The sequence below is a fragment of the Stegostoma tigrinum genome, chromosome 15 (genome assembly GCF_030684315.1).
Source record: "Stegostoma tigrinum isolate sSteTig4 chromosome 15, sSteTig4.hap1, whole genome shotgun sequence".
NCBI lineage: Eukaryota > Metazoa > Chordata > Chondrichthyes > Orectolobiformes > Stegostomatidae > Stegostoma > Stegostoma tigrinum.
In genome coordinates this window covers 35,681,863-35,750,372 of record NC_081368.1, presented here as the reverse complement: position 1 = coordinate 35,750,372, position 68,510 = coordinate 35,681,863, and the positions used below count along the sequence as shown (strand labels likewise).

Here is a 68,510-nt window from a genome sequence, read left to right as displayed (position 1 = left end):
ATTTTGTGGCCACTGGGAATGGCATACAGTACTTTAAAATCATTCAGTTAAGCTAACACAAAAGCTTGTGCTTTGCAACAATTCAAGTACCAGACTACTAGCAATTAGCTGCTCTTCTGAACTATCTTTAAAGCATTGTATCACTTGTTGGAATCATGACTTTCTAATACTTTAGTCTCAATGTGTTGACAAGTGAAGATTTAAAAATGCATGTGTTCTTGATTAGTCTGTAATTGAGATTTATTGTTTGTTTTTAACCTTGAGACCAACTCCCGTCTCATGAATTTGGTAGCATCAATTGAATCTGTGCTGATATTATTATTCTATGGGAGTTGAATATTAACTTACACTGATTTACAACTCAAAGTGCTGTTTGCTTAAATGGTCAATTCTGTGCTGTTAAGGTCCTGGACAGCATATTTTGTTCATTTTTAAAGCTAACAGCTCCTTGTAACTGTCATTGTTGCCAGTACCAGGAATAATGTACTCATGGGGTATGTGGGTGTACAGATGGGGCTGTCATTGAAAGTCATCCCACTCTGTGCCAGTGTCCAGCCCTTCTTTAAATGTTCCTTGATCAAGCACAGCAGCTGACTGAAACGGCTCCTGCCCCCAGCCCCATCCTCTTTCAAAACTGGATTACTAGCATCCCTGACAGGGGCTGCCTGGTTTTCCAAGACAGCTATTTCCTGAGCCAATATATTATCCCAAAAACAAAGGCAATTATCAGTTGACTCACTAACAAGCCTGACTGATATCCCACAGCCAGGTGTTCCACATCCATGTCCCATCCTCAGACTTATTCAGAGGAAGTTTAGTTCTGAGGGAATTAACCTGGGAGCCCTTGCATTAATTTGGCCACCATGTTGGCTTGGATGAACTTGCCCAATAGGTGGATGTGATCACAGATCTTTTGATTTCCCAAACTTACTTATCACTTTGGTTCCACAAGAGGGGCCAACTTCTCAACTTTGTTTTTAATATTCCCATTGGATGTTGGGAATGACCTGTCTCCATGATGTTGTATCTGTTTCCAGGATAGTTGCACATGATGCAACAATGATTCAGTTCCTGTAAATGTAATTTCAATAACATGCAGAAAGAGTAACAAGTTTATTACAGCATGTGGGATATACCAATTGGTTATGGGCACTCTTGGCATGACTAAGCTATTCAGTTATGAACAGCAGGTCTTTGGGGCCAATTGAAGCATGTTACCAGCATGTTATGGAGCCCAAGATTTAGACTTGCTATGAGTATGAGTCAGTGTCACTTCTCTACACTACTAGAGACACGTGGCAGGAAATGCTGGTCTGAACAAATTGAAGTGTGACCAATTCATTATCTGCTTGTGTTGAGTCATTTAAAATATTTTAAGGCTCTGTTCTAATTGTTGGCATCTCCAGTGATTTTTTTTCATCAGTATCTGATTTGCTTTTTTACATTTTATAAAGCAAAAACATTACAAGCTAATGGCTAACAAGTGTTTTTACTGGGAGGAATTTTTCTGCTTTTTGGAGTGGTGTTTTATTTTGGATAAACAAGACAGCCAAACTTAAGGCCTCCCTTTTTAATGTCTCATTGAAAAGATGATACTTCAGGTAAAGCAACAATGTACAAGTGACCACTTCATTTAAGCTCGGTCATGCAGACATCCTTTGAGGGTAAATTGAGAAATTATGCCCGAGTGTCAGGATATTCTTTTTGTTTCAAAGTCTCCTCTTCTCCTGAACAATTTTGTGGCAACAGTTCAGGTGGTAGTTCACTTCCAAAATAGAATACTACTGTCACCTTGTGTTTGGATTTAGCTGAAGAATAATTCTGCTCAATACAGTTCCTTGTAATATTTCTTCTGAATGTTGTGGATAAGTGTAAGAATGATAAATGTTAGCACTCAGTTGAGATTAAAAATCTGGTATGGTAGGATGCAACACTGACAGCAGCTTCCCTTTTCCCTCTATTTTCAGTCACATCTGCCCTTGCCTGAAGTTGTATTATTCAAAACCACACTGCTGTTAGTTCCTGTCTTCAGTTTTTTCCTCTTTTAAAATGGGGAATGAATTGAAGGCTGGCATCTAATGGATCTGATTTATCTTTGACTGCAGATGTATGCTGGTTTTTTCCTTTTGGGATTTCCATTGTACCCTTCTGTCAGCAAAATTCATGTCACACCAAGTAATGACCATTTCCCAAAAGAATCTAACTATCACCCTTTAAGTGCAATAGCTATGCTATCAGTGTCCTATGGGTTATTGACAGGAAACTCCACTGGGCTGGTCACTATATATAAATACTGCAGTTTTTCTTGAAATCAAGTCAGGCTAGGAATCTTGCAGCTAGTTCTATTCGCTCACCTTTTCAGTCTTTTTGTTTCCTTCCCCTGCTTCCCACTGCCACCCCCCCCCCCCCACCCACCCACCACCTCCAAAGCTAGTTTTATTTTCTCCTATTTACGAAGACACTTTGTGTGCACTTCATTTTGCAATTTCAACAACTCAAGCCTCACTTAACTGGCATCCTATTCACCCCACCCTTCATGGCATAATATGTCAGCTTTCATATATGTTGCAGCAACTTTTTCATGCAGCATGGAGACAGATGCTGTGGCCCAATTAGTCAGTGTTGACCATGTTCCCAAACTAAGCTCATCTCCTTCCTGCATTTTGGCCCATATCCCTCAAACCTTTCCTATTTGGCCACCCTGCCAAATGTCTTTTAAACATTGTAACTGTACCGTACTTGCATCTGCCACTTCCACTGGCAGTCCATGGCACAAATGAGCCACCAGCTAGCTAAAATAAAACCTTTCAACCCTCAACTTTTTCTCCACCACCTTTTTAAGTATGCCCCCTGTTTGAACTGTCTCTCGAACTGAAGGAAAAGGTCCTTGCTATTCACTTTTGTTGTCCCTCATGATTTTATAAACTTAAGGTCACTGCTTTTCTGAACCCATTCCCCCTTTTAATAATCATTTTCCAAAGGCAGGGTGACCAGAATCAGTGTTCCACAGAAGGCCTTGGTGTCCTGTACAGCATCATGATGTCCCAACACCTATGCTCAAAGGTGTAAGTGAAGGCAAGCATGCTAATCACCTTAGTGATCCTGACATGTCAAGTTTTCCTCTTTTTTAGAAAAAAGCCTGCTGTTCTGGAGGTAGATGTGTGAATACATGCAAGTTCCCATCCGAGTCCCAGTAAGATGGTCCATTACTGTGGATGACGTTTTGGGAAGGAGAAGAGAACCTAGCCAGGAACACCTCTTGTATAAAAGGGTCCCAGTTTACAAGCAAATTAAGTCTTCTGCAAGAGGGTGTTTATTTTAAAATCTATAGCTTTTCTGTAGAAAGACCCTGCCCTATTGATAGTTGCTTGCAATTCCATTTTAAATTTCTCAGCTCTTGATATCTGCTTGTCAACCTATTATAAGTTGGATCCATGCTTTTATTGGTGTGGCTTCTTTGCTTTTGTGATTTCAGTTAGCTTTTCTCTGACATGAAGTTGTTTTCTTTCTGGCTGATTCAGAATTCAAACAGTTAAGCCTTGGGGTTTGATATTCTGGTCCTACTACTGTTAGGTCCTGGTTACCATAAACTTAGGTTTGTTTTATTTCTTGCTGTGCATAGCATGTATCCAGCACACAAATAAAATGCCAATCCATACCTTGATCATTGGGCATCTATCTACTTCAATGCTGTAGCTGCCTATGTCACAGTATCGTCTTGAATTGCCATTGATTTTATTTTGGATTGTGCTTTCTGGCTCCTCCTCTCCAACCTTACTAGCATGGGTGGCCCTGCTAGGAGTTGAGTCCCTGATGATAACATTGCTCTGAGTCAATGGAACACTCGAGCCTTGCAGTGAAGTGACAGACCACAAAGGTACTGATATTATTACAACAAACACAATGGACTCCATTACACAGTGACTGAAGTGAAGGAGGAAAGAGGACCTTTTGCTATTTAGCAAACCTGCACCCCTCCTGATTTTATTTTAAAACTCTAAGAGCATCTCTTCACCCCTAGGAGTGAGATATTAATGGGTTAATGTACCATGAATTTTTATGCTCCTTCTCCCCTCATACAGGGGTATGTGAGCACTCTTGACTTCCTGCCCATATAGGATTGGGTGTAGAACATCTATAAACACAGCATTTAGCTCTAATCTTTATGGCACTACCCACACACACTGCCACCTACCCCTGTTTCTACTGAAATGGCCAGGTCGGTGACCTTTGATCAAGCTGGGCAGTTGCCACCACTTGAAATCACATTCTGTTGTTATCATACACTTAGACAATCAAAGCTGTATCATGTTCCTGTTATAGTGGCATGATCACAATCATGATGTTTCAGATGTAGTAATTGTCTTATGTATTGGCCAATTCCAAGGGTATAAAAGCAGGGGTTGTCCCCTGTTCTGGGAGAATCACTCACGATGCTCAGCATACTGTGCAATCCTCTGCACTTGTACTTGTGTAATAAAGGATTGTGTTTTTGTAACCAGGTCAGTGTCTTGCTCTTGCATCATGTCCGTGGGGGTCTCTGAAAAACAAACCTAACAAGGGAATCTTGGCTGATTTTCTTCCGCATAACTCAAACTTTCCATTCCTGGCAACATCCTGGTAATCTTTACAAGAAAAGATAATGGATTGTTTCTAATCAAATGTTCCCTCCTGAAAATGGAAAGAAATGAAATGAACTGGTGTACCATGCTAATGCAGTGCTTAACTGGAGCTGAAGTAAAATATTGACATTTAAAAATTCCCTACTGAATTTTGGAATGTTTTAAAATTTTTGGCAGCTGGTAAGACTCTCCATGCAAGTTTAAGGTTGACAGGTCAAACTCCCATCTGTGACCAGAGAATGTCTTGCCTAAGAACAGAAATGTGGCATACTTTTTTAAAAGTTTAAGTTGATTAGATTTAAAAAGTCTGCCCATTTTCCCCCACCACTGTCCCCCTCAAAAACAAACATCCTGCACAATCCCTTAACAACACATTTCCCACAGCCAATCCACCTAACTCTTCCCCTCTGGGTTGAGAAAACTGGAGCACCCAGAGGAAGCCCATGCAGCAGTCTGTGAAGTTTGCACAGTTGCTTGAGGCTGGAATTGAACTTGGTCTCTGTCACTGTGAAGCAGCAGTTCTAACCACTGAACAACCATTCTGGCCATCAGAATTTTCACAAAAGCCTATAAATTACTCTAACGTAAATCCGAGTAAGCATTACCTGGGTTTTAACTGGATGATAAAGCCCTCATGTTGACATGATGCCTGCTTGATGGAGGAGCAAATACTGGACAGTGTTTCTTTGGCACAAGCCAGACTTTCAAACTGTATACTTGTAATATCCTGAGAGCAGCATAGGGTGAAGGAGATCTGAAATTTAATTCAGACCCCTCCTGACTAGAGATGGGTTGTGAAACATGTCACTTGCTCCCCTCCCTGAATGACTAACTTCACATGGTAGGGTATGGCTGAGAAGAGATTGACAGCAAGTTTCCTGAAGCTTTGGAGGGTCCCTGCAAGAAGAGGCCAGAATTGAAAATAATCTGACCTACCTAATATACTGCAGGGACAGCTGTCAAAAATAGGCAGGCACTTTCCATAAATGGAAACTAACTCTGCTCTGACTGACCCATGCAGAGCAGCTTACTTGTGACAAACCATTGAGGAAGTTAACAGATGCATTGGTGCTACAACACAAAGCAAAGATAAATGGGAAGGATAAGTACAAGAGCTGGGCCTGAAGTGTATTATGCTCTCAGCTTTATAGAAACCTATGTACCTAAATTGGGAATGAATAATACCAGTAATGCTGGCCATGAAACTAATGGACTGCCACAAAAGTCATTTGATTCACTACTGCCTTCCCAGAAGGGCAATCTGCAGCTGTTGCCTGATCTGACTGCTACCACCTAGAACAAGGGCAGCAGTGCACAAGAATGTTAGCATCTGCACATTCACCCCAAAGTCTGTCTCATTCAAAGCCAGTTTTAACTCCTACATCTAACATCAAAAATGCTTATGTAGTGACAGCAACCAGGATTGTTAATTGTTTACACTTGTAAATAAGAACATCTCTCCTTTAAGATCACCATAGCTTGTGAATTCATTCACTGCCTCAACAGCTTGAAATCCTGAAATTTCTGTAGGTTGAGTTGTTAGCTCAAATGTTCAGGATATAAACCCAGTAACTAAACTCATTCCTATCAAAAAATGATTGAAGTGTGCTTTTTTAAGATTGCAATGAGAATATTAGTCTGTTACGAACCGTCCTTCATGACTAACAAGAATGGAGACAATTCCATTGCTGAACACTGGGGAAAATGTTTCTAATTTGAATGATTTTTGCTAACACTAATTTGGATAACAATGCCCTGAAGGGAAAATTGCTTAAACAATATCTTGTTTAGACTGAGTTCCAGGGCCATTTGTATGTGATAACAATGTTTGCTGTGCTTTACCTGTACATGTGCCACAAAATGTAATGTTTGTCTAAGGACTTCTTAGATTTAGATGCCCTACAGTGTGGAAACAGGCCCTTCAGACTAACAAGTCCACACTGCCCCTTGGAGCGTCCCACCCAGACCCATTCCCCGCTAACCCACGCACCCCTGAACACGACAGGCAGTTTTAGCATGGCCAATCCACCTAGCCTCCCCATTTTTGGACTGTGGGAGGAAACCGGAGGAAACCCACACAGACACAGAATGTGCAAACTTCGCATGGACAGTTGCCTGAGGCTGGAGTTGAACCTGGGTCCTTGGCGTTGAGGCTGCAGTGCTAACCACTGAACCTCTGTGTGCTGCCTTGAAATATTGCCTCAAATGAGATGTAATTGAAGATGCTGATCAGTCCAAATTTCTAGCACTTGTTGCCAGGGAATTTTTCCTTCATGCAATTTTCATGTCTGTCTCCTCCCAAATTTTTCCTCAATGTGAAGTGATGAATGCATTTAGCTTAGCTTGGTTCAAATTTAAGAAGCTTAATATGGAAAGAATAAAAGCCACTTTGTCACAAATAGGACAGTGAATTTTAAATATTCTAATCAATTCTTGTACTGATGTAAATAATTTTGTCATTTAATATTTTGAGCCACACTTTAAAATTCTCTCAGGCTTAAGTTTGAGATCAGGCTGGTTGCTTTGGAATAATCTGTGCAGGCATGCCTGTAGTAAGGTGTGTGCCTTTGCTGTAAAATGAAATTTTGGCCCTTCATGCAAATAAAATTGCCTATTGCATGTTAGCCTTTGTCTAGAACATTTGCCACACATGTAGCATTTTCTGCTGTGGTCTATATTGAATGCTTCATCGTCTGTTGAGTAGAATTTGATTAATGCTGTTTAGACTTGTCCCATGATCTGAGATCCTATGATGAGGATACAGTTTATTTCACTGGGGAGTAGCCATGTTGCTTTAGATTTGTGCTACTTAAAAGGGCATCTCCCAGCTTGTAATAAATGCAGCTTTAAATGTCTAGTCTTGTAACTCCATTTACTACTTTGATATTTGGATAATTTTCTGACCTGTAATCCAACTTGATAGATTGAGTCTTCATTAGCCCTGTGCTATTTTCTGCAAACCAGAACCAATTTTTGTATCCATGGTGATAGTTCAATCTCACTTGTCATTGGTGTGATGTCAATATTATGTATGCAAATACCTTGTTTTAATACTAGTTTTGGTACCAATAGTGAAATGTCACCTTTTTTCTTTCAGAAAGAATGTCTGAATGTACATGTAGTTTTGATCAGATTGTGCAGTTGCCAATCAATTTCAATTTTTGAATGCTAGTTGGGAGTCAGTCTTTTTTAATGTGAAAGACCTTGGATTTAATATTCTAGCAGGTTGGGAAAATTTGAGGCTGAACTGCTATTAGATGTAGCATTCTCTCCAACACTTTGTCCTTTTTGTTATAAAAACCTCTTACCCTACGCTGTTTTCAAGTTTGGTGCTTTTTCTGGGTGATGGAGAAAATTCCTTCAAGCCTGCTAATTCTGTCATGCCTCCCTTCTCTCCTCTCCAACCCACACTTACACTCTCTTTTATTTACAGCAAAAGACATTGCTTGAGACTTTGTGCACATGCATCCCAGTTTGTTCAGTGTTTTGATCCAGATAATTGGAGTGAACCAACTTCTGTCCTCAGGAGCTCAAATGGACACAGGCTTATGGCTATCCTGGCCTGAACCTGTGACAATGTTGAAACTTGTCACACTTTTAATCTACAGAAACATGGGTTTGATTTGCATTGTAGCACCAGCAAACTCAGTTTGTATACTTTTTTCATAGTTATCCTGAACAATGATCCAGTCTGACTTTTTGGTTTGCCTCATGTATGTGACTCTACAAGTTCCCATGAGTGTATATTCTCTCTCCTTTCCTGCAACTCCAGTCTGGTGAATTCAAAAAGCTCTTCTCAAAGTTGAAAGGTTAACTTTGCAATTCTGTTTCTAGGTCAGGAGCGGTTTGGCAACATGACACGAGTGTACTACAGGGAGGCAGTGGGAGCGTTTATAGTCTTTGATGTATCCAGGGCATCAACATTTGAAGCAGTTTCAAAATGGAAGAATGATCTTGACAGTAAAGTGAGGCTGCAGAATGGCAACCCAGTGCCTGCCATCTTATTGGCGAACAAATGTGACCAGACAAAAGAGGGACTTAGCAATACGTTGCCCAAGCTGGATCAGTACTGTAAAGAAAACGGTTTCATTGGCTGGTTTGAGACCTCAGCAAAGGTAAGAAATTTTTGTGGGCTAAGTTAATTACCAGTGGCAAAAACTGGCAGATGGAGTTCTTTCCTCACTTGGGAGGGGGGTGTAGTAGTCTAGTCTAAGCACCAACTAATTCTAAAGCCATTCTAGGCAGCATGTGGCTGGCAGTATAAAGAAACTTAAGTACTGTGCTACAGTGCCTGAAGTTGCTGATTTTTCATCTGGGTGACATGATGGGTTTGACCAGGAGTGTTCATCAGATGCTGCAACTGACATCTTTCAAAGATCCCAAACAAATAGGCCTGAGAAAACAGCTTCCTGTAAGAAGCCCTGTCTTATCTAAAAGCTTGAATAGATTTTGGTTTGCTGCACTGGCTGATTCTAATCATGGAGCATTTTAAAGACTTGGAGAAGGACATTGAGAATTTCACTATGGAGGACCTGGGGCAAGGATATTTATGGAGACTAAGTATCTAACATGGTTGAAGCTTTTGTATTCTGTTTGGACCAGCATTAGTTGCCTGCCTTGAAAGTGCTGTCCTGCTGCAGCCCTTGGGCTTTAGGGACAATTCTTGCTGATAAGGGAGTGTGTTTGAAGGAATTGTTCCTTCAATGTTGCTGGGTCATAGATGCAAGTCCAAGTTGGGACATTGGTCAGTCTGCCTTGCACTAAAGCAGATGTGCTCCCAAGCATCTTTTGCCTTAGTTTAGTGGAAAGATTAATGTCCTGTCAAAGGCTTTTCTAAACTGCCAGATTGGAAATAAGGAATATTTAGCAATATTGACCATATGTTCCTGTGGTTAAAGGCATCGGTATCATGAAAGATCAATGGAGAAAACTGTTTTGATTGACAGAGCTGGCAAAAATAATGCCACCATGGGGAAACCTTTTTCGGACCAGAAAATGCCTGCTTTCTATACTGAAGAAAACTAAACACTGATTCCAGTGATAAGTGAATGATTTATGGATTGCTGGACCCAAAACATTAACTGAATTCTCTTCAGTTACTGCCAGACCTGATCAGCTTTTCCAGCAAAATAGTGTGAAGCTGGATGAACACAGCAGGCCAAGCAGCATCTCAGGAGCACAAAAGCTGATGTTTTGGGCCTAGACCCTTCATCAGAGAGGGGGATGGGGTGAGGGTTCTGGAATAAATAGGGAGAGGAGGAGGTGGATCAAAGATGGAGAGAAAAGGGGATAGGTCAGTCCAGGGAAGACAGACAAGTCAAGGAGGTGGGATGAGGTGGGAGGAAGGGATGGGTGAGAGGAAGAACAGGTTAGGGAGGCAGAGACCGGTTGGACTGGTTTTGGGATGCAGTAGGGGAAGGGGAGATTTTGAAGCTGGTGAAGTCCACATTGATACCATATGGCTGCAGGGTTCCCAGGCGGAATATGAGTTGCTGTTCCTGCAACCTTCGGGTGGCATCATTGTGGCACTGCAGGAGGCCCATGATGGACATGTCATCTAAAAAATGGGAGGGGGGGGGTGTTAAAATGGTTTGTGACTGGGAGGTGCAGTTGTGAACTGAGTGGAGGTGTTCTGCAAACCTTTCAGTGGTAAGGTTGGTGGGGGGGTGGAGAAACTCCCACCTCCGCTTGGTTTCCCCAATGTAGAGGAAGCCAGCTTTTCCAGCAACTTCTCTTTTTTTGAGTCACTGTATCCACGGTCCTTTTTTGGTTTTAAATATACTTTGAAAGCAAAAAAACTTTCGTTTTTGCTTTTAAGTGTACATGTTGGCAATGGAGTGGGGCAAATGGGGGTGGGTGGGGGGGACTAAAGTTGTCAAGAAACCAAAGCCTTAATGAGGTGAAGAGGAACATAAGTAATAGCTGAAGACTGTGATGGGAATAAGACTAAACAGCAACCTAGATGAAATTTACAAGTGATCATGCAGAAATATTTAACGTCACTTTGGAATGACCAGGGAGATGTTGGGTACACAGTCTACGTAAGTACAACCTTTTTCTAAAGATCTTGGTCCAGACTTGTATAACTTTTCACTTGTCAAAAAAAAATTAGATCTTGCAAAACATAGGGTGTGGTTGCACTGGGCTGATAGCTGTCTGTGTAATATTGTAGTTAGGGAGAAAGCAGACTTGGGACATTACCAAGGACTACTAAACCAGTTGCTAAATATTGGTGACAATGGACCTGCCTTCTAAGAAGCAGATAATGTTTAGAATGACATAATAGTTAGCATAGATTCCAAAAATCTTGATTACCAATCTTAGATTTTTACCTCCACTTATTAAGATAATGCAGTGGCAAAAAATCTCTAGTTTTTTTTTCAGAAACCTTTCAGGTGCCCCATAAATATTGTGATCTCCATTACAATGTGGAGTCAGGGGTAAGTGCTGGCATGAATTGAAAGCTGGTTTCAAGACTGGCTGTGTGGGAATAAAAGGGCACTTGCTAGCAGTGGCATAAGGGGAAAGGTGTTTCTGTGAGGGTTGCAATGTTTTCAGCTTCTCTTTTTTGTTAGAATTTGGAATTCAATGCCACTTCTGAATTTTGACTGTAACTTGAGATTTTTTGTTCAGTATGGTGAAGGATCACAAGAACATGATGTTTCGTTTTGCAAATTTATTAATTGGGCCAAATGAGGCAATGGATTTTCCTCCCAGGATGATTTGGGGAAGTTACTCTTCATCTAGAAAGCAAAATCAGTGGTGTGGAGTAAGGTCAAGTTATACAAATATGCTAACTGCTGCAGTTTGGTATCATAAATGGGCAAGGTCCCTTCTCTTTTCTAGTTGGGTAGCATTCAGGCATGAAGTCCATGGTAAACCTGGATTGGACTTGCTGAAAACAGCATTGTTTTTTCTTTGGAAAGAAAAAAGTGTTGGTTTCATTCTTCCCCCCCGGGGGGGTGGTGTATACAATGTGGTGGAAAAAAATGTTGCTGGGCCAGAGTGCCTTAACTATTTTCCTACAATTGTGACTCTGGTCTTGGAGAATAAATGTTGACCTTGGTGCAGATGACCTACATAATTATGTGTAGGCTAACCTTTGTTTATTTCTAATACTTAATGTTTTGTCAGACTTAACCTGTTAGTCTCTAGTTCTAGTCATTCTTACAAATGTGCCATTTCCTTTCTCCTTGCATCATGGATTCTGACTTCACGCACACCTTAAACAGTCTAGGTTGACTTGACAGTTCCTTTTTAATGTTATCACCTTTCATACAGGACAGAAACTAGCCCTTCAGTACAACTAATCCAAACTGAAACTAAATAGGTCCCACCTGCCTGCAGTATTCATGTACTTTATCCAAATGTCTTCAACATTTAACTGTACCTGCATCCACTGCTTTCTCTCTGGCAGTTCATTTCACTCAAACAGCTCCATATAAAGCAAAAGTGGCCCATCACATGCCTGCTTGGTTTGTTTTATTCTTTGACTTGCGGTTTCTAATATTCAACTGGAGCCTCCATGAATATGTATATTACATTGCTTGGAAATTTTATTCCAGAATAACTATTGACAAATTGGCCCAAAAATGCCCTGAACCAGAGGTCACATTTAATGGGTAACAATTTACTTGTGGATGCGTTTAGAGATGCTTTGATAGTTTGACGTGGGTTTTTATCACTATAGTAGAAGGCTGGCGTACCTTGATACTGCATACTCTGGACTTGTGATTTTGTGCATAAATTGACACTACTACAGTTTACACATCTAACTCCCTCCCTCTTCTTCTCCTCCCCCTCTCCCCCCCCCCCCCCCCCCCCCCAGTGGTGGGGGGGGGGGGGGTGGAGAAACTCCCACTCTTCCATATATTCACAAATTGGTAACTGAATCCATGGTTAAAATTTTAATGTCTATCTTTCAATTACTGAAATTGAATTTCTCTAGAGGAGTTATGGTCTGGACAAGCCTTCCATGTGTTGTCTCCATGTAAAATCCAAGAATTATGCTATTGATTCCTTCAGATACATCTCTCTTTGGTGTGCAATATTCTTTTATTTCAAATATACAAATTTAAATGCCTGAGGTTTGAGGTGATTTGTTTAGCTAGAAACTATTCCAAATGCAACTGTCCTCTCCAACAAACAAAAATAGAAGCTTGATTCTTCAGTTCATTTCAAGGGTCACTGGATCCAAAGCAATTGGTCCTGCTTTCTTTACACAGATGCCATCAGGCCTGCTGTTTCTTCTCCAGAAATCTTGTTTTTCTTTTTGACTTGCAATATCTGGAGCTGTTACACTCTTGTTTCCCCTCTTTACTAGCCAGTTAACTAGTCTCTAGTTAGTAGACTACCAAAATATTATCTATTCTGGCCCAGAATTCTGCATCAGCAGAAACTTGGGAATTTATCAAGGGATGATGAACTTTTGGTGAACTGGAAAACTAGGAATGAGTTTGCTGTTTGACCACTGCCCCCAACAACATTTGGCTTGTTGGCCATCAGGCCACTGACTACCCCAATTCCCTGGAGTCCTTTGTAGCTCAAATGCCTGCTGAATACATTCTGTAATGTGAGTGAATTCCAAAAGATGGATGAGGAAATTTCTTATCCCATCTTAAATGGGATAAGCTTATTCTGAAACAGGTACCTAGTTTAGTTCTTCACCCTCTTGGCACATCAAGTTTCTTCAGACTCTAATCTATAGTCTAAGAATGATCTTAAAACACCAATCAACCCTCAATCTCAACTTGATCTTTCCTCAACACACCACCTCCCCATCAAATCACTGCAAACCTTCTCACTTGCATCCAATGCAAATACATCTTGCCTTCAAATGAGGCCAAACTGCACATGGCACTGTGATCCAGTCTTGTCAGCAACCTGTACAGTTGTGATGACTTTATCCTCTCCTTGGGTAAAAGCTGATATTCTACTTGTTACTAGATATGCCAGCTGTCCCTTTATCCATCGTTGTTTCCTTTTCAACAGGATGAAAATGTTGGCAAAACAGATCTGAAGTAGTTTTCTCAAATCTAAGAATTTTTAGATTGTGCTCTTCTAACTAATTAAAATTGCCACACCTCTGATCAACTCACTTAAAGCTCTGCAAATTTGTCATCTCCAATTGGCTGTTAAGTGTAATGAGCAGAAATTGCTGCCAAACTATCAAAGAATCACCTTGGATGTTTTCTGTTGAAACTGTGGTCATTTTCTTTCTCTCACTGATAGACAATCTTAGAAATGAATTTAGAATAAAAGTAGGATTATAGTATTGCAGTCTGTTTATCCCTAACTGATGCAATTTCCTCCTTTTTTAGGATAATATCCACATTGAGGAATCGGCTCGCCTCCTGGTAGAGAACATCCTCAGTGCTGAAACTGATGATGTAGCTCCTGCAGACCCTGACATTATTACATCCCAACAGCTCTCCCTGCAAAATAATAATGCCAGCTGTTCTGCCTGCACAAAGTAAAAGACAGTAATGGATCTCTGACCTCTTTTTGGAAGGAAAGAGAATAGGGGTGCACTCAGTGGGTGAAGAATAAGGTCAAAAGATATTGTCTTTTCAAGATTGGGAGCTGGAGAGGTGACTGCTGCATGTGCTTAATGAATTGTGCCTGATCTGAGATGCTAGATTTTTATGGTGACCATTCTACCTCTTCAGAAGAAATTGTTATCAAGACTTGTTGAGTTATTTTCTTGTCATTGCCCTTCTCCACCACACCCACCTCCCCATATTGAAACTCCCTTTTAGTTTTTGTTTAAAAACTAATCCCTTTTTCTCTAGAGTTCTAGTTAAGCATTAAACCAGCCAGGTCTTAAACTGCAGATGATAGAAAACATTCACTTTTATAAATGAATAATTTTGATTTTTCCTGACTCTAGAAGGGTACAGTTCCACAGGGTCCAGCTGTCTGGTCAGAGTTTCAGGCTTCACTTGACACCCTCTTTAGGGGAAGCATGTAGGTAAAGACAAGTGACTTTCCACCATACATTGGCCATATCTAATTTTTTTTGCTCTACCTTCCCTAAGTTTTTAATCCAGACATCATCTTTTTTGTGTCTTGGTGATATTCCTCTGGATGCCCACTCTCTTTTTTTTTTCTCCGCCCCCCCCCCCCCCCCCCCCCCCCCCCCCCCGAATTGATGGACAGACGACTAGTGGTGAGTACCAAATCTGGATGGGTTCACTCATGAAAGTTGGGAATATATCTCCTATAACATTAGTAGCAACCATACCTCTATAGATCCACTTTCCCTATAAATAACTACAGGCTGTTGCAATTGAGTTATCACTTGCATGCAGTAAATTCAACAATGCTCTATTTAAGCTTCTAAAACTTGTAAGTTCCCCACAAACAAGCACTTTCCTACATGGTGACTTGGATTATAGTGAACTGTTCAGTAACAGAAATAACTTGTTGTGGGAGGGGACAGTGGTGTGAAGAAATGGACAGTTTGGGGCTAGCTGGGGTGAAGAAATGCACCTCAGCTACTGTTTTCAGTCCAGACTGCTGTGCTAAACTGAAATGCAGCTTTTCTTGCATATTGTGATCAATGGGTAGACTGAGTATGTTTGTATCACTTTATGTATAATCTTCCCAACTTGGACATTCCTTGCCGTACTTGTTCATTCCTCCCTTTAATTCAGAGTAATAATGGCATTAACTAGAATTTTGTGCCTGAAATGTCTTCTGTTAAAGTGAAATGCTCAAGGCACACTTTTTGTAACTGGGAGTGGCTGTAGTCTAAACTAATCGAGGTATGTCTCTTTGCTTGACTTGATCTGTATCACAATTTCTGGAACTTAAATTTGTAATCACTTTTTGATAGGAAGAGTGTATTTCTGAGTATTTGTATTTAAATATTTGACTAGTCCTTTCCTTGGATTTAATATTGATGTTTGAATGTGTTTTTTCCTCAAGATGAGAAATGATTTGAGGTTTATCACCATTATTCCAGCCTTACTGCCTGTGCAATTTTTAAAAAAATATGTTGACTATCAGGACTGCCCTTATCCTTAGTGACTAGTCTGCAGAACACCTTTTTTCTTTCTCTTCCACACCACCCTCCACCCCTGTGAAGGATTTTGAAATCTTCCAAGATTCTCTGGTAAACCATAGCTGTCTTTTGTAACATTTTGCTTGTTAATAATTAAACACAGACTGTCTAACTGAGAATGACTGACTAATTGTTTTTTTTCTATGGTTTTCTCTTGCAGTCAACTGCTTGTGTTCTCCTTTTTTACCCCTCAAAACCCACTCTGTTGTATTGGCTTTCATTACCTTCTCCCCTATGGTTTACCCTATACCTCTTGCACTGTTAGAGATGCCTGGTCTCTATTCACACCACTGCCATCTTCTGGCCACTGTTATTAACAGACTGAAATCTGCCTGTCTGCTATGCAACTACATCACTTGGTATTTCCCCTCAATTAAACATTACTATCAAAGCAGGAGCAAACAAATGCAAAGCATAGAGAAACATTGTGGAGGTGCATAACTTCTTCCCCTGAAGCTGTGCCCCAGACCCACATGTTCCTCTGCCTTTACAAATATTTGATCTGATTATTTATAGAATTGGTTAACTCTGCTGTCTTAGTCTAGCATCCTGCAGAAGTATGTCAATTCAGCTTTCATGGCAGGAAACATCCCTGAGGGCCCAGCCTGCCAAGTGTGCAATGGCAGTTTAACAACTCCTTTCCAAATCTGTCAGCCACACTGAACTTGGTAATAAACATAGTGTTAATTGGCACTGATAGCACAGGCTAGGTTAGCAGAATGGGCAAATGGAGATTTAATATGAAAATGCTGCAGCTTTTACTATTACTAGCTGTTTAGCTCTAGGCCTTGGCCTAAATACAAATTTTCCAAAGATAGACGAGGGCTCATGGATGTAGAACAACAAAGGTGGCAGAAAATAGGGAAGTTAATTTAAAGGTCGGCTGTGAGGGAATGATCACTGGCTGAAATGGTCAGGTTCACTTGCATCTCCCTAGGTTTCTTTCTCTTTCTTTTTTTTTAAAAAAAGCCCTGCATGCAACCAGGCCTAGACTAATCAAGGCCTTGGCTGATAAGCTATGTGCCACTTGTCCTTTTTAAGATGTAAAATTTTACATCTTATCACTTGTTGGCTTTTAGATATTTACTGCCAAATTCCAGCAGAGGATTGGGTGGAAACCTAAGTGCATAAAGAAAAGTAACCCTTGTGTGCAGGCTCTACATAGAGGGGCTAGGAATTCTTCAGCATAGGTTTTTTAAAAGTCTGTCTACTATCTACAAGGTGTACAGCAGTACTGAGATAAGAATACTTTCCCTCACCTGGACAAATGCAGTGGCATGGTGGCTCAGTGGTTAGCACTGCAGCCTCACAGCGCCAGGGACCCAGGTTCGATTCCTGCCTCAGGCGACTGTCTGTGTGGAGTTTGCATATTCTCCCTCTGTCTGTGTGAGTTTTCTCCAGGTGCTCAGGTTTCCTCCCACAGGCCAAGATGTGCAGGCTAGGTGGATTGGCCATGCTAAATTGCCCATAGTGTTTGGGGGTGTGTGGGTTATAGGGGGATGGGTCTGGGTGGGATGCTTAAAGAGGTGCTGTGGACTTGTTGGGCTGAAGGGCCTGTTTCCCCACTGTAGGGAATCTAATCTAAAACACCAAATAAACCTTATTCAAAGCACTAAAGCCACAACCATTCATTACTTGCTGCATTGAATTCCATATAGAAGATACACTGCAGAAATTTCCCAGGACTCCTTAGACAGCCCTGTCCAAACCCATGATCACTTCAATCTAGAAAGTGCAGCAGCTTTGGGCCATATTGCTGTGTCTTTCAAACCACTTGCTATCCTATCTTCAAAATATACTGTTTATCCTTCAGTATTCCTGGGATAAATCCTGGATTTTGTCCCTAATCCATTGTGGGTCTGCATGTGGACTGCAGCAGTCCAAAGGCAACTACTAGGTTGGGCTAAATTTATGGCCCCAATACACACCATGTTTTGAATGAAATCAAACATGTCTGTCTTCTGTCCCTCCCTCAATGTCTAATATAAAGCAATTAGAATAATAGGAAATGAGCATCAAAACAGATGTTTTGCAAACATTTTGAACTGTTTGGTATGCACTCACCTTTAAATCAAGCAAAAGCAATTACATTTGCAAACTTAGATCAATTGTCCTGGAATATGGTAAAACTGAGGTTTTACACTGATTTTGGTCCTATTAATATTTGACATTGCTTTTGTTTGTAGGTTTTTAATGTTGAAATTGCACTGGGTCTGTGACCAGAAATCTCATTCCTTAGTTGTTCACAAGTCACCCATTAGCTGCCTTTTTAACTGGAAAATGGTGCCAAGTTGTATATGTGGATCATATGACACGTGTAAAAGAGCATCTTTAAGATCTTCAAAGTGTTGCAATCATCTGTTTGTTTTCAGCACCTCCAATGTGTCATTTTCTTAAAAAAAACCATCTCACTTCAATCTGTGTAGCCTGGATTAGCTGAGGTGTGAATGCTACTTTTAGCACATTCACACTGTCTGAAATTGACAGTCTGTTTGCCCTAACTTATTTTAAACTGGCTATTTACTAGATGGTGTACCCCTGGGTGATTCTGACAGCTGACTGTTTTTTTTTTAGTTTGTCATAACCAAAAAGTTTTTTTTTGTGAAAGCTGTACCAAGATGACTTTTTGCTTTTATATTGTCTGCTGTCACCTCCCTCACTGATAGCTGGAGGAGCCAAGCTTGTCTTTTGAATAAAGTGTTAGAGTGTAACCTAGTGTTGGTTTTTAACCTTTTGTCTTCTCCAGTCCAATAACAGCACCTCTGCACCATCCTGCCTCTTGTGTTGAATTCATCTCCCTATTGTTCTATAAGTGCACAAATCTTTATTTAAAATAGTGCTTATTTTAGAGTGCTACTTTTACTATTTACCATTAATACATCCCAGATGTTGCACAGGAGCATGATCTAATAAGGTATTAGATCAAGGAGGTAGACTTTAAGTGTGTCAGAGATAATGGGAGCTGCAGGTGCTGGAGAATCCGAGAAGCTGGATGAACACAGCAAGCCAAGCAGCATCTCTCAGCCAAAAAGCAAGCAATAAGGCCACCGTGGAATTCAAAGGCAATGATGGAAATTTAAAACCAATGTTACTTACGATGCAGAAGTGTTAATTGGGAAAACAAAAATCAGCAGACATAAATATCATGGCCCACTTTTAACCAAAGGGAATTAGTGATGGGGAATTGGCTGATTAGAAAATGAATTTTAAATTGAATCAGTTCAAGGTGAAAAATATGCCTTTCTGGAGATGGAACAGGAATGGTGGGCAAGTACGATACCAGTCCAAAACAAAATCATCTTTGGTGGAAGAAGCTTCCAACTTATCAGACTGATTTCAGATACCTTTGTGTATTACATTCTTCAGCAAATCTTAAAACAGAAGAACAGTGTTCCTACTTCAAATCATTACGGTGGTTCATTACCCCTAATATTCTCTGGGATATCAAGCAGGTGGTGGTGGTGGCAAGAATCTCTCTATACTTGCAGAATGACAACTATAAATCAAATAATACGGGAATGAAACAATGGAAGTTATTCATTGCTTGAGTGGGTGATTTTTCAGGTAGGTGAGTGCAATCAATGGAATTTCTTGCTTTTTTTCCCACATCTTCTACATGTCCTATAAATATATATTTTGCATCTTTGCAAATTACATCTTTCAATAAAGATCTATAAACTTGTTAGGCATTCCAATGGTGAACTTTTCTCAAGGCACTTTGAAAATGAGCTTCAAAAAATATTTATTTCTACAGAATTGTAAGAAAATGACATTCATAACAAGAAGCTGAAGGAAAGCCAATTTATGGATCAGAGCTAGTCTGATCTTTAACTTAATTTTTGTCATGCAACTTGCAATACCTTTGCAGCATTATTGTCTTTGTCTTTTAAACTTCTTGACAGCAGTAACTAGGAGACACTTAGTCACAGAGGAATCTGAAGCCATACAATAATTACACAATAACAAAGTCAACTCAGAAGCCATCACTATGTACCACAATATATTTCAAGCACAAGTTAGGTGTCTATTTATTTTTAAAAATCTTCATATTTTGTTTGGGTGTTTAATGTAGCTCCACTTCTAAATTTCTTTGAACTTGTTAAACTGTTTTGTGTTTGCTATGTAAATCAAGTAGTGACAGACAAAGTAGCTCAAAACGAGATGTGTATGTTGATGGGTTGGGTTGGGGTGGGGCTGGATTTCTGATTAGTCTGGCTTCATCAGTGGAAAGTGTCCTGGGTAGCAAAAGCCCAAATGTTTTTGGATAAGATCTAGCTCCCCATCCCAGTCTTTGGGCAATGCAATAGTTATGTAATCTGTTCAAAATTCATTAGTACAACGCAAACAAAATAAGTTGAAATTCAACTGTTGAACTAATACTTTTTTTGTTGATGCTAAATCAATGATCGTAAAAACGACCATTTGGTAGTGTTGGTGCGGTGGGCTACAATGTAAGCAGCGTTTGAGTACTGGGTCAGACCTGCCACCTTATCACCAAATGGGCTGTCACAAAGATGTGAGAACTCTGAACAGGAATGACAAGAATTGGTTTGACTAATCAAGAAAAGCATTGGTTGGTATGACCTTTGTCTTTATTTTATCACTAGCTTTTGTTTTCAGCTCCAGCACCAACAAATGTACCCTTGCTCCCTCTTACTTTTCTACATTTGAGGTTGCTCAAAATAAGCAACTGATGAGGTGTGCCAATCATGATCATTGATGTGCAGGCCACCAACTCTTGAGGACTTCTCCCAGAAAATATGGTGGGTTTGGGTATCTCTAACAAGCAAACAATGTTGGAGAAACTCAAGGCCTAGCAGCATTTGTGAAGACAGCAACAGAGTTAATGTTGAGTCTATTATGACTTTTTTTAGAACTCCATTCAGACCTGCTGAGTTTCTTCATCATTGTGTTTGTTTCAGATTTCTAGCATCTGCAATATTTTGCTTTTATTTGGGTATCTCTAACCTTTCCTTAAATACTACCAAGAAAGGTTCCACAATGTTGAATGGTGGCAATTTCTAAATTGGTACATTGAAATCAACTTGCCCTAGTTCTAGTTATTCTGACACAGGGTAGTAGCTGGAAGATAAAAGCTTCATTTAAAATAGAATAGAAAGGGAGAATAGCATGACTTAATCACTGAAGGTTAATAAATTGTTCTTAAAAAGGACTTGATGGCATTATCACATGAGTGATAGGGATTTTAAATATGTTACTTTAAATACTTTTTCGTATATTGTGCCAAATTTTCCTTTTCTGATCTTACTGAAATTTACATTTTAAAACTACAAGAGAACTGTTTGTTTATTGCATTTCTCAGTCTGCTACTGAATAGGGTAATCACCAATCTTTTTTTGACTAGGCAATTTGTTTTTGGTTGACTCCAGAAATGGAATCCATTTAGTTCACGTTCATTTGTAGTGTCAACGTTGAATGAATAGTTTCTGTTAAGAGAATGTGAGTATTCAAGCTGTGAACTTCTTCCTTGCCCCAATTCTGCACCCTAGTTAACTTGAAACTGTACAAACGTGGCAAAATTATCATGGATGTACCAAGTCTTGATGTGCTCAAGTTCCTGTACTACTTGTCAGTGGCCTTGATCACAATGAAAATTTCTTTTAGAAAGGCTCCAACTGTATGCACTCTTGTTCAGGGCCTCAATATTTTTGAATCAGCGTGTTGGAGTTAAAAACAATTGGTATCGATGTCTAAAATGGGTAGGGTCAATCTTATGTACCTTGTCTCTAGACTTTAATGGGAATGACAATCGCTATAAATGCCTTTGATCCAGTAACAGATCTGTGCATATTTCAGTGGTGTAATCCGAACTGCCACATTGTAATCTTGCTGCATCCCATGGAGGTCCACCCACTGATGTCCAGAAAATATACCGATGATCTTCCTTTCCCAGTGCTGTTTCTCTGGCAGCCACAATTTAGCATAGACCCCAGAGCCACTGGAGCCTGGCTGGGCATCACAGTGCTGGTAGATGAGGTGAGGTGTCTCGTTGATTATTCGGCAAAATCGATACACCAGCTTTCCAGGTCTGTCACTGTCAAATCCTGAAAAATGGATTCTGTTGCCTGCCACTTGGTCTGTAGTTGGCAACACTGTGATCTCCATGTGTGGCCTGTCATGAGGCCTCTTCAGTTCCAGTAATGCATAGTCATAGTCCATACTGAGGTCATTCTGAGATCGTATCCAACCCTTTGGTACCTGTGTGCGTTTGACACGTGACCACCTGGTCAATAATTTTGGAACTTTGGAACTTTTTGCCAACTTTTGGGCTTTGGGATTCTCTTGCAAAAACCCAACCTTTAATTTTTTTGCCCCTTTGACATAATCTTTCCCATCATGGATGCAATGTGCTGCTGTTAACACATGTCTATCTGACACCAGGACCCCTGTGCACCCTGTGGAGATTTTTACCGTTGTAGAAAAGGGGAAATGAAGCAAGAATTGATTTCCAGAAATATCAAATCTTCCATCCACTCCAAAAATCTGCCGCTTACGCCGTAACCTCCTAGGGGCATACTGCTTCACAAGAAGGGTATTTGGGTCCAAGTCAGGAAAGTCAACTATAGTCAGCGTTCGTGTGCCATTGGTGTAAACCGTTTCATAAGAGAGATTTTCCTTTAAATCCTCCAAGGTAGGGTGAGCCTCCTTCCACAGGCATTCCTCATTGCAGTGAGTTGTCAAATCCGGCATGGCCTTTGCAGAGAATCGGGGTTTGTCCAACTTTAATGTTTCATGAGGAAAGAACATTGGGATCCCATGTCTATGCCAGGTCACATTGGGGTCAGTGGCAGAGAATGAGGATTGCTTGGCAAAATACAGAATAATGGCTAGGATCTGCAACTGGTTCATTGTGAAGATAGAGGTCCTGCTTAAACAAGAAAAGAAAAGGGTATTCAGTGACTTCTTATTAATAATTAACAAATTTATACCTGTGTTTAGAAGTCTTTTAACATTGTATTTTTAAGGTTAAAACCAATATTATAAACAGTGACATTTAAAATCAGTGTTTACTGATTTTAGTGAATGAAAAATTCATGTTTAATGTTGAATCAGAAAACATTGTCTTACCAAGAAGATGGGGTACAAAAACTGCATACATGTAATGATGCAGGCTGGAGATCTGCAATTACTATAGTTACGTTAACAAAAATGATATATTGCTTGGTAACTTACGAGCAGACCATTGAGCCCCTCCAGCCTGTTTCACCAATGAGATCACAGCTGACCTCAGAGGTCAGCTTGCCTTTGCCCTGTATTCCTTGCCCCTAAAACCTATCAATCACAATTTAAAGTGAATTGATCCACCATCAGCTGCCATTTAGAGTTTTAAACATGTTGCACCCTTTCTCATGGGGATAAAGTGCTTTCTAATTTAATTTCAGAACCATCTAGCTCTAATTTCTTTGACAATTTCACTGTTGTCCTATCGTTGGCATCAGCATCTGCCCCTTTATCCTAAGGTGACATTTACTCAAGATTGTAGGCTTGTGTCCTCTGTCTTCGTGTGACCTAACTTTCAGATCCTAGGACACATGAAAAATATCCCATGAGGTCATGGGATTAAGAGCACAGAATTGGCTTCATTTTCTTTCTTTGCTACTACCCTGCCTCCATTATTAAGGTGTTGTGACTTAGTGTGATGTTGCTGGCAGAATCAGTTGTAACCTTTGTGAATGATTGACAGCAAGCTTCTCCCAATTATTAATGACAGTGTGGCTGTATTTCAAAAAGAACTTCACTTGGTCGAAGTGCTCGCTTTGTCCTCCTTACAATGTTGGCCATTTAAGAGTTGAGAAAAGAAGAAATGCTAAGGACGTGTTTTTGATCATTCAAACAATGTTATTGATTTTACAGGAGTGATTTTTGAATGTTTTTGGATCAGCCTTCAAAAAGGCTACTTGTTTGTTTCAGCATTCTCTGACTGTCTGGACAATGCAAGAGAGGCTATACTAGTGGAATTTATCTCAGGCTGTTTGTGTCACTGATAGCGTTCAGGTCTCAATGCAGTACAGGAGTGTGGTGGTGACAGCTGCTCTGTGTACTAGGGTTTTTGCTTATTTACAGAGATCTTTGCTGTCAAACACTTGCTGCTATAAGTTGTAGAAGGATGAGTTGGCACAGCCGATCTCCTGTTTGATCTCCTCATCCATGTTAGCCTTTTGAGAGAGGTAGCTGCTAAGGTGTGGGAAGTGTTTAACTTATTTCAAAATATATGGAAAATGGAATATACAGATGATTAAGTGTGACTTGATTAATGGGTTATGTTTTGACAACACTGAAGCCAATTCTCCTTGTATGCAGAATTAAAGGAATTGAGGATGGCTCGTAAAGCAGATTCACAGCAGCAACATTGCAGTCATTTTGATATAGAGGGAATGAGGTTCAAGAGGTACAAATCTTTGAAGCACAAGCGAAACGCATCATGAATGACCTGACCAAGACATTTGACTGAGTAAACAAATACAATATGGTTACCAGATGCTTCCAAGAAAAAAAAACAAGAGCAGGTACATGTTCCTTCCTTGATGTACCCTAATCGACAGGAATTGGTTTTCCCTTTTGCCCCCTCCCCCTAGTATCAAAAAAACACGTTGATAAAATTACCATTTAATCTTCTAAACTCAAGGGAACATGATACTATTTTGTTTAATGAAAACAAATTGCTGGGGAAACTCAGCAGGTCTGGCAGCATCTGTGGAGAGAAAACAGTCAACGATTCAAGTCTAGTGACCCTTCTTCTGAACTAGGAAAAGGTGGTATTATATGGTGAAGACAGGGTAGTAAAGGAGTGAAAGGATAAAGCTAGAGGAAAAGAAGGACAGTTAGAAATCCATGGGTTGTGACAGCATTCCAGCAACTGTACTAACAGGGTACAATTAGTTTTGGAGCACAAATCAGTCTCCCCCAATACAGCCTTAATGCTGGTATCTACCTGGCAACGTAGAAAATTTCCCACTTAGGTCCTGTATGTGTTTTTAAAGAAAAAGAACCAAATCAAATTCAATTACAACTCTCAGCCTACTTTTGACTACTAGTAAAACAATGGGAGGGGCCATTGACAGAACAATCAAGCAGCACTTACCAACAAACTGCTCGCTTGTGAGATCCACCAAAGTCACTCATCTCTTGATCTAATTAGTGTCTTCATCAAACTAAAGTTGAACTCAGATGAAGTGGCATCAGGTAAACCTATGAGGGAGTGTGAGGAGGTTAGACCCCTAACGAAACTGAAGCCAATAGGAATCAGGGAAAATTCTGCACTGTCCTACTTAGCATGAAGCAAGATGGTTCTGTTCTTGGAGGTCAATTCTCGGCTGAACTTCTCAGATACTGAAGCAGTTCATTCCCATACCCAGCCAGACCTAGATAACATTAGGATTAAGCTCCCATGTAGCAAGTAATATTTGTGCCAAACAAGTGTCAGGCAAAGAACTAAATTCTCTCCAACAAGAGACAATCTAACCATCATTCCTTGGCACTTAGTGTGCCAGCTTTAAGATGCACTCCAACAATTCACCAAGCCTTCTTTTACTCTTCAAACCTGTGACCTCTAATATCCAGAAGGTTGAGGAATAACACCACCCCCCAGTTCTCCTCCAAGCTAAACACCACCCTGACACGGAACAACATTCTTTCACTGTCGCTGGGTCAAAATCCTGGCTATCCCTTCCTAACGGTACTGCAGGTATACCAGGCTAGATAGACCTCAGATTGAAGAAGGTGGCTTACCATCAGCTTTTTGAGGGCAATTAGGGATGGGAAATAAATGCTGCCAAGTCCGTGATACAAATATCCTGTAAATAAATAAACCAAAACCTGTTACCAAGACAAATATCTCCTTTAAAGCAAATCCCTCCAAGGCAAGTATATCCTTCCTGTTGTTCTGGTTCCCAGAACTACTCAAGGTACTTCATGCATTGGCACACTAAATCTTTGTAAAGCCAAAACATAAAACTTACATCCCTTTGTCTTCAATTCCTTCAGATAAAAGGCCAAAATTTCATTAGCTATAAACAGTTTGTAGTGCGTAATATGCTGTTAAACTTTAGCATGATATTTTTAAATGGAAAACAAATGTATGAATTACATAGAAAGAAGATGATATGCTACATTTAACTCACTCTCTTTTACAAGTATCAATGTATTTTACTGCTAAAATAATTTGACTGTTTTATTTAGGCCTCAACTTTTGTACCAGATTTTTGTAGCCTTTAATAGTACAAAATTTATCTCCTCTTTAAATACTTTCAGCGTCAGTTTAGCAAGAGTAAAAAAAGTGAAAATCATCTTAAAAACCACTTTCTGGGTTTATCCTGTTCTGAGCTTTCACTTTTTTCCCCATTATAAACATTGCAAATCTCTCTATTTGTAGCCTTTGTACAAACTGTAGTTCTGCAAAACTGAGAATTATTGTACAAACAAATAAAATGGAGAAAACTGATTTGAAGGAAAATGAGACAAAATATATTTGCCACAAGTCCTGAAATTATTGTTGCTAATATTAAATGAACATTTAATGCATCCAGGTAATCCTTAGCATTTAATGACAACACCTTCCAATTTATTCCAAGGAGGTGGGGGCTAATGCCTTTAGGAATACACAGTCAGCCTTCAATGCTGTTGCGGGAATTGCAAGTATATTCAAAGCTCTTAATATACTGTTTGTGTAATTTGTTTTGTTACCTCCAGATGGAAGCAAAGCTCTGGGAAAAGGCCTGATAATACACGGTGTGAATATAGCCCTTTTCCCATCAAACAATTGTGGAACATGTTAATTTCGTCAAATGAATCCTTTGTGCCAAGCCTCTTGGTTGCTCCTTGTAAAAGTCTACGCACAAAATTAATTATTTTGTTGCTATAGCTAGCCCAAACTAAAGGACATTCATACTTCATTCCAATGGGACCTTAGAATTTTTTTTCCACTTCCTAGTGTTTTAAGTGGATACTCATAATAAAATGAAAGCATTAACAAATGCACTGCCTGCATGGGGCAAGATATTTTAAAAACTGATAAGTAAAATAGGTCATGAGAAAGCTGTGAGGTCCATGCCAATATTGACATTATTCAGACATATACAATAGTGTAGCTGACACTGTATACTGACATTTTGGTTATGTTTGTTTTCTATGCAAGTATATTGCTAGCTGGTGTGATTAATCATTTTTGGTGTTTAGAAGTAGATTCTGGATTCAGTTTGTTAAACATTGTGATCTACTAACTTCATCTTATCCTGAAAAATCACTTGACATGAACCCTGCTCTGTACACGACTTGGGTTTTCCAATTGGGATACAAATCCACACAGCTGGGATACACTTGAGAGGCATTCCCTGATCCTCACCACAATTCTGGCCGTAGAGTTGTCTGGCATTAAAAGGTGGTTGTTGTCCTTCTTGGGTAATTGGGTTATATTTGGCATGGAAGCTTGGCTTTGCTTCTAGGGAGATAAATTGCCCAATTGGGCCTCTGATCAATAAGCAGGTGCTGCCTTCTGAATACTTGTTTGTCCATTTATGTACTCATCATGTTATGGCATGACATGCTCGAGACACACCATTCGCTTCTGGGTTTCATTTCTTGCCCCATCACCGTTTCAACCCTGTCAGACCAACTTGCCCATCTTTCAAACTCTCCCATATTTCGCTCGAATAGAACTTGCTTTTTTTTTCTTTACTCACCCCAGACAGTGTTCAAAAAACTTATACATTTCTAACTTTTCTCAGTTTGGATAAAGATACAGATGTGAAGTATTAATTCTGTTTCTTTGTTCACAGATGCTGCCATAAACTTGAGTATTTCAATCGTTACAGGTTTTATTTCAGATGTGCACCAGTTCCAGTATTCTTCTCCTTGAAAAGGAAATTTGGTGATGGATTCAAGATGCCATTATCAACCCTTGCATAGAACTGTTTAAGTTCACCTGTGCAGCCCTAGACACCTATTTGCCAGGAAAATTGCATAGATAGCTATACAATGTCATTCCATCGTAATTGAGCAAAAGCTGGTACATGTTTTGAGTGGCTTTAGAAAACCTGATCAGGAATTGGATTGATACCAAATGGGTGGAAACTTGGTGCAATGAATCTCCCTCCAGCTTCTATTTAGCTAATCTTTTATAAACAAAAAAAATCAGATATATTTTAATCCTGGCTTCAGAAGAGTTGCCCAAATTTAATTATAATAGCATATCTGTTTCCCACTTAAGCCATCTTGTGTAAGCTCTTGGAATGAAACAAATACGAATGCCAGTTGGTTCTGAATTACAGCCAGTGTTCTGTAATGGTTATAGCCCACAGGGAACTAGTTTCTCATTACTCAGACACGTTTCACTGGGGACATTGAGTCATCAAAAGCAAGTACAGGGGTATCTTTCATTTGGTCAATCTGGGCCAAAATTGGACCCATGTCCCAAAGATAGATTTTCACTTTTTAATTCCCACTCTAACTTTCACATCTCTCCACTTCTTGTGCCATTTAGAGAGGTGAAAGAATGTTTTCTTTGAGCTCAAGAATATGCAAGAAAGGTCTGGAGCAACTCGTCTTCCTGCACTGTTAATCTTGCTTTGCCCAAATAAGGACACCTGTCTTGCAGTTCTGAGGAAGGGTCATTGGACTCAAAACATTAACTCTGTTTTTTCCATCACAGATGCTGCTGAGCTTTACCAGCAACTTTGTTTTTGTTCCTGATTTACAGCAGCCGTAGTTCTTTCGGTTTTTATTTAAGGACACCTGTCTAGTCATTCACGAATGTAATAGTGTGAGGGGAATATTACTTTAGTTGTTTTTTCTTCCTCCTTACAAAAGGTCTGCTTTAAAAAAAATTATACAAGTGGCCTAAAACTCATTTTTATTCTAGGAAATAAAGCAGCACAAGGATGGTACTCTGAGTGAAATCCCATGCATTTTTTCAACATTGCATCTATGGGCGAGCAAGAAGTATCTGGAATGAATGTAAATTTGTGAAAGTACACACTAGGCCAAACCTTGGAACCTAATCTTCCAACTGATTTATGAAAAGATTTCCTTTTATAGCACAGAGGTCCACTTGCAATGATGGATCAGAATCCATTTAGAGACTTTTTATTTAATTTCAACCGAGCTGCTACAGAAAAGAAAACTGCAGATGTAAATTCAGTGACTGTCTGATAAAGTCCTACCTGAAGCTAATGAAATGTTACATCTGTAAAATGCCAGGGAAACTTCAAACAGGGAAGAGATTGAACAAGAAGAAATAATGAAGGATTGCATATCCACAACTCTCAGCAGAAAAGCTCCTTGTGCAGACATGTCTGTTTTACTTTGCAGTGATAAACATAAAATGAGTTTAAAAATTGACTACATTAGTTTGTGTTTGTTATTGGCCAAACACCCTACTACGTGGATTAGTGTCCTAAGAGAGCTACGACTTTGTGATTTGCCATTTAAACACCCTCCACTGTGAGCAAAACCCAGGAAAAGACTCTCTCCATTCTGAATGCTGGGATTCAATCACATCTGAAAGGAATCCAAACAACAGCATCTCCCACAAACTGCAAAACCAAAGACCAGAAATTGACTGCTTAACTTCTAAGATCAACTGGTGCAATCCAGTAACAACTAGAGTGTGGTTTTTGCTCTTCATAAACATTTCAGAGACTGATCTACATACCCTTTTTCAGTTTGTATCTTTTTGGACTCTCAGTGTGTATGCGTCTTGCATATTATTTCTTTTTCTGTTTATTAAGTCATGAACTCAGTCCTTCTGTTAGTTGTGGGCATTGGAGGCAGTATGTTGGCATGTAGAGAGGACAATTGAAGGGGGACAACTTGGCACACAAGGGGAGGAAGAAGATACAGTGTGGGAAGGATTGGTGGAATGAGGGAGGGGTTCATAGATAGTACCACTTTGTTTCAACTGGATGGGGGACAGTACACTGTTTTGTCTCATATGTTAACTCGATGTTCTGGGGGCATGGGGTAAAATGGGGAGATGATCAGTTAAATTACCAGATCAGGTGAAGATTATCAAAATGGTTAGGTCTACAGACAGGTAACCAGGAAGGCAATATGTTGGTCTAGGTGGGGTCCTTAGACTGGAGGCTAAGTCTACGTCTCAATCTGTGAAATGTAACTGCTGTTTCTTTCCATCATTAATCAAATAGCCATTGTGCAATGGAGATGACAAACAGCAGCCACCACACCCAGAGTTGGTGAAGTACATGTTTCGTTCCATGAGGGAGGGTGCTCCATTTTCTTACAACGTGTGGCTCTTCAAAAGGACAATCATATTAAACAAACACTTATACAATACGGGTGAAGGACACCTGTGATCACAGCACACTGTATGTGAATGTTATGCATTCAATTACTGTGTGGAGTACTAATCCTGGCCAAGAGCGCGCTTGACCACATTGTGGAACATCACAAATCAATCCTATTAATGAATGGGAGGCAGAAACAATGTTTAGTGACCTAGAAAGATTTGCCATACTTACCAAGGAGAAATCACCTGCCAAGACCCCTGTAGGAGTGTAGGAGTTGCTCACTTAAATAAAATATAGTGTCAAAATCCCCTGAAGTCCCACAGCAGACAATACTTCCACCATTGGTGAGAGGGAACATAGCATAAGCACAGTTACACAAAAGGCACATAGACAGTGTGGATCATTAGTGTGAGAAATGTCACTCGGGCTCATCAAGAAAAACCTTCCATTAAACATACTACAACTGGCGCTTCAGAGATTTCTGGCTAACTTTAGCCCATGGTAGAATGGTAATGTCCTTGGACTGGTATCCCAAAGGCCCAGGTTGGTGCCCCAGGGGCATGGATTCATATCCTAACATGGCGGGTGGGATTGAAATTCAATTAATAATTCCAAATTTGAAAACTTGTTCAGCAATGGTCACCATGAGCTGAATTTTATGCTCATTTGGCCGAGTCTGAGGATGATGAGTCTTTTGTCCTGAGAACTGGAGGGTTTTCTCACTCTACTTTACAAAACTCACTTCATTAACTTTTACTCCTCTACTATGATGCCCAACCTCATGCCCATACAGGATGTACCATAATTGATGTCTGCGTTGAAAGCTTGCAATTGAATGCTGACATGATTGCCCCACGTGCTAAATCATCGCTATTCTTACCCTGGCTTCTGTGTCCAAAAGTTATCCTGTAAATGAAGGGGCCAGCGATGTCCAGGACAGAGGTGTGCAGCACACAGGGAGTCTTGAGTTTGACAGGGATGAGGAATCCTACAAGTCAGTGTTGTGTACAGTGCATAGACCGGTGTTTAATGTTGTTCTCCTTTATATGGCCTGACATTGGTCAGTCTTGTGCCCATTTCCCTCAGGTGAAGACACTTACCCTGACCACTCATTGCAGCCTAGCCATTTTCTTCCCATTGCATGCTTTTGAAGTCCAGCATGGTGGAAGGTGACAGTGAGCATTCTTCGGCCAGTGGCTTCAAGACTCCAGCTCCTCAGATTGGTGAGACCCTAAATTCTACATTCTCTTTCTAGAAGTACTTCAAATACCCCTTAGGCTGAACACCTCCTCGTGATCCCACACAAACAGTCTACTTGAGCCTGAATCTGCCCATCTTCACCCCCAGCCCTTGGTGTAGGAGGTGACCATGCCAGGTATAGTCTTGCGCTGTTTCCACCCATGACCTTGAAGCTAGGGTGCTCATGACCATGGTCAAACCTTTCTCTTACATTACCCTGTTCCCAACCACGTTTTACCATATCCACCCCCTTACAAACACAGTTAGCTTCCCTCTACAACTGTTATCCCCTAGCTTGTAGGCCCAATCCCAATGAATAGGCTCCTCAGTGTTCTTCTTGCACCACCAACTCCACCCCCACCGCCACCCCACCCATTTCTCTTTAATTTCCCTGGACAGACTCAATGGACTGAATGTGGCCCACCTGTCTGAGTGATGACAGGATGGCCGCAGATGACTGGTGCCTGACTGATGCCTGTAGGTCGTCCTGACTGCAGTAGTCTGATCCCCAGCTGCTGTGGAGCCACAGGACTAACCATTACCCAGTCTCTGGATTGTAAAGGTGTGAACTCCCTGACCAAGGTCACTTTGACCATCTGCCTAACTGTGACCAATTCTCTGGGCTGGTATAGGAGGCTGCCGTTGACTTACTAAGCCAGGATCCTCTGACTGGTGGAGGTCTCCATGGTCTTCAGTGAAGATTGCTCCCTTAGCAGCAGGGAGGGGGTTGGATAGCTCAGTTGTCTGGACAGCTGGTTTGCAATTCAGTGATGTCAATGGCATGGGTTCAATTTGCACACTGGTATCGGTTACCCTGAAGGTCTCCCTCCTTGCTCGAGGTGTGGTGACTCTCACGTTAAACCTGAGGACTATGGCGGTTTTATCTTTACCTTTACTCCACTAAGACTTTGAGACATGGCTGCGTGCATGCTGCCGGAACAGTTGCCAGAATGGCAAGCTGCCTGGTCATGTGAATGCACTAATTGGCTTAGCAGTTACACTGCTGGTAGGCGCTAGGTGAGCAAACACTAAGGAAGTGCCAGCCTGGTCCGATCAGGGATTTGTGTGCCTGCCGACTGATCATGATATGTCCCTGCTGCAGGCTTTCAATGCAAGTTGGTGATGGGACCTGCCAGTCTGCAAGTCTTTGCAGGACACTTGAGAAACATGTAGTCAGCCAGGTAAAAGCATGTGTGTTCTCTGCCTTTTTGTTTAGATAGTCAGGGTACCCTCAGAGATGAAAATTACATCTTTTTATCTGGTCCCAGGACATCTTTGGAAGAAGAATTTCTGCTCTTAAGTGGAGTTTAAGATACCCTTTCGGACTATTAAAATGCAGCTGAACTTAGTTGTAAAATATGCAAAATTGTATCTTTTAAATGAAAACTTTCATGGGATGAGGTGAGGGAGGCAGTTAGTCATGGACTAGGCCAGTATACATTTCCACATTCCTAATTGCCCCAGAGAAACTGGTGGTCAGCTGCCTTCTTAAACTGCTTTAATCCTTGGGATGTTGGGGCACCCACAGTGTTGTTAGGGAGGGAGTTCAGGATTTTTATCAGATGACAGAGAAGGTATAGTGATGTAGCTCCAAGTCAGGATGAGGTGTGGATTGGACGGGAGCCTGCAGGAGGTGGTATGCCTATGTATCTGCAGCCCCTATCCTTCTGGGGGTAAGAGGTCATGGATTTGGAAGGTAGTGTTGTAGGAACCTTGGTGAGTACTTCAATGCATCTTGTAGATGGTACATACCACCACAACTGTGCAATGATGAACAGACTGAATGTTGAAAGTGATGGAAACCAAAAGAACTGTGGATGCTGTAAATCAGGAACAAAAACAAAGTTGCTGGAAAAGCTCAGCGGGTCTGGCAGCATCTGTGAAGGAGAAAACAGAGTCAACATTTCAGGTCTGGTGACCCTTGAAAGTGATAGGTGGGGGGGGGGGGTGCTAATCAAATGGGCTGCTTTGTCCTTGATTGTGTCAAGCTGCTCGAGTGTTGTTAGTCCTGCACCTATCCAGCAAAATGGAAAGAATTCCATCACACTCCCGAATTGTGCCTTGCAGATCATGGACAGACATTTGGGAGAGAAGAGGCAAGTTACTCAGCACAGAATTTCTAAATCCTGATCTGCTACAGGTAACTCGCAGCATGTTGATAGTGGGGGATTAAGCATCAGAAGTGAGAGGACTACAGATTCTCTCCTCTTCAGCATTGTCACTGCCTGGCATCTGTGAGCTGCCAAGATCCCAAACATTACCCAGGTCTTGCTGCGTATGGAAACAGACTGCTGCAGTAACTGAGAGGTCGCAAATTGTGCTGAATGTTGTGTATGTATCAGTGAACATCCCCAGTTCTGACCTGGTAATGGAAGGAAGGTCATTGATGCAGCAGCTGGAGATTGTTGAGATTAGGGCACTACAAGAGGAACTCCAGCAGTGATATCCTGAGTCTGAGATGATTGACCTCCAACAACCACAGCCACCTTCTTGGCACAAAGTAATCTCCAACTAAATGGCTAGGTTCGCCTCCATTTTTTTCCTATTGACTGCAGTTTTCTGACTGTTCCTTATTGCCATACTCAGTCCATTGCCGTGGTGATGTCAAAAACAAGCAAACAGTCACTTTCACTTCGCCCCTGGCTTTCAGCATTTTTGTCCATGATGACCGAGATTGTAATGCAGCCAGGAGCTGAGTGGCCATGGTGGAAGTCAAAATGCTCAGTAAGCAGGTTGTCGCTGAGCAAGCGTCATTTAACTGATGATGCCTTCAACCAGACTGTTAATGATGGGAGCTGCTAAAGCTGTCAATGAATTGTCCCAATAAACGTGGACTTTAAAGAAAGGCACCAAGTATTTCAGCTGCATGACTGATTTCCCAAACCATTTGGTTTTCATACTGGGCTGCCTATTCAGTGAACTGTTCGATAAACAGCTTCAACAGCTTAAAGAATTGATTTTTTAAAAAATGAATGGGGTCAAGCAAAACGTTTAAAGTACTGATTAGTTTTCAGCCGTTAGAAAATAGCCACATTGAACCAGAAGTATAGTAAGACAATTTGACAGCATTGGAGCCTTGATCTGAAAACTCACCGTAAAGGATAGTAGTTAGATAACAACATAGCACAATATTTATGGCATGTATTGTCTTGAGATACATATAGCTGTTCAAAAGTAAGCTGTGAATCATTCTGGAGAATATGCATATCAAGTGCTGTTTCCAAATGAAAAGTTGCCAAAGTTGCCAAAATCCTAAAAGTTCACTCTTAGCTTGAAATCAATAGCAATGCATGTCTGCAGCACATGGTTTATTAAGTTGCTGTTGTATCTGTTTTCAAAGTCCTAATTGTATCAGCTAATCCTGTAACATTAGTCCTCTGTGTGCTCTTTCCTTGGAGCAATTGGATTAGTATCCCAAAATAAGAACCCCTTCGCAAACTTAAATTTTCTTTTTATTCTAGTATTTCTCAATTTTTAAAAAAAAATAAATCACCTCAAGACAGGATTAATATATTGGCCAGATTTGATTTATTTTATGTATCCCATATTTCAAACTTGTGGACAAATCTTCCACTTGAATTATACTGATAATATTGTTGAATCTGCTGAAGCTCAACATCAGGCTATTTTAAATCTCTAACATTGTTTCCTGTCCAAACAACAGCTCTGACAATTTTAATTTGCTTTAATGACCTTCTCCTTCAATCATATCACTACATTTTGATGATAATTTCCCTTTTGCTCCTCCATTCTTATCCATTCTTCATCTTGTATTGAATTGATTTTCCTAAAGTAGTATCCATTTATATTGTTAAAGGAGCAAGCTAAATATTGCAAAATTCAGGGAACAAGAGAACATCAATGATAAATATGTTCATGCCTGTCTTGCAAGATGGAAGGGACTGATTACCTGAAATAACTTGGGACAAATAACTATGCATGTCTAGAGCACATTCTTTTTGAAGTTGCTGTTGTATCTATTTTCAAAGCCCTATTGCATCAGCTAGCCTTGTAATAGTAGTTCATTTTCAATAGGTCCCAGGAAAGCAAACTTTGGAAGCCACAGGGAACTTGGTAGAAACTTGTGCACTATTGATAATGCAGTGCAGCAGAGGGTGGGATGACAGATGTCCTCAAGCATTATTTGCTTGGTACAGCTGAGCAATGTTAGACTTTTCAGAGAAATGGAGGTGCAGTGCCAGCTTGGTGAAGCTTGTGGTTTTGTGGACAAGAGTGTAATTTGCAGTATCCATGGGATTGCAGTCCCAGTTTGGAAAGCTGGCAAGAGAGTGAACAGTCCTTCATGTAGACCACGATGCAGTAGGTTAGAGGAGAGAAGAATTAGAATTCCTTTTAATATTTAAATGTGATTTGATGACTCACAGGGTTACTAACATATGGAACATTGCTAAGAAGCTACATCTTTGATTTGATGTGCACTGTGGGTGCTTAATCACAGTTTATTAGTCATATTAATTCTGGACATTAGACTGCAAGTTCTACAGTAGATGGTATTACTGTTCCAAACTTTATACAGCAAAGCTAATTTTTGATTATTAAACAACTGTAGAATCCTATAATTTAGAAAAAAAAAGTAGAATCCTATAGCTGTTTTCTCTTCAAGTCCTTGAGATTTCACACTTTGATGTTCCATATTTAATACTCTCTCGGTGTTTACATCTGTCCTATCAATTCCTCTCTTTTTGTATTGTATCTTCCTTGGTCCACCTAAAATCTTTGAAATAGTATCAAATGACTGACACATTAAATTACCGATTATATCTTACCAATTCTGCTGAAGTCTAGGATATTCCAACCCACCCACAAGCACACATCATAAGGAAGTCTGATATCAATTTTTTTTTGGTATCTGTGTCAAAGTATTGTTTACTTAAAAACTTTTACTCTGCAATCTTGAACTTATAAATTTGGAAGAAAATCTAACATAGTAGGCTTCCAAAAACAAAAGATACTGAAAATAAATTCATGCAGTGAGGATATGACTTAATACTGAACTTTGTTAAATGTCCAAGACACAAGAACAATCATATGTCTTTGTTCACCAAAGAGATGATCTGATTTTATTCTTGCAAAACATGAAACTTTGATAAAAATTAATTTAAAAGTTTTCACTTTGTAATTACATTCTTATGGTAAGTCAGAATATAAATGCGTGATTTTCAACCATTAATTGAAGTTTGTGTCAACAATGCTAATAGTACTAATGAGGCAAAGTTATCTAGTTTTATCAATTCGCTAATGCATTTTCAATCTTTCTACTTTACTTACCCCTTGTGTAAAAGAAACTTTTAAACATTATATTGAATTCCTGCAATAAACCTTTGTGTAATATTCACACATGTAGCACCTGTCACTGCAATAGGTCATATATTTCATGGTAATATAATATCAATGGGTCTGAGAGGGATCTCTTGTTTATGTACTGTAGGCAGTCCATAGAAGTGGGAGGTGTTTGTTGCTCAGCTTCTATAGACCGCCTAAAGTACATACTCCAGACATTCCCCCTCAGACCCATTGTTTCCCTACTAGGCACACCGTCACATAAGTTGGCCAAGGACCTACAACAGTGATTGAAAAATCTAGTAGATGGATCACTCCATTCTATCCACTCAACCCAAGATTTCCTCGATAGCCTCAAAAACAAAAATCAGCAATGATGAGATTATGATATCCTTTGACATCACAGCTTTATTCATATCAATTGACATCTCACCAGCCAAACAAACAGCGGCCACATTACTAGAGGAACAGCAATGCAGACCAGCAGCTCCATCAGCAAGGGCAACACATGCTTAAAACTACTCGACTTCTGCCTCACCATACACTTCAACTTTAATGGTCAAATATACAAACAGATCAACAGTACAGCAAAGGGGTCATCCATCTCAGAAGAAGTCATGTAAAAGCTAGAACGCACCACCCTGCCCCACATTTAACCTAAACTGTGGATCCATTAGGATGTGAATGTAGAAGTTATAATTAATCAGTTTGCATATGACACAAAAATTAATGGTTTTGTTCATAGTGAGGAGGAGGCAGTTTGATATTGACTAGTTGCCAAATTAGACAGGAGCAATGGTAGATGGAATTTAATCCTGTCAAATAAGAGGTAATGCATTTTTGAAGGTAAATAAGGGAAGGATAAAGACAATACTCCCTAGGGACCTACCATTCACTGAGAAACAAAGGAACCATGATATACAAGCCCACAGATCTCTGAAGGTGTCAGCACAGATACGGGGTGCTGCAGGAGACACATGGTATGCTTGTCTTCAGCTGAGGAGAAAAATATAGGAGCAAGGAAGTCTTGCGACAAATTTATAAAACATTGGTTAGGTCATAGGTGGAACACCGTTTTGGTCGCCACACTATTCAGGAGGATATGATTGCACAGGAGAGGGTGCAGTGGAGATTCACCAGGATATTGCCTGGGATGAAAATTCTCAGTAATGAGGAGAAACTGGGTGGGCTGAGTTTGTTGTAGAGGAGCATGAGGGGAATCTAATTGAGGCATACAAAATTATAAAAAAAGGAGGCAAAGACAGGGAAGATCATAGAATCTTTTCCCCATGCAGACATGCCTCAGACCACAGGGCATAAGTTTAAAAAGAAAAAGGAGTGCATTGCTTAGAGAGGATGAGAAAAAAATGTTTTCACTCAGAGGATGGCAGAAGTATAGAATGCACTGCCTGAGATGGTGGAGGAGGCAGTTACTCTCAACATTTAAGAAGCATCTAGATGAACACTTAAAATGCCAGGGCATAGTCAGCTATTAACCAAGTGCAGGTAAATGGGATCAATATAGATTGGGATTTGTTGGTCGTCAAAGACATAGTGGGCCGAAAAGCCATGCAGCAGAGAAACAGGCCCTATGACATAATGGAAGAAATCTTTGCACACCCCAATCAAAACATGACTGTTAGAGAGAACTTGTTAGAAACTGAATGAGGAAAATGTTTCAATTCAAGACATTTTAAGTCATGTACTGACAGTGAAAGGACTTGAGCGTACATCCTGACAAACTGACAAGTGTCGTAGAGTTGCAGCAATGAACAAACAAAGTGCTGGTGAATCTCAGCAGTTCTGGCTCCAACTATGGACAGAAAAACAGAGTTAACCTTTCGAGTTTAATATGACTGTCCAACAGGCCTGCAGTTGACTCTTCTGAAGAGCCAACATGGATTTGAAACGTTAACTGTTGCTGCCAGTTCTGAATTTTTCCAGTATTTTCTGTTTGTTTTAGATTTCCAGCATGGATAGATGTGAAACTAGAAGTTACATTGAGTCTGGAAGACAAGCATCTTGTCCAAATCAAGAAAACCATGCAACAAGATGCTACTTTCCAAATGCTGCAGCAAGTAGTAATGAAAGGATGGTGTGAAAGGAGTTGCTGTGCTTGAGAGAATTGGGCACACAGAGGTGACATGATTGTACAAGATGCCATCTTGTACAAAGGGAAAAGTCAAAATCTCCAGGCAGATGACAAATGAGATGAAGTATATGCATTCAAGCTAATAAGGAATTGAGTCAAGTCTGAGGAAGGCAAGAGACGTGCATATTCTCAGACATGAACAATGAGATAAAATAGTACTTCAACCAGTGCAGAGCCAGTAGTGAATATCAAACAAACTAAAGAACAGCTTATAACAAAAAAAAAATCCAACACTGACAGACCATGATGCAGGTTGGAGTAGAGTTCTTCATTCTCATGGGAATGGGTTATCAATGTCTCTATCAACTTCTGTTCAAATTATTGAGAGTTTAGACCAGCTTGATGTCAACCAACGCTGATGAGGCTGTAGAATGCCTGTAGAGTGCAGCATTTCAGATCACATAGTAGGTGTCATGGTCACCTGTTAAACCCCTTGGAATGGTTCATAACCAGTGTTGCTGAGAACTAATTACCACTTAGACACGAGGCTCGATTTTTCAGGCCTTTGTATTCCACCATGCATTAAATTAAAAAGTCAATTGAAAACCCACCCACGATAAATCCAGCTGCCCCCATCTGATTATCTTCAGCGAGGCATTATTTGGTTCAGGTTGAGATTTCTACCCATTCCCTCATTTGGCAAAAAGATTGAGTGGTTAACTCTGCCTTAGTGAGCTACCAGCCAATCTTAATTGGCTGGCCGTACCGTAAAAATAGCAATAGCATTTTTCCTGAATCAGCAATTAGCAGACAGCACCTGGAGGTAACCAGGAAGATGGAATAGATGGCATTTGGACCTCGTGCAACATGATCATGATGGATTTTATGATTGCAGACAGCAATGTGGTCCTTCATCCAACTGCAGGGCTAAAAGCACATGATCTTCTCTGTTGCGAGAGAGTGACCAAACTCTTGGACAGCCACTTGGATTTGGCATACAGGATCTTCACACAACTATCCAGACGTTGCATGAGGCATTGCATAGGCGGGACTGGTTAGTGGTACTGTGACCCAGCTGGTATCCCCATCCAGATTTCTGGCAAGGGACTGAGAATATCACTGGGGATCAACAAAATGCCAGCCCTCATCATTTGCACCTTTCTTGGTCTCTGTCTGACTTAGCAAGGTTAGGTGACTGGGACTGACTCACCAAATGATCGATGTGCAGCAGCATCTGGATCCAAGATCACCCCACAGGCTCCTTCATCATGAAGATGACCACCATGTGCATCTCAACCATAGGCCAAGACAAGTGAGTAGGATCTTTCTGTCCGCTGAGGTTGTAAAAGGGGAGTACTGTCTAAAGCAGGCTAATGTAAAAGACACTGTCATGTAAACTATTAAATTTGTCACTGGGGTATCTCCTTACTGTCGCTGAATAATGTTTTTCACTATTTTTGTAAACATTGATACATTAAGGCATAAGTTTGGGGTGCCTTTTTTTTCCTGTTGTGACAGTAAAGGAGGTAGGAGGTAACAAAAGGAACAATGGGATCCTGTACAGGATGGACAAAGCAAATTCCCAGTCAGATGTATTTCCTTCATCACGATTAAGGGATTAGATGTCCCAGGCTGTATCTTTCATGCATGACTAGGCTGAGGTATATCTCAGGTTTTTTCCATATTGAGACCCTCTAAGCTTCTCAAGGTGGGTCAGTCAAAACATACTAGAATCAGGCGATCCCTGAGATTATAGGGTACACATCAGCATTTCTTACCCAAAGCTGTAATTATGAGTCACAGAAATGTACAGCACGGAAACAGATCCTTCGGTCCAACTCAGCCATGCCAACCAGACATCCTAAATAAATCTAGTTCCATTTACCAGCTCATAACAAGGTGCAGAGCTGGATGAACACAGCAGACCCTTCTAGACCCAAAACGTCAGCTTTCCTGCTCCAATGTTGCTACTTGGCCTGCTGTGTTCATCCAGCTCTACACTTTGTTTTCTTAGATTCTCCAGCATCTGCAGTTCCTACTATCTCTGACCTATTTACCAGCATTTGGCCCAAATCCCTCTAAATCTTTCCTATTTATATACCCATCCAGATGCCTCTTAAATGTTGTAATTGTACTAGCTTCCACCACTTCCTTTGACAGTTCATTCCATATATGTACCACCCACTGCGTGAAAAAGTTGCCCTTAGGTCCCTCTTAAATCTTTTCCCTCTCACCTAAGCCTATGCCCTCTACTTTTAAGCACCCCCCCCCACCTCAGGGAAAAAACCTTGGGTATTCCCTCTATCCATGCTCCCTCATGATTTGATAAATCTCTATAAGGTCACCCCTCAGCCTGCGATGCTCCAGAGAAAATAACGCCAGCCTGTTCAGCCTCTCCCTATATCTCAAAGCCTCCAACCCTGGTAACACCATTCTAAATCTTTTCTGAACCCTTTAAAAAGTTTCACAACATCCTTCCTAGAGCAGGGAGACCAGAATTGCACGTAGTATTCCAAAAGTGGCCTAATCAATGTCCTATATAGCTGCAACATGAGCTCCCAACTCCTATACTCAATGTACTGACGATAAAGACAGACATACCTACTGCCTTTGTCACTAGCCTATCCACCTTTGCTCAGCACCACCTTTGTCCATCTCAACTCCCTCACCTTCTGGTCCTTTTCACGGTAAGCTGTCTCCTTCAGAGACTCATCATTCTCAATATCCATGCCACAGTCCGACCATCTAAAGGAACTCACAGTAAACCACCACAATGGCAGAGACATTCAGATGAGGATATTGGAAGCTCTGGCACTGGACGAACAAGTGCAGACGTTTGGTGACCTGCTCAACGTTTGTTCTACTGAATAAGTGGTATTGGTTGCATTGCCAACTACACTTCTGTTTGCGTCATGGTAGCCATGCCTTCAACATGTTTTCATTGTCCCCTGGAATCCACCCACATACTTTGAGTGTTGGAGTGAAGAGAAAAAGCAGCCTGGATTGGAAAAGGCAGAAGGAATCATGGCACTGCCAGGTAAAGCAGTAATCACATGGAGAAAGCTCATTCTTTTGATGAAGCTGACTGTGCCTTGACACCCAAGTAGATGCAATTGATGTCCTATAGCTGGGGGAGCCAGTGATAGTGGCAAAACCCAATGCCTTCTGTTCCTTCGAGGTGATGTCTGTCATTAAATTAATGTATTATCCAGTTCTGGTAAAGCAATCCAGCTCTGGGACTACGTGATGCTGTGTTGTACTGCCATTTGTGAGATACCACTGAAGATTTGCTGCTGATCTTGGAAGAAACCAGCAACTAAGGCATTCACTGTCACAGTCACTTTGAAGGATTACTTGCCAGGGATGGTGACTATCTCCACACGTAACAAGCTCTTAATGAGCTTTCTTAATTATCTTAGGTAACCTGAATCAGGAGGTAGTTAGTTTTGCTGTTCAACTTGTTCCCCATCCCAGTAAGCATTGGCATAAACAGCACTCCAGTGCTTTTGATCCTTCCCAACCTCCTGGGTAGTGTTGGGCAGGGGAGCAGGGGGTTGGGCGTGGGGCAGGGCTGGGACAACATTTTGGACCATGGTTTGGTTCCGGATAGACACTACGCCTAGTGAGTAACACCAAGTGAAACTTGGTAGGAATTTCAAATAGGTTTTCAATCAAATTTTGGTAGTGGGAATGTTTTATATGAATTGTCATTGTGTAATGTGAGATCAATTTTTGGTGTGATGTAGAAAATTACCATTGCAATTTCTTCTAAAAAAAAATTCCACTCTCCCCAAGTCCAAAACTACATCTGATTAAATATCAGCAAACTGACTTTCACCCAAAAAAAGGACTGCTAATACTATTCTTAATACTTGACTTAATTGAAACATATAAAATAATCAGAGGGTTAGATAGGGTGGATAGGGAGAGCCTTTTTCCTAGGACGGTGACGGCGAGCACGAGGGGGCATAGCTTTAAATTGAGGGGTGAGAGATATAGGACAGATGTCAGAGGTAGTTTCTTTACTCAGAGTAGTAAGGGAGTGGAACGCTTTGCCTGCAACGGTAGTAGATTCGCCAACTTCAGGTACATTTAAGTCGTCATTGGATAAGCAAATGGACGTACATGGAATAGTGTAGGTTAGATGGGCTTCAGATCGGTATGACAGGTCGGCACAACATCGAGGGCCGAAGGGCCTGTACTGTGCTGTAATGTTCTATGTTCTATGTTCTATTCTGATACATGTTTTCCACCTCATTTTGATGCTGGAGGGATATACCTGGCACAATAGCCAAGATGAGCACCACAGTTGTGTTGGTTTAACAAGGGGATTTTAACAACCATTCCCTCTATGATACTCCATTGGCACCTATTGGAATTCATCTTAAAATGACCAACCTTTCATAAAAATCATATGAATTGAAGCTATTCTGGTGATTTTTGCTCTCATTCTAAATTCACATTCCTTCTCTCTACCTTTTGATAGAACTCCTCAACTCCTCCCAAAGTACATGAATTGATTGTCTTAATGCATTTAATATGCAGACACACATTTGTGAAAAACTCCTTTCAAGTTCCACGTTACTTTTTAAAACTAATCCTCATTTTACAGCCCCTCATTATCAGTTTACTGAACTTTTGCTATTTATTCCCTCAAATGATGTAACAACATGCAACTTGCATAATTTACATGTGCTGCATTTATTTAGCTGCTTAAATAACATACAATAATACCCATGATTTCTGACATTGTCCATAGAAGCTTACTGTTGCTATACATTTTGTACAATAGAAAGCATCTGAAACAAGGCTCCATTCCTATGCTGACGTGTCTGGAGTGCATTAGCAGGCTGGCATATTCTAAGGCATGTCTGTGGTCTGAATGTTGAAAGTGTTTGAAACCCATGGGTTTCGAAAATGATTAAGTATTTTCCAGAAAATGTTCCATTTGCATTGGACTTAATGACTAATGGACACACGTGTGTGTCTGTGTGGTAGACAGCCACTAGGAATATACAGTGTCACTTTATCCGATAGAACCATAGTGCGGTTGTCACATTTGTCTTATATCAATGCCATCTTCACCTTCCCCTTCTCCCACAATAGAGCCACTACACATTTTAGGGTCATCTCTTTTCTCCCTCTACTCTGGAGCTGAGGTAGTTTACTGGAGTAGATTCTAGTCACAACCTGACCATGCATAAAACTAAAGTATGACTATTTAGCCAAAGGAAGCATAAAAGTCAAGCTTGTCTGTTTCTTTACCTGGTAATATTCAATTGTACTTTCCAGTAAGGCTGACTAGACAATTGTATGTCTGATGTTCTTCACTCCCTCACATTTCTGTGGCATTAAGGCCATCTGCAATACTCTCATCATTCTTCTGGCTAAAATTATCGGTCATCACACACATAGAATCACACCACACATTACCCCAAAACATTACTTTTTTTTCATTTCAATCAAAATAAAAACACTTATACAAAGCAGAGTTTACACAGCATGTTCAAATGACAATTTTTAAAAATTATCTTGTTTATTTCTTTACATTTTATGTTCTGGTTCAATTTTCCAAAGCACAATGAAATCCTGAGGCAGCTGAAAACATCATAAAGAATGATGAAACCTATACTATCCATTATATGGGAGGTGCTGATCAATTGAAATGGATCAGAAATGGGAGATTTAGACAGGTATTTGATGTAAAGATCAATTATAGGAGATAGCTTGACTGAATATTCTGTATTTTTATTTGAACTCTTTGTTCAGAGGAACCAAAAGAATTTCTCTTTCCTCTACATTCCTATTCCATCATGTTGTTAGATGATTGGCAATTGCATCACGCTCAGTAATGGTGACAAGATGTCAATATTGTAAATTACTAGTCCAGTAAGATAATTATCATGTACTGTACCTACAAGTGCTCATTGTGCCCACTGCTGTCCTGAAATAATGCAACGTAAGTTTTAGATCCCTGTCTCCATTTTGAAAAGGATTACCACCCCAGTTGCTGACTGATCGACTGCTAAAAACATCAATGGCTGGAATAAAGCATCATTTTACTGGGGTAAATTTTCAACTAAATTCAGCTCTTTGATCAGCATTTACTGAGAAGGAACTGGGGCTCATGAAGTTTTCAAAGTCTTAAATATTAAATGAAGTAAAATTAGTGCTGGCAAGCCTGATTGATTGTTTTCACTTTCTCCTAATATTTTTATATTTTTTTTATTGGGACCTTTAAATTCCTGTGCATTTCTCTTTTAACCTGCAAGTTAAGGTGATGGTTATGGTGCATCTGGTGCAGGGTCTTATAGTCCGACTTACCAAAGCATTTCCAATGGCAAGATTCGAGATTTAATTATATAATTTCATCCGTGTTCATATCTGATGTTTGAAAAGTTGGTGTTTATGTTGAACATGAAAGTAACTGCTGAATATTTCCAACATTTTCTGCTTTTAATAACTGGTAACTGGTCACCAATGGGGGGGTTGTGATTTGGTTTCCAATTTCCCTCGGCAGGATGGAGTGCAGAGCAGATCAGAGAGAAGCACACAATGAGGAAAGAAAGAAAATGGAAAGAGTTGTCCTGTGGCTACACAGTTGTTCACCTCCAGCTGGTCAGAATAGCAAAATCTGAACCCTGGAAGGGTGCAGAGGAGATTTACCTCAGAGGATGTTGCCTGGTATGGAGGGAAGGTCTTATGAGGAAAGGCTGAGGGACTTGAGGCTGTTTTCATTAGAGAGAAGAAGGTTAAGTGGTGACTTAATAGAGACATACAAGATGATCAGAGGATTAGATAGGGTGGATGGTGAGAGCCTTTCTCCTCGGATGGTGATGGTTAGCACGAGGGGACATAGCTTTAAATTGAGGGGTGATAGATATAGGACAGATGTCAGAGGTAGGTTCTTTACTCAGAGAGTAGTAAGGGCGTGGAATACCCTGCCTGCAACAGTAGTAGTCTTGCTAACTTTAAGGGCATTTAAATGGTCATTGGATAAACATATGGATGATAATGGAATAGTGCAGATTAAATGGGCTTCAGATTGGTTTCAGAGGTCAGTGCAACATCAAGGGCCGAAGGGCCTGTACTGCGCTGTAATGTTCTATGTTCTATGGAGCAGATTATCCACCTACATTCTTAGGTGCAATTAGTTCATGGTGCAACAAAACTAGGGACGCAGAATAAAAGCAGAGGGAATGATACTCCCTGAAAACTATAAATTAAAAACTAACAGTTGACGTCTGGTTGAATAGATGTACCACCAAGCATGGTTCGAAATCTTATCCTAGCACAAAATCAAAGTGTGGTAGATGCTGAAAATCTGAAATGAAATTCTAGCAACATTCAACAGGTCAAAGAGCATCCAAGGAGAGAAAAACACAAAGTTAACATTTCAGATCATGATGACATTTCATCAGAACTCATGATGTGAAATTGTAAAACTCCATAAGAGTGACAAGAAAGGGTTGCTATGTTGTGATACATTCTGATGAAGGGTCAACATGACCTGAAACAAGCAAACAAGCAATCTCGTCGGCAGGTTTTTGAGCAGGGGAGTTGGCTTTTGTTGCGGAGAGGACACAAAAATCTAGCAGCAATTAATGAGTGTCAAAAGTCCTCATCTCACTGCTATTGGAATTAAGATCAATTGTAGGAGATGCCTGTGCCAAGCAGTCCGCCCAGCAGGTTTCCCTTCCAATGTTAGTGACAGGCTGGGGGAATCCTTCCTTACTAAACAAACACTTAAGCTTAACCATGGGATTACTGCCAAGGTATTAGTTTTCACATTTCCCTCTCCCCATGATCTCTCAAAATCCCTCAGCCCCTGGCCTCTAATTGGCCAATGGACTTCAGAGCTCAGATTTCCAGATGTAGCAAGATTGATGTCCCGACAAGCCTTTTCTTGTGGCAGGATCCCATCTCAATTTTTTTGTAGCTGGGAGGTTTGTGATACTGTGGGGCAGGGAAGAGAGAGAAGTAAAATCTAATATAATTCAGTCCATTAACTATGTTTCTATCCACAAATGCTGACAAACTCTGCTGAATATTTCCAACATTTTCTGCTTTTAGTTTCTTGTCCAAGGACTGGGATGAATACTGTCACCTTCAGCACTTGCAAGTTCAAGGCTGTGTTCAATACCTCTGGGCTAAACAGAAGATGATCAGTCAATGTTCTCATTCCAAAATCACTAGCAAGTGACTCCTGCTAGAAAATGCATGTGTGCAAGCAGAAATAAATTTGACCCTACTGTCTGTCATGGCCAAATAACTTACCATCAATCATTTTCCAGATGAAAATTGAAATCGGAACAATTAAATGTAATAAATGGCAAGTGGAATTTGCATAATCACACTAAAAGATAAATTTTCTGTAAGGGGTATGGTAAAAGTGAGGGGATAAAATTCAAAACATCACCCCTTTAAAGAAAATAGGCAGGCAATAAAAACTGAGCATGCAATCACAGACATAAACATGTAGTGTAGATCCAGTTGTTTCCAACCTGGCTGCACTCACTCCTTAAGGTTTCAGAACATTCTGTTATTAACTGTTCCAGAAGTTGGAAACATCCCAACATTGAAACTCTTTCCTGTTAAACTACAAAATGAAGTGACAGCACTCCTTTAAATTTAAAGAGGCACTCTATATCAGTAAGGGGGCAAGGCAAACATTTTCATTGGGAAGAGGAAGAATCAGAGTGGTCAGCTGTCAGTTTGGCTTAAGCAGAGAATGTAGGGTTGGATTTTTCAAATCTTGATTGCAGGTACAATCAGGGGCAGACGGGCTGAGAATTTCCCAAACCAGCCGGTGTATCAGTTTGTCAGGCACTCCCAAGTCATTTTTAAAAGGCTTGGTCAAGGACAAAACACTCATCTGACTGCAAGCATTATGAGGCGGAAAGCAATTAAGTAGTTTATTAAAATTTTAAGTCTGGAGGGGCTCAGGGCATAATGCTAGTGTCCCTTCCTCTGACCGAGGAGGCCCGAGTTCAAGCTCCAGCTGCTCCAGAGGTGTGAAATAAAATTTCCAATTTATTCAAAATATCTAAAAACTTGCATGTGCAAGTAGACTCCTCAGTCATGAAAACACAGCCTGAGAGAGCAGGCAGCTTCCTGATGTCAGACACAAAAACAGTGCTCCAAAGAGCTTTTTAAAATCCCACCCCACTGTGGCAGTGATTTCCAAATGACCAGACTTGTGGCGACATTTATATTTAAAATTTTTGTAAGAGTTGAGGGAGCACCTTGAATTTGAGGCTCCTTCTTTCTTTTGCTCACCTGCATCAGCAGAATATCTACTCTCGTTGCTGGACAGCCTCCTACTGGCTCTCCAGCTTCATGAGCTCTCCCACAATCTTTATTTCAGTGGCAAACCCTTCCTCTAGTCAGTCTTCACTTTGGGGTGGAGGTCTACTTCCGATGCAGTGTTGTTTGGGACCCAATAATAATCCCAAACCAAGTTTAAAACTCCAGCCCAATCTTTCCAAGTAACCAACACAAAAACGTCAGCCAAACACTTTTCTAAATTATGAAAATGTCAATACTCTTTGTAACATTCATGAAGAATATTAGAGGTACAATTACTTGGCAAACTAATCAGACCATGGTCCCTAGAAACAAATGTTTTCATAATTTGGCTTCTCATTTTTGTTCAAGCAGATATTTCAAATTAAAACAGAAAACTAGAAATGTATATCAGTCTAGATCAGTATTATGAGAGAAGAGACAAACACTCCATCAGGATTTGCGGTGGAGATTTGCTAAAAGGACTGCAGCAAAATTATTAATCTGACTGTTCTTTCTGCTGCTGACACATTACAGTGTATTTCTGGCATGAATTTCCATTTTAAGTTTTCTATCTACATGACTTATCACGAGGAGGGCAGCTTATTGGCAAACAATATCAAAAAAAGGGAAAATTTGTGACAGAAGTTTCATGCTGAAGCAAGTTAGAGTTCCCGAGTACTTGTGATTCATTCGTGTTTTATCTTGCGTCCCCTACAACGCTTTTATTGGATATCGTTTACTCTTTAACTACTGCACCTGGTAGGAACCACTCCTGAACTTTGATAAGTCTGACTCTGTTCAGAGGAACAGATTCACACGCAAAAAAAAGCGACAAATGGGGGAAGGGAATAAAGGACTGGAAAACATGCACTCTTAATAGATAGTGATGCTTATTTTGAATTGCAAGGAAAGATGCAACTGATACGAACTCTGACCCAGTCATTAAATTCTAAATTCCATTACTTTCCATTCACTCCCATTGGATGAAGCGTGAATGGATGAAACTTCCTCCTATTCACTCATATTGTCCGGAATTCAAATTGATAAATTTCCTTTGGTGCTCACTTCAGAAATGCTAATCTGATTTGTTGTACTGAAATATCAAATACTGTCCTGACCATAGACTGCCACCCAATTGTTCAGATGTGAAGTCACGATCGCTGTTCCACATCTGATCCATTGGTGATATCATCTGAAGTTAGCAGCACAATTTCGAAGATTGACCAATTCTCTTTTTCAAATTTATTCTTCCTCAATTTGTTTGATAATCCACCCCACCCCCGTAGAGGAAACGTGGCATCATTAAACCACTACTTGTCAATTTAACGTCTTTTACCATTTTTAAAATGCCCCCCACACACCGCGCGATCACCACTGTTTTGCAACAAGTAAAAACATGCGTTAAAAAGTTGGTTTCCCTTTTCCACGAATCTCTAGGAATGATTAACATAGATAGGAATATAAACGTTTCTATATTAATCTGAATTCAAATATTATTCTTAGTAAAACAATCATTGAATGTGCTCCGAAATGATTATACTCATTATCAAATGATTTTCAATATATTGTTTAGAACTCAAGCGCTGCTTTCAACAATGTAACAAATTTTAAAAAATCTTTACCTGAATCTTTGAGAAAACAGGATCACAGTTTATTTTTTAACTTCAGTCTGTGTGAGATATTGTTAAAGGTCAAATCAATTTCCATTTCAGAAATCAAATTGTTGTCAATTGTCTTCTCTCTGTCTTTACTGCTTTAAATGAATATCGTTTTTAATACAGGAATCCAGCTCAGAATTCTGCCTTTGGGATTTCATCTGATACACGAAGGCAGAGCCAGACCGCTGAAATTTCTCTCTACTCGCTGCTCAGAGACTCCAGTTGAGTTTGAATAGTTTTGTCTTACAGGCTGTGTGGGAGTTTGCATTTTAAATCAGTTTCCTAACATGGTCTTGAAAGGGTTCTTCTGCGGTCCTAGTGCCCGAAAAGTAGCATTTTTTTAAAATAACGTATTACATCTTCAAAATAATTGCAATTGTTACTTTCTATAGTTCCAATCCTCCATGTTTTGCTGTCCGCTGTTTTGTTAGGTACCTTGGGACGTTTTCATCACATGCCCAACATGAACGTAAACTGTGTGATATATAGCATTTTAATTTACCTTGATTACATTTTAATGTGCTTCATTGCTTTATATTTATTAATGTAAGTTAAAGCATGGTAGAAAGAACTTCTTAAAAATACTTTCATTTTTCTGTATTCTGTGTTTTCTTCAGAACATGTATTCTGACAGTGCTGAGGGACATCTGAGGTTCTAATTTTTATGATTCTGGAGTCATGGTAGTGCATTGAGAAGTGCAAGCTTCCTGGTTGCATCTCAGGTTACGAAAAGTGATGAATAGATGAGAAATTGGTGATTAAAGGCACACAGAGTTTGGAGATGGTCCTGACAAGCTAATGAGCAATTCCATTTGTCAGTTCAGCCAGAATGGGATGTCACCTTAAGCCAGGAGAATCATTGCAAGAAATTTTTTAACTTTTCAATGGATTTCTGTTTGTGTCACAATTTTCCCATTTTTGACTCTAGTAATATGCAGATATATGAACTCTTAGCCTATCAGCCTTTGGTTTTTATGACTACTTCAGTCGAACAATTTCAACTGAACAGTATACATATATATAAATTGCTACAATACAGTTCGCCAGATACTGGTAAACTTGAAAGTTGTCATTGTTGAAGTGTTGTTGGTCCTTGTTTTACACAAGTATCGCCAAGTACATGGAAACATTCCTAATATGCATATATAGGTAGATAACATGCACAGACTAAAGTGAGTGATATATGCATATATAGTAGACAACATGCACAGACTAAAGTGAGTGATATATGCATATATAGTAGACAACATGCACAGACTAAAGTGAGTGATATATGCCGATATAATAGTCAGCATGCACAGATTAAAGTGAGTGACTGTTTATTCATTGTCTTAACATAAAACAGCAAGATATAGGTTGATGTGTTTTATTTATTTACGAATGCATGTTAGAAAGGACTTCTTAAAAAATTTCCACTTATCTGTGTTATGTATTTTCTCCAGAATTACGGCCATTTCTCAGTAACATGTATACTTCCTGCCCTGAGGACAGAGATATGATCTGAGTGGGAAAGAGCACATAAAAAGGGGGAAAGGACAATGATGTAATGGAAGATATATTTTAATTTGTTTTTGAAGGCATGAGGAAAGGTAATAAAGGATGTTTTTGACGGTAAGGGAATTATAAAAGAAAAACTTTCGTAGGGTCTTTGTATAGATGTATATTAGCACAGCTGACTGGATGGCTGGTTTGGGATGTATGGTGACACCAACAGTTTGGTTTCAATTTCAGTACTGGTGAGGTTACCATGAAAGTACAACCTTACCCCTTGCCTCTGATATGGTGGCCCTCAGGTTAAATTCACCACCAGTCGTCTCTCTAATGAGAGAATAGGATTCGTGGTGACTTTGCTTTTTATTGTGGTTCTGGCAAATTACCTTGTATATTGGTAGTGTCTGAATAACCTCTGGATGAAGAGACTTTAAAGTAAGAATTGCTAGTGCATCTGTCATGCAGTGTCCTGGTCTATCATGGTGTGGAGGTGCCATTGTTGGACTGGGGTGAACTAAGTCAAAAATCACATGTCACCAGGTTATAGTCCAATAAGTTTATTTGGAAACACAAGCTTTCAGAGCACAGCCCGTACATCAGGTGGCGAAGGAGCAGAGCTCTGAACATTTGTGATTTCAAATAAACCTGTTGGACTATTACCTGGTGTCATGGGATTTTTGACTGGCCTGGTCAGTGACTCATCTATAAGTACGAACATTAGTGTCCAAACTTGGGAACTGAGCTGTGGTGATGCCAGATTATTCACTCGTTTTGAAAAGGTTAAACTTTCACCTCAGATGCATAGTCTACTAAGAAAGGATTGATAGTGAAAGGATAAGCTCCTTGAGGGTAATTAACTATTTCTACCGTCTGTCTTTTTAAATACTTTTATCAGATAGATTTGGATGTTTCTTTCACCTGTTCATCTCATTTTGCAGTTTTAAAAAGTGGTTTCGTGTAGTGAGGTCTGATAGATTAAGTTCAGTTTAAAATGGGAAATGGAGAGGAATGTTTGAGTGTGGCAGTGTTGGGATTCTAGTTTGCCGGTGCTTCACTGAAGACTTTGGTCTGGTTTGAGACCTTGGGTTTTCTTACTTTGTGGTTTTTATGAGCTGTTTTTCACCTCAGGATGTGTCTGAGGCTTTGTCAGTCATGTTGGTGGCTTTTGGAGGTCATTGGCCGTCAGAGTTGCTGATCGTGGTCGGTTGCCATTGGTTGCCCTGGTACGGAACAGGTCTGTATCGGTAGGTTTCAGGGAGATAGCTGTGCAGATAGTTTTTGGGGAGAGTATCTCACTGGGATCCCCCTTCTATTGGTTAGCTGTGGGAATGGCTCTCTCTCTCCCTCTACCAATCAGGGCCAGCAGTTATAAAGACTGTGTGCTCCATATCACCTCTCAGATCTGTGTTATCCATTGTGTTTCTGTTGTCCCGTTTGTGGTCAGTTGGCTTCCTGATAGTTTAGAGTACGTGATTTTGATCAAGTGGAATGGCCACTATTTTTGCAGTTGAATATTAATTGAAGCTCAATGCCTAAATACCTCAGTCCAAAATGTCTGAAGTTTTTGTCTTAGGTTTGGGTCGTTGTTCCTTTAGGGCTGAGGCATGAATAAGATTTCTAACTGAGCCATGGTTCCAAACAGCTATCACCATGATTATGTATTCCAGAGCATAGCCCAGCTGCCTTTCTTTTTGTTTTAAAAATTCTGTTAAAAATCCATGCGTTTTGGTTCCACCGTCCTCCGGCAGGAACAAAAAAGTTTGGGTGACACAAGGCTCAAACAACAGAATGGCTTGGAAAGGGTGACTGATCTTTTTCTTTCTCTTGTCATATGTTCCTAATGTAATTTAAGAACCCCCCCCCCCCCCACCGCCATGCTATTGTGAAGCTATACAAAACCCCCTTCTTCATTCTATAATTTCCAGATTAAAGTTACTCATTCTTTGGACAAAAATTATCCTGATATGTTTTATATATGCACAATTGGTTGCCATCAGGAGCAACTAAGTAACTAACCATAAGCTGCTGAATAATTTTCTAACTTCAGATTGGCAATGATTTTACCATCTACACGTCTGCATAAAAAGGTTTTTTAGGAAGGAATACATTTGTTCAGTGAGACTGTGTCACACCCTTTGAGTATGGTTTTATTTGATCTAATCTGCCCCCAGGAGCAAACTGAAATATTAGAAATAGTTTTGTACATAGTCAACACACCTGGACTGGTTGGTCTATTTTGTGTGAAAAAGCAGAAGTGATTATTCACTTCAGTCTGATGCAATATCATACGTGATTCTCTATCAGCTCCCACATTGTTACTGTAAAGCTTTACTTTGATTTCTTTTCTTTATGTACAAAATTATCATCTGCACTTATTGTTGGTTGGCCCTTGATTCAAGGATGATGTGTCGTCTTGGTCTTCAACTTTTGATAAAGATCTTGAAATGATCAGTTTAGGCCAGTTTAGATTTCTTTTCTGACTTTGTAAAGTCAGAAATCAGAAAGCCCAATGATAAAAATGTGGATTTCACAAGCTTCAAAATCTCCCCTCGCCCCACCACACCCCAAAACCAGCTTAGCTTGTCCCCGCCTCCTTAACCTATCCTTCCTCCCAACTATCCCCTCCTCCCACCTCAAGCCCCACTCCCATCTCCTACCTACTAACCTCATTCCGCCCCCTTGATAACCAAGTGTGAAGCTGGATGAACACAGCAGGCCAAGTAGCATCTCAGGAGCACAAAAGCTGACGTTTTGGGCCTAGGCCCTTCATCAGAGAGGGGAATGGGGAGAGAGTTCTGAAATAAATAGGGAGAGAGGGGGAGGCAGACCTAAGATGGAGAGAGGAGAAGATAGGTGGGGAGGAGAGTATAGGTGGGGAGGTGGGGAGAGGATAGGTCAGTCTGGGGAGGACGGACAGATCAAGGAGGCAGGATGAGGTTAGTAGGTGGGAAATGTAGGTGCAGCTTGAGGTAGGAGGAGGGGATAGGTGAAGGGAAGACAGGTTAGGGAGGCAGGGACGAGCTGGGCTGGTTTTGGGATGCAGTGGGGGGAGGGGACGAGTTGGGCTGGTTTTGGGATGCAGTGGGGGAAGTGGAGATTTTGAAGCTTGTGAAGTCCACATTGATACCATTGGGCTGCAGGGTTCCCAAGCAGAATATGAGTTGCTGTTCCTGCAATCTTCGGGAGGCATCATTGTGGCACTGCAGGAGGCCCATGATGGACATGTCGTCTAAGGAATGGGAGGGGGAGTTGAAATGGCTCGCGACTGGGAGGTGCAGTTGTTTATTGCAAACCGAGTGGAGGTGTTCTGCGAAGTAATCCCCAAGCCTCCGCTTGGTTTCCCCAATGTAGAGGAAGCCACACTGGGTACAGTGGATACAGTATACCTCATTGGCAGATGTGCAGGTGAACATCTGCTTAATATGGAAAGTCATCTTGGGGCCGGGGATGGGGGTGAGGGAGGAGGTGTGGGGGCAAGTGTAGCACTTCCTGCAGTTGTGGTGGGTTTGGAGGTTAGTTTGGAGCGGACAAGGGAGTCACAGAGAGAGTGGACTCTCTGGAGGGCAGACAAGGGTGGGGATGGAAAAATGTTTTGGGTGGTGGGGTCGGAGGTGAACTTGAGGTTGGAGTGGAAGATGTTGGTGAAGTGGATGAACTGTTCGAGCTCCTCTGGGGAGCAAGAGATGGCACTGATACAGTCATCAATGTAACGGAGAAAGAAGTTGGGTTTGGGGCCAGTGTAAGTGCGGAAGAGGGACTGTTCAATGTAACCTACAAAGAGACTCTCCTCTCCACCTATCTTCTCCTCTATCCATCTTCAGTCCGCCTCCCCCTCTCTCCCTATTTATTTCAGAACCCTCTCCCCATCCCCCTCTCTGATGAAGGGTCTAGGCCCGAAATGTCAGCTTTTGTGCTCCTGAGACGCTGCTTGGCCTGCTGTGTTCATCCAGCTTCACACTTTGTTATCAGGATTCTCCAGCATCTGCAGTTCCCATTATCTCTGCCTCCTTGACCTGTCCATCCTCCCTGGACTGACCTATCCCCTCCCTACCTCCCCACCTACACTCATCTTCAATGGCTCCATCCCTGCCTCTTTGACCGGTCTGACTCCTCTCCACCTATCTTCTCCTCTATCCATCTTCTATCTGCCTCCCCCTGCCTCTCTATTTACTTCAGATGCCCCTTCCCCACACCCATTTCTGAAGAAGGGTCTAGGCCCGAAACGTCAGTCTTCTTGCTCCTCTGATGCTGCTTGGCTTACTGTGTTCATCCAGTTCTACACCTTATTAAGTCAGAAATTCATGTTGTTTAATGAAAGAATTAACCTACCAAGATACCACCATTTTAAAATGAAATAATTTTGACTATACATGGGGCCAAATAAAACAAGTGTTAAATAATACCTTTGGTAGCGAACAATGCTCTAAAATATCAGAATCAACACAAGTTAGACATGAATTAATATCCAAATTACATTCAATTATAAACTATAAATTACACATTAAATGCTTGTTACAGCTAAAGACAGATCTCATGAATTGATTAGTGCACTCAGCATATATGACATCAATCTCAGTCGCAAAGTCCTTAAACAATCTCTTTGCTCTCAAAGAATTTCGACTCCTTCTTCTGTATTGCACTAATTATAGAATCTTCCAAGTTCAGGTGTCTTGGTGACGTCTTATATTGTTTCAACTAGTTTCAGGTACCCCAGAAAGTACGGTTTCTTGTCTCAGTTTCAGTCTTATTTTCCTTAGAAGCTGAACAGTTTTCTTTATGTTTCCATTCCACTTAGGGTCTGTCTCAAGATAAATAAGCTTTAAAACCTTGGATTCCATAATAATGTTCATTTAACTGATCAGGCCAACTTTGATTCCATAGATCTTTCAGCACATAGGGCGGAAATTAATGGGATCCAGATTTGTTCCATTTTCTGTCCTTCTCTCAGTGCTGCTCTGCCTCATCATTATGACATTTGTGATAAAGCTTGATGAATAAATTACCATAATTCTGAATGATTCATGGAGAGCTTTTCACTGTTAATAATATTAATGCTGCTACATTTCAAGGACAACATCAGTGTGTCTAAAAAGCACTTTCTTTGTCCTTCCCTGGAAAGCTGGCCATTTGAAAGTTGAGAAAACAGTACTTGGCAAGGAGATGCTTTTCATCCATCCACACACAGTTTCTAAAGCTGTTCATGCTGCAGTTTTACGTGGATGCATTGTGCAGCTTGCTTCAAGAATGATACCAGCACTTGTTCAACAATCTTTCTATTGAATCTGGAGGATGTGGCCAATGCATTGCTGGTTGAAATTTTTCTTGTGCTCATCTGTGTCTCTGATAGACAGTCAGGTCTCGCTACAATACAGAATCGAAGTTGCAACAACTGTTGCGTGCACCAGGACTTTTACTGTTACTTGTTATCGTGGTTTGTAGAAGTTGAGCTGACTAAGCTGACCTGGTTCCATCTCCACATCAGTGGTGGCTATTTGGTGTCTGCCAAGGCAAGAAAAGTGCTCCACATATTCCAGAGACCATCCTTCAACATTCACGGCAAGTAGAATATTTGGTTGACCAGTTGGAGACGGGTGATATTTGAGGGTTTTGTTGGTGACATTCAAGGAAAGGCCGAGTTTCTAGTTTGCAGAATCGATGGCATATTGAGCAGCTTGCAAATCTAGTGCAGAGTGGACAACAACACTGCAGTCTCCTGCAAACTGTAGATTATATACGGTTGCATTATGTATAAAATGCATGCAAGGTCAAATGATATGGCTCATGTAGGTCTGATGCTATACAGCTGTTGTCTGTATCATTATCAGCTCCTGTTGTGCACATAATAGTTTGCACATGTACTCCTCTGTGTGTGTGTCTGTGTGTCTGTGTGTCTGTATGTGTGTGTGTGTATACATATGTGATATTTTGGACTATACCTGTGGTGAATGGATGTTGTTCAAAAGCTACCATTGGGCTACATTTAGCTCACAAGTGAAATTCAGTGGTATAACTTGCACGTATAAAGTAAACTTAAGGCAGTGCATCTGGTCTGGTGCGCTCAAAATGTTGAAAAGTACTTTCGCATTCCAGTGACTGTTGTTGCTTCATCAACTCTATTCATTTGAATCAAACAGTAGTGTTTGCCAATTGAGGCTGCGAATAATGATGTTGAGGGAAGATATGTGACTAAAAGCTTCTGCTCTATGAGCCAAAAATGCAGACAGATTGTGGAGGACTGGGCAGAATGAAACATGGGATAATTGAGTCAGAAAAGTATTTTAGGTCAAATGTGGCATCCCCTGGAATGAAGTAGCATTAGTAAGTCTTTTCTGTGGTTACGCTAAAAAAAATTAATGAAAATAAATGAAACTGATCAGAACTAATTTCTCTATTTTTGCCAAAGGGCTAAAGAGCAACTTAATGGTTTGTAATGTGCAACAGCCCACCACGTGTTCACTAAATCTCTCTTTGGAGAGGCTGAAGAAATAAAAATCATGAATTTCCAGTTCAGAAGGGACATATTTGTTACCTATCCTGTGGATTATGTTATCATACAAATACAGAGAGTGCAAAGTAAGTCAACTTCTATTAAAGATAATGGGAACTGCAGATGCTGGAGAATCCAAGATAACAAAGTGTGGAGCTGGATGAACACAGCAGGCCAAGCAGCATCTCAGGAGCACAACAGCTGATGTTTCAGGCCTAGACCCTTCATCAGAGAGCCTCTCTGATGAAGGGTCTAGGCCCGAAACGTCAGCTTTTGTGCTCCTGAGATGCTGCTTGGCCTGCTGTGTTCATCCAGCTCCACACTTTGTTATCTCAACTTCTATTAAACCCACTTTGACCTCAGTCACTGGACCCAAGAAGATATCCACAATCGTCTGAATTTGGAATGATATGTTTCAGTCTAAATCAGCACAGATAGTGACAATGAGATGCCTGTAGGTAATTTACAACTAGACAGAAGTGAAATGTCCCTTTTTACATTTTATGTGTTATAAATTGGCCACAAATAAGCTTTGCTGTACTATATCGGAATGAATGCTCATTTTTTTTTTACCCAACATTCAATGAACTGACTGCAGTACCTTTGAACAAGTGAAAGTTGATAGAAATTCATTTTAAACCATAAAGGGATTTCTCTGTTTTTAGAAAAGAAATACGAACTGCATCAGGGTTGTGGGTGAGACACTGTGTTTTAAAGCCACTTTGAAAGTCTGATACGACAAGAGATGGATTTGTGAGTAATTTTATTAACTCCAAGTAAACTAGAGTTGACCAATTGCTAATAAATGCGACACAGGTCTGGAAAATGTGGAGCTATGTCTCATAGTCAGTACATCAGTATACCTTTCGGAGATATAGTTTATCAGTATATTTTAAGAGACTTGTATATTAGTATACCCATAAGAGGCATGCTTTTGGTATAATTACTGTTACATCGTATATGATGCAATCATATAAAGATCGCTTACTCCATTTTGCTGGGGATCACTTGCTGATCTTTTGCACTGAATTGTGTAATTCTAGCACAGGTACTTCTATGTCTGTGAATGTAATAATTATAAACAGTAGCAGCTGTTCTTAACATCTAGTGGATTCTTCAATGCCACATTATCAATGCCTAGTTTCTTATGGCATGAGGGATAACATAATGTTTGACACATCGGGTAAAATAATCCTGCAAGAGGCAGCACCCACATCAAGAAACCCACTTGCTCACACCCTCTTTTTAAGTACTGTGTAATGCCTGAATTATGGATGGAATTTATTCGGCATTAAAAAAAACCTGTATGATTCAATTTCTTGCTGCATTTCACATAGTCTAATGTGTTATTTGCAGATAAACTTTATCATAAGAAAAAAACAGAAAAGTACAGAGTAAGGGGAGGATCTTTCACCCAACAGAAAAGCCACTACCCAATTAGTTGAAGGAGAAAAAAAACTCCAAAATATACTTCTATTCTTGCACCCTGACTACATGTCTGGGACAATCGCTTTCCCTACTTTAATAGTTCCATAGTCACAGCAGCTTTGATCAGTATTTTCCACACAGGCATTCAGTCATGACCTGCATTCATCAATCAATTCAGAACAGATAACTCTAACTCTTTTGTGAAAGAGTTAATCCACTCACAATAGTATCTCTTAAATAGAGGATATTTTCTACACAATCTTGCGACACTGTTTACAAAATGGCCACATTATCCCTCTCCCTATGCTCAATTGTGATACTTCTGTTTTTCAGAATCACTTAGACACTAGAGCTTATAGGATGATATGACTTAAAGACATTTATACATAACAAATATAAGTACGTGATATTATTTAAGCTGTGAACACCGTCCATTGTGACATTGTAGTGGGTATGTGAAGCAGATTCCCAGGAAGGCATTAGGTGCTATGTTGGTCAAAATGGAACTGCACAAATATCTCATTGAGAATGGAATGGGATTGGGGGTTATGGGAACTTATAGAACTAAGATTCTATGGTTGATTTATATAGATCCCACCCCACTCCCCCCACCTTGGACATGTTTTCAGTGATGGGCACGTAAAGTATGATTAAAATGTAGTTTATCACATTCTCACCCACTCCCAGTCCCTGCAGTGAAAGAAGTGAGATGCTATCTAGCCTGCCTTCCCTTAAAACTTTTGAAGGCAGAATCAGCCAGCTTTGTCCAGATATGAGCTTCTGTCTTGGTTATATTCAAAGATGGGCCAAGTCTCTTGTATGTGAATGAAGAGTTGAAGCAACTCTTGCAAATCGGATGTAGAATGAGGAATGACTGTGCAGTAATCCACAAACTGTAGATAATGTATTTTTTTGGTGGTTGGTTCAGTTTTACCACAGAGATAACTGAGGTCAATGTTTGACTCACTGTTTTTTTTTTACCTAGGCACTATTTAACACTTACACTAGAGTACAGTTGATGAATTGAATAGCCATTGTTAGTTGATTGCAAGTTTTGCTAAAAAGAGATGTAGCTGAAAATTTTCATTTTGCCCTCAGCAGGACTGGGATACAGGGAAGCAAATTTTGAAAAGATACACTGATTTATACAACATGAGAAGAGTGCTCGGAGCCCCTGAGTCTGGGTTATTAACATTGGCAATGATATCCCAAGGGGCTTAATGGACATTTAGCTAAAATGTTATGATTTCTTCAAAATCCTGTCTTTGGGTCATGTTCAAAAAATGACCTTCTGACTTCTGATAAAAAAGACAGATCTTCACAGAACTGAAAACTATAAACCATTTTCCCTCCACCTTAGAACCTAAGGTTCCAAACATTAATAATAAGTTATGAACCTTCCTTGCGCAAGTGACATAGCAATTCACTTTGGTTTTTGATTCAAACAATGACTTAATCTAGAAGCTTTGTGCTAAAATGCCTCCGTGTCATTTTGTATTTGTCCTTAAGCCTGAAGAAGACGTTTGTTAGAATAAGGCCGTGCTGGGCATACTTTGTCAGCAGGGGGACTATATTTGCATAGACTCTTCCCAACTTGTTTCACGCAATGGCTCCTTCCAGACATCAGAGTGCTGACCAACCCTGGTATTAAGACCCCCCAGAAGGATGATCTGTTCACTGCCATCCCAAAAAATGAAGACTCTACCAGATTCAGAATAGAAGTTTTCTTTAAGATCTTTAATGGCAACAAGGGTTGGGACATACTTGCTGATGACTGTAACATATTGACTACGTCTAAAGTATAGGTGAAGTGTTATCAGCTTTTCATTTCTACCAAGTTCTATGGTGGATCAGGGAGTACTCATTCGGTACTTTTGTTCAGGATATGAAATGTGTGGGTACGTTTCACGTAAGTGTGGACTATTTGGGTAGAAATTGGAATATACTGCACCTGTTCTGATATTGAACTTGTGTATAGAGTATCAATCTAAGAGGAGGATAATGTGTCCTGTGTAATTTCCTTCACTAACTGAAGGAGCACAAAGCAGATGTTATGTCGAAAACGAGTCACTAGCTGCAAAGCTCATTGTTGTTGGAGAACGTCTGATTTTGAAGGATTCCTGTTCCTTCTTGAGGACTATGCAGGCTTGACTTAAGCTTTTCTGCTGCTGTGAGCTGATTTCATCTGCATCTGCGGAAAACAGAGATGAGGGATAGAATGTCTATTGAAAAGGAAAGCGTGCATTTGTGTCCTACGTATACTATGAAAGGGAGAGGATTCAAATAGGTTGGGAAGGTTTAAGTTGTTGGGGGTGTGAAGTGAGAAAGGCTCATGACAGCTTCCTTGTTTTATAATTTAAATATGAGGCCAGACCACTATTAGTGGCTGCTCTGACGGCAGTAAGCAAGGGCTTAGAATCAAATAGACGGAAGTGTTCATGATATTCAGTCACGGTGAAAAGTACTGTGTCAGGTGTTATACAGAGATGCATTTTCTGATGTTGCTCTGGCCAGATCATTGGAGTGTTATACTGATCTCAAGCCAATTGGTGAAATAGGAGACCAACTTTTCTTGATGGTAGTTTTATTCACAGAAGACAACAATCCATGTGTCTTTACCTGACTCACCAGCTGAGTCTCTCCTTATATTCTGCAAACAAATAAATCCAATCAAAACAAATTAAAAGGTGACAACACCTCAAAAAGGCACCCTTAAATATTCAAATAAAACTAACTAAAATTAAAGAGGGGGGAGTTGATGATAATGCACTCCCAAGCCTGCTGTGTCCCCCAGGGGCTGAATGTCTAAAATGTAATGGTGGACATCAGGTCCCCAGCACAATCACCTCCGCCACACCCCCCCGCCACCCCATCTCCAGAGAAAACCTCAGTGTAGACGTAAGCAGAGATGAGGTAGAAACAGGAGTCTAAAGACTCCACTAGCAGCCATGACAAGATTTGATCTCAAATCTTTAGAGTATTACTTGAGGTCACAGCACCAATAAAATTACAGCTATGCTACCGGGCCCTCCCTTTTTATTTTAAAATTGGAAATGTTGAGAAGTGTAGTTTGCAATACATTTGAACCTACTTTAGGAAACCCCATTGGAATTCTGGCCTATTTGCTTAACCACTCAGTCATGATTACAGGCCATTGGTCTCTTTATACATTTTTGAAAATAAATAAGCTAAATTATCCCCTTAAAGGGGAAATGCAATAACAGGTCAACTTGTCAAAGGGACTTACTAAGCTTACATTAAAATGTAATTTTTGGGGTGAGATGATGCATTGGCCATGGAATGTGCACTCCTTCCCCCAAAATTTCAAAAGGGTGCAGAGACAGAAATGAAGGTGTTCAGGACTGCAATGTCCTGCCTCTGAGCAGGGGAGGGGAACCGGTGAACGGGTAGTTAGGGTTGGGAGAGTGGCTGACTGGGAACAGCAGGGGGAGGGGGCGCTGGTGAATGTGTAGTTAGGGTTGGGAGAGTGGTTGAATAGGAACAGCAGGGGAGGGGGCGCTGGTGAATGGGTAGTTAGGGTTGGGAGAGTGGCTGACTGGGAACAGCAGGGGGAGGGGGGGGCTGGTGAATGGGTAGTTAGGGTTGGGAGGGTGGTTGAATAGGAACAGCAGGGGGAGGGGGGCTGGTGAATGGGTAGTTAGGGTTGGGAGGGTGGTTGAATAGGAACAGCAGGGGGAGGGGGGGCTGGTGAATGGGTAGTTAGGGTTGGGAGAGTGGCTGACTGGGAACAGCAGGGGGAGGGGGGGCTGGTGAATGGGTAGTTAGGGTTGGGAGGGTGGTTGAATAGGAACAGCAGCCAAACAGATCCTTGAATGGACTTACTGAGGGGTCACTGTGAACATGCTTAGAAAACGTCCCAGTTTTCCAAATCTTCACTGAATGAAGATTGTCCACCCACCTGGCCGCAGTTTATCTCACACTTTTAAACGATGCCATGCTGTCCAACCATTCCCAGTATTCTCACATCCCTACCATTCACTCACCCCACTGTCCTCTCAATCTCATGATCCTCCCACCACCAGTATCCACCCTTCCCCAATAACCTCCCACCCCCCCCTATCCAACCACCCCCAGTATGCTCCCATGATCGACAATAAAGGATATTCTATTCAGGATCCTATGAACTGTGTTTACAGGTTGTTTGTGTCAGGGCTCCGTCTCCACAATGATGACCTGGCAGTGTGGCCTCTTTCATTGTGTCAAGAAAAACTCCAATAGAAAATGAAAATAATATGCTGGTCTGAACACATCTTGTACAACTTAATAAGAAGTTCCAGCTCAAACCAGAACTGTCATTTCACAGAGATAATAAGAACTGCTGATGCTCGAGTCAGAGATAGCACAGTGTGGAGCTGGAGGAACACAGCAGCTTGTACTATCTTTAAGCTTCTTTTCCTTTCTGCAGATAGTGTTTCTCTCTGTTCCTCCAGGAGGCTTCTCCCACCGATGATAGTGAGGCTGCCATCCGGTTCTTGCTGTAGGGTATTCTGTTAATCCTTCAGCCTCAGGAGCCCACCTGCTTTTCTGAACTGATCATTGAGAGTGCACCCTAGCTGCTGATTGGTCTGCCACAGGTGACGATGCAATGCAGGGTGGGGACCCAAAGTCCAGCCAGGAGTACAGAGCACTCATCTGGAGTCCTCAGACCATCTGAGAGGAATCATATCTTCAAATCAGTTTCATGTTTAAATTTTAAAATGCTCTGAATTTTTTTGCTATACCCTTGAATGCAGTCAGAATCAACTCTTAAACAATAACGTAGCTCATAGATTCCCAGGTTTTAGAATGTTACCATGCGCAAGGGAAGAGATCAGGAACTGCAGTACTGTGACCGGAGCTGAATGTATTCCTTTTGCCTAGGCAGAACAGGCTAATTGCTGAATTTATTCTCAATTGGAAACCAATAAGGAATTCTACAAATGCCTGCATTTCCCTCCTCAAACAGGGCCACTTATTGATGTGCGCATCAATGGCCATCAGCTACACACATACAATCACTGCACTTCAAACATTGTATGATGAATAACTGCAAGTTTTTCCTTTTGTTTGTCCCTCAGCAATTTTTAAAATTTGGAGTAGCAGATATGTGTGTGGGGACCAGGGGAAAGATCACTGAAATCTCAATGAAACTTGTCAGAAACCCAAGCTGTACTAAATCATTTGGCATCCAATGGTCATGCACATAATTCTGTTTTAATAGAGACCAAGGGTCATCAGTACAGCTTTGTCACAATGACAAATGAGGGTCGTACTTCAAATCCCATCTCGGCTTTAACAGATGTTTTATAAAAAAAAGGGGATTAATCTAAGGGACAAATGAAGGCATTATTGTACAGCTGTCACATGCAAGGGTCTGAATCACTAACCAGTATTTCATTTTGGAAGTTGATGAGGGTGCTGATACCTCAGAGGAATGCTGTTAGAGTCAAGCTTCAGACACCACAAGCAGCTTGACTGTACAAGTGAGGAGGAAGAAGGAAAGAAGATAGAGTGATAGTAATAGAGGATTCCTTAGTCAGGGAAGGGGACAGGTGTTTCTGCAGCCAAAGACAGGACCCCAGGATGGTGTTTTGCCTCCCTAGTGCCAGAGTCAGGTATGCCACTGAAAAGCTGCAGCGCATTCTGAAAGGGGAGGGTGATGAATTAGAGATCTTGGTACATGTTGGTACCAACAGTATGGGCGAGTGAAGAATGAGGTCTTGCACCAACAATTCAGTGAGCTAGGCAGTAGACAAATGAGCAGGACCTCAATGGTTGTAATTTCTGGATTACTTCTGGTGCCACATGCTAGCAAGTGTAGAAATGGGAAAATCGGATAGATGAATGTATGGCTCAGGTGTTGGTTCAAGAGGGAGGGTTTTAGATTCTTGGATCACTGGGGCTTTTTTTGGGGAAGGTGGGACATGTACACATGGGATGGTCTGCACTTGAATATCCTTGCAGGTAAGTTTGCGACTGCTGTTTGTAGGAGTTTAAACTAGTCTGGCAAGGGGACGAGACACAGAATATCGATGAAACAGAGACACATCAAGTTATAACAAAGGAAGCAAGTCACACTGAATTCAGCTATGTTGAGTGTCAAGCGAGTAAGACTAGGCTGGATTGTATTTAATGCTAGGAATGTAATAGATGAGACAGACAAGTTAATGGAGTGGATTGACATGTGAACATTTGATATTGTTGCCACCATAGGAACATGGCTAAGGGAAGGCTGGACTGACAACTCAACATTCCAGGGTATAGGGTCTTTAGGTGGGACAGAGGAGGGTGTAAAAATGATGGTATTGATTAATGAGTCAATTACTGTAATAAGGAGAGATGATATTTTGGAAGGGTCTTCAACGAGGCTTTGTGAGTGGAACTTAGGAATGTTAAGAGGGCAGCTACTTTCCTAGGAGTGTATTATAGAGTCCCAAAAAGAGTTAATGAGAAATAGAGGAACAAATATGTAGACAGTTCACAGAGATGTGTAAGAATAATAATCGGGAAATTATACTAGTAGATTTCAACTAGCCAACATATATTGGGAATCAGAGTGTTAAGGGTTTAGCGGGGACAGATTTCTTGAAATGTATCCTTGGGAGTTTTTTTTATATCAACACAGAGAAGGGCCAACAAGGGATGGTGCAGTGCTAGACCTTGTTCTGGGGAAAGAAGTTGGAGTTTGGGGTGGCACGGTGGCTCAGTAGTTAGCACTGCAGCCTCACAGTGCTAAGGACCCGGTTTCGATTCCAGCCTCGGTCAACTGTCTGTGTGGAGTTTGCACATTCTCCCTGTGTCTGCGTGGGTTTCCTCTGGGTGTTCCAGTTTCCTCTCACAGTCCAAAGATGTGCAGGTTAGGTGGATTGGCCATGCTAAATTGCCCGTAGTGTTCAGGGGTGTGGGGGTTATGGGGAATGGGTCTGGATGGGTTGCTCCGAGGGTCGGTATGGACTTGTTGGGCTGAAGGGCCTGTTTCTACACTGTAGGGATTCTAAACCATTCAGACAAGTGTTCAATGTGGCAGTGGGAGAGCAATTAGGTGATAGCGACCACAATATGAGATTTGTTCTAGAGAAAGAAAAAGATGGTTTTGGATTGGGGGAGACAGATTTTATTAAAATAAAGCAGTAAAGTGGTGACAGCTCCTTTGTAGGTAAATCTACAGCAGAGCAATTTGAGAGGCATTTAAAAAGGAGCTGTGGAAGAGTACAGGTCCAAAATATACCCTTTTGAAGCAAATGTAGGAGGAATAAGTTCAGAGAACCCTGGAGGACTAGGGCAATTCAGGACTGGATAAAGAAGAGGAGTATGGCTTTAAGCAGCCCTAGACGAATACGGAAATTGGGAGAGGTTTATAAGAGAGGTTTATAAGAATGAGTGGCATGGACAGGATGAATAGAGAGCAGCTGTTCCTGTGGGCTGAGGGGTCAATCACAAGAGGGCATTGTTTCAGGGTAAGGGGGCAGAAGATTCAGAGGGGATTTTTCTCTCAGCGGGTGGTAGGGATACAGAACACACTGCCTGGGAAGTTAGTGGAGGCTGAAAACCTTTTAAAAATTTTTGGATGAGTACTTCAAGGATCATAACATTCAAGGACATGGGATATATCAAGGATATAAAGCCACGTGCAGAAAAATGCAATAAATACACTTTTGGTGGTATTTATGTTAGTGCAGCATTGAGGGGCTGATGGGCCTTTTCTGCACTGTATGAATCTGAATGTGCCACCTACTCTGTCCTACAAAGATTTTAACGTTTAAATAACTCCTTCAAATTGTTGTTACTTGTCCCAATTTCTTCTTGCCAAAAAGATAATATAATCAAGGCCGTATGCTTGTAACCTATCCAAAATTCAGTAAAGGGATGGCCAAAGTGAGAAATTTTGCTCTTACTGCACTTGGCGTGCTTGTTGTTCATACCAACGAGGAGGTTCACTCTTGTATAGCCTGAGGGTCAGCCTCATATATAGTAGGCCCTGTGGGAGCTGAGTCCATTTTGAGTACCTGGCCTCATTCATAGTCAGCCAGTGGACTGTGAGCAGAAAACTAGCAGGAGGTTGCCAACTTAAAGACTAATTTCCAGGACAAACAGTCCAGGAGAAAAATCACTCAATAAAAATGTTCTTAAAATATTTTCTTTGAATACTTTAGTGAGCTAGAAATAAGAAAAAAAAACATATGGAGTGAAAACGTTTCTTGGATTCTTTCTGACAACCAGTAAAGGAATGAAACGTCCATTCACTTTCCAGTTGGCACATGAAGGTTGTGCACCATCAAAAAAATGTGCTGGCAGCCAACAGTACAAGGTAATTGGATACCAGAGATCAAATGATGAAACCTTCAGGATTGGTAATGGTCGAGGGTGATAATGGCATTGGAAATCCCAGACCCAGACTAATGTTCTGGGGACAAAATCAGAAATTGGTGGAAAATCTCAGCCAGTCTGGCAGCAGCTGTGGAAAGAAAGCAGAATTAACATTTTGGGTCCAGTGACCCTTCTTCAGAACTGATGGTAGCTGGAAAAAGTTTGGTATTTATGCATAACACAGGGCAGCAGAACAGGGGAGGAGTAAACGATGGGTGGAGAGAGAACGAACAGTTGGATTGACAAAGGAGTGGGTAAAGGTCAGCCTGGGAGAATCAATATTTGCTAATGAGGACTTTTAGTTGCTGACAATGGGTAGCAGCCCATGTGATGACAAGGCCTGGTGTGTAAGCATCGAGGTAAGGACATTGGAGAAGGTGCGCAAGCTCTAAAATTATTGAACTTCATATTGAGTCCTTCAGGTTGCAGAGTCCCTAAGCAGAAAATGGGTGCTGTTCTTTCAGCTTGCGCTGAGCTTTTCTAGAACATTGCAGCTGGCCCAAGGCAGAAATATTGCCAGGGAAAATGGTGGTGAGTTGAAGTAGCAGGAAACAAGAAGCCCAGGGTAATTTTTGCAGGCAGAATATAGTTGTTCCACAAAATGTTTGTAACCTGTCCAAAATTCAGTAAAAGGATGGCCAAAGTGAGAAATTTTGCCCTTACTGCAGTTGGCGTGCTTGTTTGTCCCCACAGTTTGGGGGGCAACCATTTTGCGGAACACCCACGTTCTGTCCAGCCACACCTTGTCATAGAATGGGCTGCTACCACAAACAACACATTGTTAGCCTTTAATGGTCCCCATTAGCAGGTTTTCAAAATGGAGTTGGCTTTCACGAGGACTTCAAAAATAAGGCTGGCCTACAAACTATTAAGGTGTAAACCTACTCCCTGGTGTCAACACCAAGAATGCCAAATGCAATATTGTGAAAGTTCTCACTCTGGCCATCCTTTACTGAATTTTGGACAGGTTATGTGCAGACAGTTTTGATTAAGATTATATTTTTGACTAGAAGAAATTTGGGATAAGTAACCATGAAATATTAAGCCTACTTTCTCTCCATAGATGCTACCAGGCTTGCTGAGATTTTCCAGCAATTTCAATTTTTATTTCTGATTTCCAACATCTGCCCCAGCTTTGGGGTTTGTTTATTTGTTTAATATTCTGGGGACGGGGGTTCAAATCCCCACAATGGAATTTTTGAAAATTT

The 68,510-nt window shown here is 40.8% G+C and overlaps 2 protein-coding genes across 7 annotated transcripts in view; one reads left to right on the top strand and one right to left on the bottom strand.

Moving 5' to 3' along the window:
* Positions 1-14,713, top strand: part of LOC125458888 (ras-related protein Rab-38-like) — a 22,194-nt gene extending 7,481 nt beyond the window's left edge. For both annotated transcript variants that reach the window (XM_048544691.2, XM_048544692.2), the window contains exons 2-3: positions 8,457-8,737; positions 13,943-14,713. In XM_048544691.2, coding sequence (XP_048400648.1) covers positions 8,457-8,737; positions 13,943-14,098 — 437 coding nt within the window. In that variant the 3' untranslated portion in view covers positions 14,099-14,713. The remainder of the gene's footprint in view (positions 1-8,456; positions 8,738-13,942) is intronic.
* A 4,699-nt stretch (positions 14,714-19,412) lies between these two features.
* Positions 19,413-49,765, bottom strand: prss23 (serine protease 23). Of its 5 annotated transcripts, none has more exons than XM_048544297.2 (4): positions 49,494-49,765; positions 25,438-25,502; positions 24,791-24,897; positions 19,413-22,576 (listed from the first exon to the last, which is right to left on the bottom strand). In XM_048544297.2, exons 3-4 carry the CDS (start codon positions 24,829-24,831, stop codon positions 21,442-21,444), a joined length of 1,176 nt encoding a protein of 391 aa, XP_048400254.1. In that variant the 5' UTR covers positions 24,832-24,897; positions 25,438-25,502; positions 49,494-49,765; the 3' UTR covers positions 19,413-21,441. The 5 variants fall into 5 exon arrangements, with proteins under 5 accessions (XP_048400254.1, XP_048400256.1, XP_048400255.1 ...); XM_048544299.2 differs by having other exon boundaries at positions 19,413-22,573; XM_048544298.2 differs by lacking the exon at positions 25,438-25,502.
* Between the last annotated feature and the right edge of the window lie 18,745 nt (positions 49,766-68,510).

Excerpts from the sequence above, each read along its gene's own strand:
- prss23 (XM_048544297.2), bottom strand. The coding sequence starts at position 24,831 with ATGAGTGACTTTGGTGGATCTCACAAGCGAGCAGTTTGTTG. Across the intron at positions 22,577-24,790 it reads CACAAGCGAGCAGTTTGTTG|CAGGACCTCTATCTTCACAA; the intron begins GTAAGTGCTGCT and ends TTCTTGTTTAAG.